Below are 72,089 nucleotides of genomic sequence, written 5' to 3'. Positions count from 1 at the left end.
AACTAAAAGGGATTAATATCGAAATCCATGGCCATGGCCTCACTGATTCATCGCGTCATCCTGGTCCAACTCCTGATCCTATTGGTGGCAACAATCTCAGCGACGGCCAGGCCTTGCAAGACCCTCTTCATCTCCTCCTACTCTTTCTCCTTCAAACCCGTTAACCAACAAAACCCTTCATCTTCTTCTTCTTCTTCATCCTCGGGATTCGTCACCATCTTCACCGAGATCAGCCACTTTAACCTGAAACCCCAACTGCAAGAACAAGCCCTCCCCACCACCATTGAGATCATCCTCTTCCTCTTCCGCGACCCAATCCACCGCAACAACATGTCGTTGGGGTACAGAAACCCCAACAACCCTTCGCTTCCTTCTCTCTCGTTGTGGGTTTTTATAGCGAATTCCAGTGTCAACAACCTCATCAATTCCTTTGAATTGTGAGTTAAAGAAAGTTAAAAAGGAACAAGAAAATGTGAGAGATAGAAGCGAGAAGTGAGCATGTGTTTACCACTCAGCCTACTCTTTTCTTGGATTCTTGTCCCATGATGGATTTTTCTTTGACCAATTTATAGAAACATACTAAAAAATATTAATCCCTTTTAGTTTGTAATTTTTTAATTAAAAACATGCAACATCATTAAAAAAATGCAAAGTCATTGTTTCGTTAGCCACATAAGTAACACCGTTAACGGCAGTTAGTAAAAGGACCAATACAACTCAGTTTTAAAACTTAAGGGACTAATTGTGCTCGTTTCAAACTTGAGGGACCAATTGCGCACACAGGGTAAATTTTAGGAACCAATAGTGTAGTTTCACCGAAAATAAAAATTAAGATGTTAGGTGTATTGTAAAATGGTATGGTATAATTGATAAAATAACTTTTTGGGATGGTAAAATAAAATAGGATCCCATTTTCTATTGTGAATGCTCTGATAAGGTAAAGCTGGGCCTAGGTTTTATCGAATGATTCCTTTCTTAGGTATATGAGTTTTTACTAAGTTCGGCCTTTTGTTTAGGCTTATAGGATCAACCCATTTTTTAACCTTTGACTTGGTGATTAACAATTTGATTGATGAAATATATGGCTTTAGCAAAGTTTTTGTTTTAATTTAAATTAAACTTTTAGAAGTGTGATTTTAATAACACGGTTTAGGTTTCATTCTTGAGGACAATTTTGAGTGTAGATCTCACTTTCCTACTTTGCATAAAACATATTGCTTAGGTTTGGACATATGGCTTTTCTTGAATTGATGCTCGAATATCAATAACTACTCCCATCTTTAGGCCCAATAAAAGGGGAAAATTTTTACAAAAGAAATAGAGAAAAGTTGTTTTCATTTATATATATATATATATCCCCATAATGCTAGACGGGTGTAATGCATTGCATGTAATATAAAATATTTATAAAATGTTAATAAAATAATAATTATAAAAACTAACGAACTTCCTGGTCTTTAGCTTTTGTTTGTTATGTTTATGAGTTTATCCACCTACTTTGGTTGTAACTTAGCTTGAAGTAGATGCTTGGGGGTTAGAATGTTCTGACTTGTGCTTTGTTTTTTTGTTGTTTCTTGTTTAATGAATGCCCAATTTACCAATATATAAAACTAACAAATAAGTGTGTGAAGTATTATTACTAGATTACGGATATAAAAAGTGGGTTCCAATTAGCTCAACTAGTAAAGTCCCTGATAGTTGTATAAGAGATCAGGGGTTCAATCTCCGCCTACACCAAAAACTGATTGATGTCTTGGTCTGATGATAAAGAGCTATCATCAGGAGCGGACGCCATAAGTTGAAACTCACTAAAAAAAAAAAAATTACGGATATAAAAAGAGAAATTAAGGAAAAATAAAAATCCATTAGAAAATTTGCGGTTACTAATATTGTTAAGGATTAATTAAGTATAATATATTCATTTTAACATTTGTGGAGAATTATATTACATGATATTAATCTTGAAATAATTGAAAATAAAAATTTTAAACAACAAAATCACACATACAAAAATCCTGTTATACTAGTATTCTTGATCGATTAACTAATTTGAATATAAAAATAGGAGATATTTTGTATTAATAAAAATTTTGATCAAAGGAAATGCAAGTTATGACAAAATCCTAATTGGAGCAACTTGTCACTTTAATTTTAAAATTTTAAAATTTGATTAATTCTAAATTTATTTAAAGAAAAAAAAAAGGGAAAAAAAACACTACAACACAATAAATCATGTAGTGAAAAGATAGCGTGGAAATTGAATACTCATCTTGAGCCAGATGATGCAAGAATGTAAAACCAAAATTTTATTGTACTATTACCCAATAAGTGTACCATGGTACAAATTAAGTTTTATTTTCTTAATATTTTTTTTTATGAATTTATTTTCTTAATAAGTGTACCATGGTACAAATTAAGTTACATTTAATACATTATATTGAATACAGTTTTTATTATATTTAAAAAGTCAAAGTATACATAAATATTTTTTAAGTAAATATAAACATCCTTTAATTATGAAAACCGGTAAGTTACTAAGGTTTAAATATACATTTAATCCTCAACCTTTACCCCATAATTCAAAATGGTCATCATCCTTTAAATAATTCATTTTAATTTTTATTCTTTTAAATTTGTATAAAAAAAATTTTAAAAAAAAAGCAAAACTATACTATTGGTCCCTAAAGTTGCCTACTAAATGCTTTTAGTCACTGGAGTTTTTTTTTTTTTTTTTTTTGTTGAGAGAGAGTTTCAACCTATAGTGCTCGCTTCTGATAATAACTCTTTATCATCAGACTAAAACACCAATCAGTTTTTGGTGTAAGCGGGGATTGAACCCCAAATCTCTTATTCAACCATCAGAGATTTTACCAGTTGAGCTAACTAGAACCCACTGTCACTGAAGTTTCAAATGAACACTATAGGTCCTTTTTTATTTTTTTTATGGTTAGGTTTTTTTTTTAAAAGACCTATAGGCCCTTGTAAGACCCAAGACCTATAGTGGTGTTCATGAACGCCACTATAGGCCCTTGTAAGACCTAGGACTTATAGTGGCGTTCATGATATAGGTCCATTAAAAAAAATTTCTTTCTCAATTGAGTTTTTTTTTTTTTTTTTTTAAGGATCTATAGTAGAGTTTAAAAACGCCACTATAGGCTTTTGCAAATGCTACTATAGGCCTAGTGTTTTAAAATGCCACTATTGAGGCATACTAAAGGGTACCTATAGTGGCATTTTTTATGAACGCCACTAAAAAAAATGCCACTATAGGCAGCTTTTTTGTAGTGAATTAATTAAAGTGATCAATGCTTGATCTTTGAATTGGCATGCTCTATATTCTGGATTGATCTATGTGGGGAGAATTTCTTCATAATCTTGAAGAAATTAATGAGACATGGAATTGAGGTATCGAGGTGCTTAGAGTTTGAGAGGAAGTGTGAGATGGAGGATCATTAATGGTGCAAATTGAAGATGATGACGTCAATAAGGGCTCTGATACCATGATAGATTGTTAAAAATAGAGGAAGAATTATTAATGATGTATTGTGAAAGAGATGAAAACTAAGATGTAGAGTAATGCTAAATTACCATTACTTTAAAAGCAATCAAATCAAATGCTATTTTAACACCCAAAACACTAAAATACCCACTTCATCAAAGGTGTCAAACCTATAATTTTTTAACACCTAACCACAGTAATTAAACCGTTATCTCTAGTAGTTTTCTGTAACTAAATGGTAAACACAAAAAAAAAAAAAAAAATATATATATATATATATAAATGAAGGTTAGAGAAAGAGACTTGAGTGATAAAAGAAAGAATAAAATAAATAGATAAAGAATATTTTAATGAAGTGGTAAAAGAATAAAGTATTTATATAATATTATGTATATTATAAAGTGATGTGTTAAAAGAGATCAATTAGCTTTTAGAATTGTTAAAAACTAAATATTGTGAATGCAGTAAATGAACTAAATACATTACTGTACAAAAGCAGGATTGACTCTATACTCAAGCAAAGACAATTATTTCAAATACTCATTGCATAGTAAAATAGGAAATAACAGAAAAACAAACTCTGAGGGACTCTCTCTTTTTCTTTTTCTTTTTGAGAATCATCTCTAAACATATTCAACCTATAACTAATTAACTACCATAAGACTTGTGGAAAACCATAATGCTTCACTAAACATTGCATTGCGAAGTATTGAGAGATAAATAGAACAATAATGTCGCATCACAAATGTTCCAAAACCGTGAAAGCCAATGACCTGTTGCTCTCTTAGTACAACAGCTAATACAACATGTCATTTATGAAAAGAGTTGTGCCATTTTCGATGGTCTCAGTATTTTTCTTATGAAAACAGCTCAACCAAATACCCTCTAAAAGTCTTCTTTTCCCTTTCAACTTAAATGGGGGCAATACCACAGAGGAGTAGCTTGAATCCAATCATCTCATCCACTAGTTTATTCTGAAGGATGTAGAAGTAGTAAGTAGAATTTGACTTTGAGATTAACACGTAAATTACTGGTAAAGCATAATTATTGGAAAATAAATAAAAAACTATGTATCACATGTAAGCAACAACAAAAAGGTGGGATACCAACAGTACGAGGTGACGCTTTCTATACTTCAAAAACTGACTTCACTTCAGCACCGCCGTTCATTCACATGAGAGTCAAGACTCATTCAAAAAGGTTCCTGCAGGCTTAGTGATGTACTACGTACCAATGGGATCAAATTCTGTGCTAGCATTCACAACAGAGGTGATGGCATAAAAATCAGATTTCATACCTGCCTATTCTTTATTCTTTCTTTTTTTTTTTTTTGCATTACACATAGCACTCTTAAAATTTGAAGTGTATCAATTTAAACTATAGACTTTTGGTTTGAACAATCTACTAAGTGACTAACCGCTAAGGGTCTTGTAGCTGCGTAATTGACATATCTCCATGCATAAAATACTCGAGTTTACAAGGGGAAAGAATTCAAATTGCAAAATTAGCAACATATTGTAACTATTTAAAAAATAAATAAATAAAGCCTAAATGACTAACTGTAAATCAGGTTTATGACAAATTAATTTTCTATTAGTATTTTTCTTAAAATGTAATAGATTTAATAATGTAGTGTATACATGGTAATAAGTAATAACAACATTCAAAACTATTAAAATGAGACAGAAGCATACATGTACATGTATGTGATTAAATTTGTTAGTCTTTAGTACTATTAAAAAAAATGTTTGTTAGTCTTTAACATAAATATTAATAAAATGTTTGATGTCTCACAAAATACCTAATGTATAAAGGGTTAATTGTTTAAATTGAAGGTTTAAAACCAACATTTACCTTTACGTCAAAATCTAAAAGTGATATTGGTAGAAATCCTGTCACTTTTGCTCATAGATTAATCTTGTTTATTTAGATGAAACTTGTGCTTACAAATGACATTCTCTTAAGTGATATAATGGCCTCCATAAGAAGAAGAATGTGCATTTTCAAGTCTAAAAAACAAAGAGGACCCATGTTTAGCACGAAGAAAGAAAAGTTTCTAAATTTTTGAAAGCTTTTTGATAGCTGTTCAACAGCTCTTTGATTGATCGAAAAGGTGTCAAAGCTGCTCAATGAATCAAGAATTATTTTGGGTTGATAAAAAATCACAGATTTTGTCAGATCAAGCCTAATACGTTGTATGTTTCAGTCCTAATATGTGCCCCATTTTGCTGGACTATATAAGAATACATTAGGGACGACCAAAGTTGTCAAAATCAGGATCCTACGTAGAATCGTGGAAGGTAGGTAAAATCATGAATCGTAGAATCGGATCATGGATCATAAAATCCTATATTATTTGAGAAAAAAAAAACAAAAAATACACATTGGTATGTTAAATAATCACATAGATTATACCTTCATTAATATAATTACCATACATCACTATATCCATTTGTAAGCATCATTTAAAGAGGCCAAAAATCTCAAAACATGACACTCTATTGGAATATTTTTTATTTGGATCCAACTGACACTCTCTCTACATTAGAGTGGAAAAACTTAATTTATTGAGATTTTATTTTTCATTTAAGTCCAACTGAGCCTTCTGTTAAGTTAAAAAAGATTACAAGAAATAAAGGTCGTTTGGGATAATTAGAATCGTGTGATCCTACCGATCTTGAACGATCACAAAGATCCGTGAAAAATCCGGATCGTTTTGGGCAAGTGAGATTGTAAAATCGTAGGATTTAGATTAGGATTTTAACAACCATGGGAACGACCAAATAGAGACAGAGAGAGAACACTTTTGCCATACAAATAAGTCTCATATTTCTCTCAATTTCACCATGATACTAGTATTTAAAAACTAGATTTGAAGACAATATCTTCGAAGATTGGTGATTAAGGATAAAGTCACAATACCACCATAGACTTGTTACTATGAAGTAAACCTTCAAGAGAAATCTTGGACTCCATCAAAGGTTCTAGTTATGAACACATGTACATCATCTGTTAAGACTTCCATATACTAAAGGGTTCAAAAGTTCTTAAACAGTAAAAGGTTTTTACTCTAGGTATAAAGTTTTATATTAGATTGTAGAATTCTTTCAATATATTGGGTGGCTTTTTGTAGGGCTGTAAATGAATTAAGCTGATCATGAACAAGTTGGGTTCGGCTCGATAAAAAGCTTGTTCATGTTTGTTTATTTATAAATAAGTCAAGTTTGAGCTTTAGTTTTAGGCTCATTTAATAAACAAGCCGAGCCCAAGCAAAAAAAAATTGTTCACAAACAAACCCGTGAGCTATTAGGCTTGATACACAACAATTCAAGCATAAACTCATTTATTAGTTTATGTGTGTTAGCTAAATATACTCATTACACATATCTTAATAATGACATGACCAACATGAGATTACTACCTATATTACCTTAATTTTTTCTTTCCCTTTAAACTAATCAAGAACCACTTTAGACTATAGTTACATTTAAAAATAAATAAATAATTAAGTAGGTCACATATGATCCTTCCCTATTAATCATCTAAAGTAAAGTTATGACACATGTTAGTATTTTATCATTCATAATAGTTACAAACAAGTATTTGTCTAGTCCTTCACCATCTAACATGAATGCAAAAATTGTATTTTGAACAATTGCAGAAGCTGTAAATAAGGAATGATGAATAAATGAATTTAATTATGTAAATTATTAATTTAAATATTAGCTAATCATAAATAAGACTAGATACATGATAAACTGAGTATACTATTTTTTTCTTAATTTTAGAGATTTAAGCATTTAATAATGTAATTTTTTTAGATCTCTAGCTCAAAAACTTGACCTAAACTCGAGTTTGAGCTTGATATTAAACTTGAGTTTGGCTTAACTAATTAATCAAGTCAAACCAAGTTAAGCCAAGTTCAAGCTTTTTGGCTTTTCCACAAGCTCAAGCTCAAACACTATTTTTAGACTTGTTACAAATTCAAGCCAAGCTCGAACTTTTGATTTTTCCTGACGAAACAAGCTTGAACATGCATGACTTAATAAAACTTGGCTCATTTACCGTCTTACCTTTTTGGGAAGATCCCCCACGTGGTTTTTTTACTTTTGAACCAATGTTCCATTAACTTTTCTTGGATTACCATTTTGGGTGTTGACTATTTTTTCGTTGGTATTTATTTTGTTTGCTTAATCTTGGTCTTGTTCACATCAATCTAAGGTTGTTCATAATTGGTTTAATTAATAACTTGAGATTAAAATTGGATAACCGGTATTTGTGAGGTCTAAAAAACCAAAATTAACAGATGAATTATTAACGTTGGCTAAGTTTATATAAATGTTCAAAATTAGGTTATTCAAATTATAGTTTTTGGCTAAAATTTGTAGTGTGTCTTTGTGTACATATATTTGTATCTCAAAAAATTTATTTTAAAAAATATATATTCAAAACATGCAGATTTTTCAAAAGCATAAAATGAATAAAAGATGGGAAAATTTTAAACTTTTAATAGAATATAATTTTATTGTGGTAGGCAGTCGCTCTGTCTCTGTGATGTAACCTGAAGCAACTTCAGAATTTGAATTTTGCCGCTATCTACATCGTAGTTTGACAAATGAAGCAAACATACCTTCCCGGTCTCGTTCATAATTTAATATTTAGAGGGAAGAAAAATTGAGCATTTCAAAATTTTGTAGCAATTTTCCTCGTCTTTGAGGAAATAAATGATAGATGATGAGATGGACACATAGAAAGTCGACCGCCAATATTTTAAATTCACAAGATCATTGATCCGCAAACTTTGACAAAAAGTTCCAGATTCCTTAAACAATTGGAATCCACATACCTCCCTGGTTTTCCTCTAAAACAGAGCTGAGGAGCATATATTTAATACCGTCAATTATTAAGGTTTGAACCCAAGCTAGGCCAAAATGTCACATTTCACATTGCAAGATTGATTGACAGCTCTTTTTGTTTTATTTTATTTTTTTAAAAGAGTTTCAATTTATAATTTCTGTTTCTGATGATAGCTCTTTATCATCAAATTAAGATACCAATCGATTTTAATCGATTTTCGTTGTAGGCGGGAATTAAACTCAAAATCTCTTATTCAACCATTAAAGACTTTGCTATTTTTTTTTTTTAAGAATAAAAACTTTACTAGTTGAGCTAACTACAACTATTAAGCAATTATTTTTGGAGAACTAACATGAGGTATTTAAACTTTAAAGTTTTAAATGATTGTAAAATTCAGTTTTAGAAAAGGACATGGTGAAATTTTCTACATAACTTTTACTAAACTTGGCCTTTTTCCCTTTCCAAATCAAGTATTAAAAGAATATATTTATGTTCTATTTTCTCACAAATTTCACACTGAATTATTCTCAAACTTAGCTAGATGTTCTAAATTTGTGCAATAACATTTTCTAAAGTGGAGCAATATTTCATTCTTCTGGATCTGGTGGTGCTACATATTTCACAATTTTCTTAAATAAATGTATCTTTTGGAATCCATAATTTCAATTCTTTTATGTTTTTTTTTTTTGAAAAACAATTCTTTTATGTTATTTTAATTATTTTAGATAGACTAGTGCGCATGCTCTTATATCATTAATATTTATTAAGTAATGGCATTGTAATCTATTTAGTCACCAAAACCAGCAAGATTAGTTGTTTATTAGTATAGTTGGAGATTGGAATTTCATGGCTGGTGTGCCAGCAGAGAGTATACCTGGACCAATTCCAACAAATGATAACCGGCACGGTTTCTCTATTCAGTTTTCATGATGTTCTAGACTTCTAGCCATATGGCAGAAATGATATCTTTTGCCTTTAATATTATTACCACAGAAAAAAAAAGTTGCTATTTTCTTAGCCTTAGAGCATTAGCAGGAGAATGCAAAAAGTTTCATTTTGCATCCTCAAAAACATACTTTATCTATTTTACTATTTCGTTTTACAACTTCTCCAACATCCCTAATAATGTGGAAATCATCATTATAGTATATTTGTCTAGATGAAGCAACAATCTCATCCCTACGCTTGCAATGGTCGTGAAAAACCCTCCTTAGATTGTCACCGGTGTGGTGCCTGCTACGGAGTCTCTGATAATAAAGTTAGCGTATAGAAACTTTTAAGAAAGTATGCGAGCTTAGAGTATTAGAGATACGGCGTATTACTATTGATGGGACTGACGAAATTGAACACAGACGAGCCCGCCTCCACAGACGAACCTGACCGATCATCCGTGTCATTGACAAGAACATTAAGGCCATTCAATGCTGCCAATAATGTCCCGAACCGTTACAGGACCAGCTGGACGAACCGGTGAAAACGCATTAAAACCCATTACTCCGCCAGAGATATTATCAGGGGAGACATTAACACCCCAACGGCTATAGTCCACAAGGATATATAAAGCCCTCACAACACCAATACAAGGTACACACAGCATCACAACATATATTAAGTTATTTTTGATATTTTGACTGCTACCTTCTTTCACACTGACTTGGGCATCGGAGGCGTTGGGGCAGGCACCACACCGGTGACCATTCGAGTAAGTTCTTGCTTCCATAGGTTCATCAGAGTACAACCGGCACCATCTAGACGAACCCCAAAGCAACCGATGAGATTCTGCTTCATCAAGTATATTTAGGATGTGTGTATGTACCTTGTCTGGTTCTGAGGGGTGTGTATATATAGCTCTATAGCTCTTAGTCGTTGTAGCCTTAATTATGGCTTTAGTGCTTCTTTTGTAACGCCTATGGGCTCATTACTATGGGTTTTGATGAGCTTCCAACTGTCTGACAGCTAGTTTGTAACTGTTCGAGGTGTTGACTCCTCTTATTAATGGCTTGCCTTCTTTCGTCCATGACGTGGCCGGATGGACGAAGGAATCTAATGAGATCGTCTGGGCAAGAAGGCTTGTTGGTCCTATTAGTGGCCCCTTAGGTTCTGTGGTCGTCCTTGTGTGTCATGATGACCACCAGAAGGTGAAAGATTTCTTGCTCAGACATGACTCTTGGGCATTTGTTCCACATTTAATGCATAGTGGCGGCGTCATGCACATCGTGGACACGTGGCATGTTCTGATTGGTGGAGTTAATGCCCCACTCGTGTGACCCTAGGATTTCCCGTTGGTTTTCAGTTTTTTTGCCTAGTTTTTAAACCTCTTTTCTTTTTTCTTTCTCCTTCACTTTTTCCTTTTTTTCGCCATTGCTGCTTAGTGCTTCTTCTTCTCCAAGTTGTTCTCCCTTACAATTTCTTGCGCTTTTCCTTCCTATGGTTTTTTTTTTTTGAGGTATGACTCTTTCTCACCTTCTTTACTTTTCGTAGCATAGGTAATTTGTAAGAGTTTATGATTTTTCCTTTCTATTTTGGGTTTTTTAGGATTTTGCCCCTCTTTTTTCATTTCTGGGGTTCCATGGTTGGTAGCTCTGAAGTTAGGATACTTTGCCCCTCCATTTCGTTCCTTTTTGCCCTTTTAGGGGCTTCTCTAAGTGTTTCTCGTACCTTTTACCCTTTAATTGAAGGTTTTATGTTTGAGGGTAATAGCTTAAGCGTAGTATTGGCAAATCTGTTTCCTTTGCTTCGTCAATCGGTTGGTTGGTTCGAAGATTTAATGGGTGAACGAAGAGTGATGTCGGAGGTGAGATCTAGTGAGCTTGAGACAAGGCTGCGTCTAGTGACAACCCAAGGGAGGTGGAAGAAGATACTTGCCCAAGGGAGGTCAGAGCTTTTTCTGCCCTCGGGGAGGAGTGTGGCTTGGACATTGAGACCCTTTCTAGGTTTAGGGATAGATTTCAGTTTCCCGAGAGGGTTAGGTTTCGTTGTCCTCATAAAGAGGAACGAGCCGGCCATTTTTCACCCGGGGAGGTGTGCTTCTACGAAGCTACTTTCCAGTGCGGGCTTAGCTTTCCTATCCATCCATTCATTATGGAGCTTTTGAGTCATTTCAGCATTGCTCCTAAGCAACTTATGCCAAACTCATGGAGGATAGTGATCAGCTGTATAAAGATATGGCTAGCTGCCACTGAAGGACATATGATCAGGGTGGACAAGTTTACATACTTGTATCGTTTAAAGGAGTCTAAGGACTATGGGTACTATAAGCTGGTGCCTTGGGTCAAGGAGGCTAGGATCATCAGGGGCCTACCCTTGTCCTTCAGATATTGAAAATCCCAGTTCTTCTTAATATCTAGGGATGAGTGGGAGACTCCTTCTGATGAAGTTTGGGGTGACGTCTCTAGGTTGCTCCGTCGGTGGAGAGCCCCGAGTCTAGGTGCGTCGTCCTTCTGCTATTTCTTCATCCTTCATTCTTTTACATATGTTTTTATCGTCGCTAACATTTGTGTTTGTTGTCTCTCGTGCAATTAAGAAGCAGCCGAAGCTCAAGAACCGGTACAGGCAATGCGTTGAGGCAGCCATAGAGTACGCGAAGATGATTGATGAATTTGACGACCTAGTTGACGTGCGAACTTTATCTCTTCACTGCCTTGGTCCAGAGCCATTCGCTTACATCCTGCGCGCTGTAAAGATCGAGGAAAAGAAGAGTAAGTGTTTACTCAACTCATCGTTGTCACTCATTTTTTTTTTAACAAGTGTGTCCCTTTCGTAGAGATGACGACGAAGTTCAACCAGAGGATGTACGCCAAAATGAGGGCCAAGAAGAATGAGCCCCTTTCCAACCTCGAGAAGAGGGTGGTGCATGTTGTGGAGAAAGGGGTCTCCGTCACTCCAGCTACCCCCGTCCCTAAAGCGATGAGGATTGCTTCCCTGGCTACCTCGGTTGAAGAGATCACCCCACGCCAAAAGAAGTAGTGCGAGGTTGACAAGGGAAAAGAGAAGGCCGACTCCCACTCATCTAGTGTTTGGAACGACACTGGCCTTGCTCTGATGAGGGCGCAAGATGCTTTCACGGCTAAAGAGCTTAAGGTTCTCGCTGGCATGCCCTTCAACGAGATTGTGGGTCGTTATATCCACAAACTCGTCCAGGTAGTGTACTCGTACAATTTTACCTTTCCTTTTCCCTTCTTTTGTATTGTTCTGAAAGTTGGATCTTCTTTTCAAGTACTGGGGGAAACCATTCATATTACCTCGAAGTACTTATGCCACGAGGAAAAGGCCGCGTCGGTAGGATCTCGGGTGGAGGCTTTGAAGGTAGAGAACTCTAAGCCGAGGAAGGACCTCATTACTGCCATGGACGAGGCTAACACTGCCAAGGAGAAGGCTAAGGTCTTGTCTGACGATTTGATGGCTGAGAGGCAACTGACCTTAGAGAAGGATGAACAACTCCAAGCCGTGAAGGAGAAGATCAAGACCGTCGCTACCAAGTCCATTGAGGCCTTTCAGCAAATTGAGGAGTACAACACGTGCTCTTCAGTTGATACTACAAGGGTTTCGAGCTCCTCCAGCGATACCTCGTCAAGCATCCCTTCGGTATGGACCTAGAAAACTTAGATCTGGAGGAGGTAGATAAGAAGATGGTGGTGGACAAGGCCTCTCAGTCTACTGCTACTACTCCTGAGGGTGATGTTCCAAAGAATGCTCCAATACTTCCCCCTGTCGATGGTGACAAGGCTACTGCTTGAACCTGCTTATATACATGTTTCATTTTTTTTGGGTGCCCAATATGTTTTTTGGGCTTTTGATTCTATCTTCAGAACAGTATTTCTATTCTAATTTAAGAATAATGTCTCCTACCCAGTGTTTTTAGGCTTTTGTTTCAAGCAGAGTGTATTTATGCTTACCATTTATTTTATGCCTTCGTTGATTAGTCCTTTATTTTGCTTGCTTGTGACTTGCCCGAATCCTCTTCCATTTACCCTCGTTTGTGGGGGCTTGGTCAATTTTAGATTAGGAGTCTGGCTCATTACTTAGCCAGTTTTTAGGTGACTTACACCCATTTAAGGGATTTTGTCATTTGGCTTCGTCAGTAATTTACATCCGTCTAGGCGGAATCTTATTACTTAGCCAGTTTTTAGGTGACTTACACCCATTTAAGGGATCTTATCGTTTGACTTCGTCAGTAATTTACATCCGTCTAGGCGGAATCTTATTACTTAGCCAATTTTTATTACTTTTGGCCTTGCATACAGTACATTGGAATATTGGCTGAATAGTACTTTTATTGCTTTCTTTCATATTTGAATACAATAATTTGTTACATTTTTTTGTGGTACTTCTTCAAATGCTCAATATTCCATGGTCGTGGTAGTTTCTTTCCGTCCATCGTTTTCAGATGATAGTTGCCTTGTCTCGAGTAATGAATGACCTTGTAGGGTCCTTCCAAGGTTGGATCAAGCTTCCCCTGGGTTGGATCCCTAGTAGCAAGCGTGACTTGATCCCCAATCCTGAGCAAAAGTCCCTGAAACTCTGACTATCAAATTGCCGCCCATTGTCCGATTAATCATCAGTGGTATCCCGAATTTGCAAACTATATTTTTCCACACGAAATTCTAGATCTTTGCCTCTGTAATGGTTGCAAGTGCTTCTGCTTCAACCCACTTTGTAAAATAATCAATAGTGACCAGTAAAAACTTTACTTGTCTCTTACCTCTAAGTAGTGGGCCCATGATGTTAATTCCCTACTAGGCAAATGGCCAAGAGGATGCTATTGGCGTCAGTCTCTCTGCTGGGATGCGTTGAACATTCCCAAATCTTTGAGATTTGTCGCATCTCTCGTCGAACTCTCTTGCATCCTTTTGCATAGTAGGCCAGAAGTAACCTATTCTAATTATCTTACTGACCAGGGACCTCAGGCATGCATGATCTTCGCAAATTCCTTCATGGACCTCCTCCAAGATATACTTGGCCTCACTTTTGTCAACGCACTTCAGGTAGGGCAAGGAGAAACCCCTTTTGTACAGGGAGTCGTTCATGATAGTGAACTTGGCTGCCCTCTTCTTGACTTTCCTAGCTTCCTCGATGTCTTATGTAAGTCGTCCATCTTGGAGGTAGGATAGAATGGGGGTCATCCAGCTGTCTTCACTCTGGATGGCAAAAGTGAAGATTTCTTCAATGCTAGGACGCTTCTGGACTTCCATCATAAATCCGTGCTCGTCGGCCCTGCTTCTAATGACGCCTATTTTGCTATCTCGTCAGCCCCCATATTCTGGCTTCTAGGGACTTGTATGACTTCTACCCGGTCAAATTCTCGAGCTAAATGCCTCGTCAGTCTTAGGCACTTCTACATCATTTCCTCATTTGCTTCGTATTCCTCCTTTATCTGCCCCATAACCAGCTTTGAATTGCTCTAGAGGAGTAAGTTTTTGGCGCCCAATGCCTTTCCGACCCCTAGTCCCGTCAATATTGCCTCTTATTTAGCTTCATTGTTGGTGGCAAGGAACATCAGCTATTGCTTCTGAGGTAATGATAATAACCCCTGTTCCCCCCTTCTTTCGGGTTGACAACCCATCAGTCTGGACCGTCCATATTTCTGTTTCACCTAATACTTTATCCTCGTTCGGGACTGTGAACTCGACGATGAATTTTACTAGTGTCTGTGCTTTGATAGTTGTTCTGGGGTGGTACTCAATATCAAACTGGTTAAGCTCGATTGCCCACTGAATCATCCTTCCTGTAACCTCGAGTTTGTTCATGGACTTCTTGATGGGTTGGTCTGTCATCACTAGGATATGATTCGCCTAGAAGTATGGTCGCAGCTTTCGTGACGCTACAATCAAGGCAAATACAATCTTCTCGATCCGTGGGTATTTTTCTTCAGCTCCTTGGAAGGCTTGACTGACATAGTAGACTGGGAGTTGCATTCCACCCTCCTCTCGAATCAAGGTTACACTTATAGCTGTAACTGACACTGCCAGGTACAGATACAGGTCTTCTCCCTCTTTGGACGGGCTCAAGAGGGGTGGATTGCCAAGATAATGTTTGAGCTCTTAGAAAGCCTTTTAGCACTCTTTCGTCCAGGTGAAAGCTTGCTTTAGCGTATTGAAGAAGGACAGGCATTTGTCCGTTGCTTTAGAGACGAACCTGTTAAGTGCTGGTATTCTCCCTATGAGCTTTTGGACTTCCTTCACAATCTTGAGCGACGTCATTTCTAGTATGGATCGCACCTTCTCTAGGTTTGCTTCTATCCCTTTCTGGGACACCATGAACCCTAAGAACTTCCTTGATGCTACCCCAAAGGCACACTTGCTGGGGATTCAACTTCATTTGATACTGCTTGAGAGCAGTGAACATTTCTTGGAAGTCATCCAGATGAGTAGACTCTTCCTTGCTCTTGACGAGCAGGTCGTCCATGTATTCTTCCATGTTCCTTCCGATCTGTTTGCTAAACATCTTGTTTACTAACCTTTGGTAGGTTGCTCCTGCGTTTATCAGTCCGAAGGGCATTACCTTGTAGCAGTAGAGCCCTTGGCTCGTGATGAAGGCAGTCTTCTCCTAGTCCTCTTATGCCATCTTAATCTGATTGTATCCCGAGAATGCATTCATGAATGTAAATAGCTTGTGTCTTGCCGTGGAATCCACCAACTGATCTATCCTCGGTAGGGGGAAGCTGTCCTTTAAGCATGCCTTGTTCAAGTCCATGAAGTCAACGCACATCCTCCATTTCCCATTTGCTTTATTTACAAGGACGATGTTGGCCAGCCAATCTGGGTAGTAGACCTCGTGAATGAAATCCTCTACCAGCAGTTTATTTACTTTGTCCATGATTGCTTGGTTTTATTCTGGAGCAAACACTTGTCGTCTCTGCTAGATGAGTTTTTTCTCAAGATCAAGATTTAGCTTGTGTTGGATGATTTCTGTAGATATGTCTGGCATGTCCTCGTGGCTCCATGCGAAGATGTCCAAGTTCTCTTTGAATAATTGGACTAATTTCTTCTTCATTTTCGTACTCATGGTCATCCCTACTCTTGTAGTCTTCGTTGGCTCTTCGTTTACCGACTACACAGTTTTCAGGGCTTCCACCTTCTCTTCCTTTTTCTCCTCTATCATCCACGTATGCTTTTCCTTCACAACTAATACTACTTTGTAACACTCCCTAGCTAGCACCTCGTCTCCTTTTATCTCGCCTACACCAAGGGGTCGTCATGTGACTGCTTCACTCCTCTAGCATCTTCTTCAGAGAAAAAAACATGTCCCTGTCTGTTCGTCTCTGCTTCAAGTGTGGTATCCTGTGGATGCTGTTCACCTGCCTCTGGTATGATTTCTTGAGGAATCTGAACGATCCTCCTGTGAATAGCCCACCTGTGATCGTCTTTATCCCCCCAATTGCACTCTATGGACGATGGGATGCGTGGTCCTCATCCCTTGGTAAGGCTTCATGCTTGTCCTTGTTATTATCCTTGGATCTGCTGGAGTCTCCTTTTTTGACATATTTCTGCAACTTCCCTTTCCGGATGAGCTCCTCTATCTGCTCCTTCAGGTCTTGGCAATCTTCTATGTAATGGTCATGATCCTTATGGAAACGACAATATTTCTTCTTGTCACGCACATTGGGTTACGAGTGCAGTGGCCTTGGCAATTTAAGATAATGCTCATCTTTGATCTGTGCCAAAATTTTATCAACAGGCATAACTAAAGGAATGAATTTTACCGTTCGAGGGGTTTTCTCATCTTTCCTTTTGTTCCCGTAAGTTTTGACGATCTGTCCGCTCCCTTTTTCAACCTCTTCGGTCGTCTTCCTTTCTTTCCCTTTCATTGGACTTCTCTACATCTTTTATTGCTACTAGGGCATCTTCGACATTCATATACTTCTGGGTCTTCAGGAGCATCCTTACCATCGTCTTAGGGGGATTCTTCATGGATGAAACCACGAACTCCCTGGACTTCAAACCAACCTTAAAGGTTGTAGCTGTACCTTGTCATCAGCTTCGTCAACCTTTAAAGTTTCTCGAGTGAAACACTTCACGTAGGACCTCAGGGTCTCCTTTTCTCCTTGTTTGATGGTAAGCAAATGGTCTGCTGGCCTTTTCAGGTGTTGTCCCCTGACGAAGTGGCGTAAGAATGAATTGCCCAACTGCTCAAAGTTTTCGATGGGCGATGTTGGTAACTTTTTGAACCACTCCCTCACAACTCCTTTGAGGGTGGTGGGGAAAGAACGGCACAATATTTTGTCAGGAGGCTGTTGAAGATCTACAGTTGTCTTGAATGTGCTGAGATGATCCAGAGGGTCTTTTAGTCCGTCAAACAATTTGATCTGAGGTAGTTGAAACTTCGACGGCATTGGGCATTCTAGGACCACTGCCGTGAAGGTTGAATCCATCCACCTGACCATCCTATCCAGGCTCCGGTTCATTTTTCCCTTAATGGCGCTCCTTAGCTCATCCATCTCCTTTCTCATTTCCTGGAGAAGGTCTGAACTTGGTCCTTTTGGAGTGGCAGGTCTTCGACTATTATTCCTTCTTTGACTATCTCCATCATCCTCCTGGTTGGTCCCAAATCGGTTCTCCTCTTGCTGCAATCGTAGCCTCATCTCTTGGTTCTATTTGGTAAGCTCTTCCGCACTAGCTGTGAGTGTCTGGATTTCCAGAGCTAATGTTGCAGAATCTTGGATGGACTCCATCTAGACTTGTGAGTTGAATGGAGCTACGCTCTCAAACCTAAGTGCAAAAATGTCATTTCCCACAAATGGCGCCAAATTGATGATGTAGAAATCGTCAGTAGAGTACATTCATCCAGATGAAGCAACAATCTCGTCCCTGCACTTGCAATGGTCGTGAAAAGCCCTCCTTAGATGTTCGCCGGTGTGGTACCTGCCACGAAGTCTCCAATAATAAAGTTAGTGTATAGAAGCTTTTAAGAAAGTATGAGAGCTTAGGGTATCAGAGCTACGGCATATTAGTATATTTAGGATGTGTGTATGTACATTGTCTGGTTCTAAAGGGTGTGTATATATAGCTCTATAGCTCCTAGCCGTTGTAGCCTGAATTGTGGCTTTAGTGCTTCTTTTGTAACGCCTCTGGGCTCATTGATGTGGGTTTTGATGAGCTTCCAATGGTTTGACAGCTAGTTTGTAACTGTCTGAGGTGTTGACTTCTCTTATTAATGGCTTGCCTTCCTTCGTTCATGACGTGGCTGGATGGACGAAGGTATCTGATGAGATCGTTTGGGCAAGAAGGTTCGTTGGTCCTATTAATCCCAGTTTCTATTTTTACATTGAACTTATTAAAATAATATAAATTTTATTCTTTCTCTCTCTTCCTTTTTATCTATTTTTTTCCAATCTACTACTGCCTACCAGAGTCTTCCTCTCCTCTCAATGCTCCTAGAAACCAACTCCATACCACAAGCCGAGCAACCAAATCCATCCCTTCCAAAATCCATTAAATCTATCTATACCAAAATCAACAAGAATCTAGACCCAAAACAAATATAGCAAAATCCCAACAAACCCATTCCAAAATCACACAAAACCAACAACAACAAAAATTACAACCAACCCAAATCAAATCATCCAAAACCACAAAACTCGCTGCCTCTGCACCACCACAACAAACCTAGCGCCACTAACAACTACCTACAACTGAAACTCAGCCACCACCGAAACACCAAAATCAACCAACAAAACCAATTGCCAATCCACACCACCAAAACACAAAGCCAACCAAAAACCCAAGCCAAAATACCCAATCTCCACACCAATTCAACCCAAGCCACCACACCCACGCCTACAGAAACCCACAACCATCGAGAAAACCACTAATTTAAACCCCATCGAAATCGCTACCAACCCACGCCGCCTGACTTAAACCCACCGATTTCAACCCAAGCCACCACACCCATGCTGCCCGCCATAAATTCAAGTCCCAGACTAGAAACCAAAGCCCAACGCCATTGATTCAAGCCCCAGCCCCAGCCCCAAAACCAAAGCCCAACACCGCCAAAACCACCAAGAGGAAACCCAAGGCTTAGCCACTGATTCAAAAGCCGACCACCGATTCATACCTCAGCCACCAAAATCTATGCCCAATACCACCAAATCCACCAAGAGAGAGAGAGAGAAACAAAAACAGAGAAGAGTGAGTGAGAAGAGAGAAACAGAGAAGAGAGAATGAATCAGAGACAAAAGAGTTAGAGACAAGAGAGAGAGTAGATATTTTAAATAAAATAACATTTTTTTTACATCCTGTGCTACAGTTGGTTCTATATATACGAACCAATTGTTCACAAGATGCAAAAATTTATAAAAATCCATACCAAAATAAAGCGTTCTTTTTTAGGGTTTGGTTGTAAAATAGCAATTGAGGGTGTTTACACCTCCAAATACTAGTGCTCTTACTAATTTGTATATCAAAAAAAGAAGCTTTGATTTCCATCCTAAAGAAAAAGAAAAAAAGAAAAGAAAAGAGAGAAGCTTTGATAATTCGATGAAGATTGAAGAACAATGATATTCGTTTTCACTAGAAAATGGTCCCTTACACAATTAGGCTCAAAAATGAAAAGAAAAAAGTCCAATGGTTTCCAATTCTTTCTGAGCGATTAATTCTATTCAAACTAAAAGTATATTATTAAAAAAAATTATAAACTTAAATCCAAACAACAACCTACGTTTTCTTTCTCAAACAAACAAAAAAACCCACATTCTGACTTCTACTCCAACTAAAAATCTATTATAAATATTTTAAGAACAACTAATTAGTAAATTATTTTTGTACATTTAAATATCAACAAATTTGAATTATATTCAAACTAAAAGTCTATTATCAAAATTTTCTTAACTTAAATATTTCAACAAATTTAAATTCCATTCAAACTAAAAGTTTATTATAAAAAATTCTAAACTTAAATACAAACAACAGCCCACATTTTTTTTTTCTAAAAAAATTATTTTGACTTCTACTCCAACTAAAAGTCTATTATCAACATTTTAAAAACAACTTACTATTAAATTAATTTTATATTATTTTTTATGATATATTTCCCCAAATTAAGGGATAACGTTTAACTAATGTTTAATTTAAATAAAACTAAAAGTCTATCATCAAAAATTTGTAAACTTAAATATTTCAACAAATTTAAATTCTATTCAAACTAAAAGTCTATTATAAAAAATTCTAAACTTAAATGCAAACAACAACCCACATTTTCTTTCTAAAAAAATTAATTTCGACTTCTACCTTAACTAAAAGTCTATTATCAACACTTTAAGAACAACTAATTATTAAATTAATTTTATATTATTTGTTATGATATATTTCCTCAAATTAAGAACTAACATTTAACTAACATTTAATTTAAATAAAACTAAAAGCCTATCATTAAAATTTTCTAAACTTAAATCCCCCTCCATCAAATTGTTTCAAAATCAATTACGATGGTGCTGTATTCCTCAAGAAAATAAATCAGGCATAGGTGTTATCATCCAAAATAGCGAAGGGTTGGTGATTGCGTCTCTAGCTTAGCAACTGTCATAGGCGTAGCAGGTAGCTAAAGTTGAAGCAACGGCAAGTTGTTCATGCTTTGCATTTTGGGATGGAAGTAGGATTGGTCAGTGTTATAGTAGAAGGTGACTGTGAGATGGTGGTTCAAGCTCTGAAAGAAGTCAACACTGGTTTGCCTGTATTGGAGTAGCTGGCAAAATATGCAAATTTATTTTCTGGTTTTTTCTCAAAATTGCTATACTCTCATACTAAGAGAGATGACAATAAGGTAGCTCAAAGTTTGGCTAGATTGTCAATTAATTTTTCAAATTGTATCATGTGGATGGAGGATGTTCCACCATCTATTCTTCATGTACTTTAGGCCAATCAAGATATCTTGATTTAAATATTTAAGAAAATCTTGTTTCTCAAAAAAAAAAAAAAAAAAAAAACCACGTTTTTGTTTTTGTTTTTTTTCCTCAAGTTGCATCTTATTAAGTCAATATTTGGGGTAATTATACTCCACTCCCTTGAGATTTGGGGGAATAACACTCTACCCCAAACCTGGCAAAAAAAAAAAAAAAAAAAAATCCTCTCTTTACATCCAATTGACCAAACTTTCTTAAATTAATATTAAAAATGTTGTTTACGAACCTGCCATTTGCTTAAGGGCGGGTTCCAAAAATCATCCTCAATTTCAAAATTAAAATTCATTGTTTTTAATTTTTAATTAAAGCATATTTTAAAATATTAAGTATGAATTTTACTTTTTTTTCTTTTTCTTTTTTGAATGGGTTATCGAGGGATTTGTCATTGCAAGTGTTAGGTGCTTGAAAATTTTTGCAATTTCATTCTAAATTTATTAGTTTTTTTTTTTTTACTAACCTTGGTTAAACTTTTGTAATGAAATTCTTATAAAATTTTAGAATATTTCATTATTAATGTAGGGTTAAAGGGCCCAGATATGGGTATTGGGCCGTAGGCCGTGTCCGAGGACCTCAAATAGTCTGAGGATAGATACTAATGACGGTGGTCTACATAGCAATGGCCCATGGAATGAGTTTGGCTATGAGGAATTGGAAATGTTGTCCAAGGAGAAGTACCTCCTCGGTTGAGCAGGGTAGAGGTCATACGTCCGACCTTTCGTCAAGAACAGGGCAACAGACGATCATTCTGGCAAGGATAAACATCAGGAGGGGATAAGACAAAAGAGATTTGGGAAATATCTAAGATGAAAGCTGCTGCCACCGCATTGAATACTCTGCAACTAACCCCCTAGCCACATTAATGTGGAGGTGATACCTGAACAGTAACCTCCAGCCTTACAGCTACCCACAAATACTTCAGGAATGTGCTGATGAGACAAGTATCAAAGCCAGCAATCTGATCTACACATGGAAGGCTGAGATGAAATGAGAAAAGGGAATTTAAAGAAGAAAATTCTCATTACAAGGGGATCATGAGATAATCTGTAGAAAAATCATTGTATACTTAAGAACTATAATTGTGGTTAAGTTTAAGGGGAAAATATAAGAACAACCTTCCTCTGACTTTGCCAAGGAGGATTTTTCTTGCTCAAACTGTTTGTTTCATGCTTTACCATAACAACTACCTGTTGTGATCATTATACATCTAACTCATTGAAAGTTCAATTTTAGGCCCATTCTCTACAAATTCATTGATTTGGACTCTTTGGGCCATTAACCTTTCTTTTAGAGCTTTGGGAACAAAACATGCCACTCCCCTGATATCGTGTCTCCCCGATACTAACAAGGGTATGGACAAGAATTTCCTAATTGTATCAGGGGAGTGGCATGATGGACTTCATTGCCCAACATGAGATGGGACACCATGTGGGGTGTTTAGGTTTAGGTTTAATATTCTAACAATACCCCTTTACTCACTAATACCTTTTGTGTTCGCTTCTTATGTTTTCATTTGTAAACTAATTTTTATTTTACCTGTGTTGCAATCTAACAACGTTTTTTTTTTTTTGGTGAATTTGCAGATAAGTATTTTGCCATCCCTAACTTCAATCTTGTCAACGAGCCTGACCTGACAAGGATATTGAAGGCCGAGATCTTTGTCCACACCGATGGACAGTTGAGAGCAGCCTATATTATCCTCGGCTACGATCCCATCTCCTCTAGCTTTCAAGCTCCTAAATATGTCATAAAAGCGAAAGACCCTCACTTGCAGCTGATCAACATTGCCATGCTTGGCTTTATTGCTGGCGTCCCTCTAGAAGATACACAACAAGTAGAGTTGCCATTTCAACGCACTGCCGAGGAAGAAGTGACTCCTTCCCAATCAGCTCTTGAAGAAATAGTGAGAGTAGTTTAAGTCTCAGACTTCGAGGAGGATTTTGAAGTTTTCAACCAGCTTCAATCTCCAGAGCCTTCACGCACCGACTTTAGCCACCTTTCCCCCGCACAAGTGAGTAGTGCCCAAGAAGCTCCTAGTATACCTGACGCGATGGTATTACAACGCAAGGCCAAGACAAACCTTTGCGATCAAGTCTCAAGCAAGAGGTACAGTGCTCGAGGTGTTCATACAAACCAAACCTCCTACTCTTCTTCCCGTCCAAACCTTCCAGCTTGATCTTGCAAACAAGAAGAGGAAGTGGGATAAAAAAGGCAAAGATGTAGTGGAGGAGGAAGAGGTTATCCTCTCCAAAGAATTTGAGCCCCAGAAAAGGGTTAGAGTAGCAAGGGCAGCTCAAACGAGATCCTCTAGTGAAGGCTCCATTGTGGAGAGGGGGCATGCCCGTTGCACCAAGGTCCCAGCCTGGAACCCTTCTTTGATGCTGAATGGGTCTCCCTTTCCCATGGATTCCTCAATCAGGGACTTCCAGAAGGGGGAGCTGGATATGTTGAAAATGCATTGGAGCAGCCCCTCCTGCTACCTGATAACATGGCAAACCTAAGGACCATGAAGAAACACGAAGTGTTTCTAATGCTGAAGAGAGATCTTGTGTTGGTAAGCTCTTCATCATCTTTTTTTTTTACTAAATTTTTTAGTTATTTCATCTCATCATTTTTTATTATTATTATTTAAAAAAAAAAAAAAGGCAATTCAAGCTGCACACATGGCCGAGGAGCTGGTGAACAACTCTTACAGGCAAATGAAGGAGGAGGAGGGTCGGCGCATAGCTACCGTGGAATCTGTTAGGACATATGTGTTTCACTTATTTAGAACATATGTCGTTCATTATTTATGTAATTGGCTAATCCTTTGTCAAAACGCACTTTACTTGTAATTGGGTAGATTTAGGATGTGGTTAATATTTCAAGAAACAAGGTTTCAAGATCAAGTGTTAAAACCATACAAGTCTGTCTAAGAAATAAGCTTAGAAGTGCTCTTCATTAAAGCTCGACAGCTGCATCTATTGAGCTTTAAGAAGCTGTTCTAGCCCCGAGGTTCAACAGCCTCTCGACAGCATCTCAACACCTGTAGCTGTCAAGATTTAAGAAAAACAGATTCTAAGTTCTGTTTTGATTCTAATCCGTGGATGTGTCTTTGGGCCTTCTTTTCTCCTAACCTAGACATATAAAATGATTATTCTAAGGGGCCGTCAAAGGGTGGCAAGTTGCACAAGCATTGAGAAATCCTTGTTCATGCAAATTGTAACTTGAGACGAAGTTCTTGCCCTAGTTCATCTCACTTGTGAAGAAGTTTTTGTGTCTTTACACCGTTGGGTTTTGTAACCGAGCATCTTCTTGATCTTCATCGTGTGGATGAATTGAAGAACTTTGCAGCCAACAATTTTCTCTAGTTGGTGATTGAAGTCACGTACTGGGATCCACGCAACTGGGTAGTCTCGTACTTGGGAGCTGTGCATTGAAAGGAGAAACTGTCACTACAGAACAAGTCCAATTGGGTATTGGGTTAAGGGTTCAACTGTAGGTTGGTAAGGTACTTGGGATTCCTTTACTTGTAACCACTTGTTGTGATAATAGTGGAGTTTCAGGAGTGGTGACCTTAAAATCACCCGGTGGGGTTTTTGCCGTGTAGGTTTTCCCCATTCGTAAACAAATCACCGTGTCATTTATTTTCCATTGCATACTTTAGTTTATTAGTAATTTGTTTGTGCTACCATGCGTTTGCATGTTAATTTGATTAATTAATAACTTGGCTAGTTAATCAATTAATCCATCACTAGGGGTCAATACGTTTTTGGCCTATCAAGTGGTATCAGAGCGGGCACACTCTGATTAGGGTTTATCTTTGTGTGTGATCCATTGACCCCTGTTTGTCATGGATAGAGGTCAGTCTCTTATTATACCTCCATTGTTTGATGGTACTAACTATACATACTAGAAAGTACGCATGAGAGTTTTCTTGCAGTCTTTAGATGAGAAGGTGTGGCAAGCTGTGGAGATAGGCTAGACCAAGCCTAAAGAAGCGCCGGCCGATTGGGATGAAGCCAAGATCAAGGCGGCAAACTTCAACAACAGAGCATTGAATGCCTTATTTAGTGCGGTCACTAATGAGGAGTTCAAGAAGATATCCTTCAGACAACCTATGAGGGAACAAAGGCTGTAAAAGATTCAAAGCTACAAAGGCTCACTACAAGCTTCGAAGAAATTAAGATGGAGGAGGATGAGTCATTTGATGAGTTCTATGCTAAGCTCAAGGACATAGTGAACTCAGCCTTCAATCTTGGGGAAGCCATTCCTGAACCTAAGATTGTGAGGAAAGTGCTCAAAGCTCTACCCGAGAGATTCCATGCCAAGATCATGGCGATAGAGGAATCAAAGGATATTGACAAGATTCCTCTGACTGAGCTGGTTGGTAATCTGCAAACCTATGAGCTAGGGTTGACAAGAATTGGCAAGTCAGATAAAGGCAAAAGCTTGGCACTGAAGGTCAAGAGCAGTGAGACAGATGAGTCATCAGACGATGAAGACTCTAAGATGAAGTCCTACATCACCAGGCAATTCAAGAAATTCATGAAAAATGCCAATGGAAAGGGCTTCGACAAGGACCATAGGCAATCTAGCTCATCTCAGTTCAAAAGTCAAGATAAAGGGAAGAAGGATGCTAGGGATGGCGGTCAGTACACTGTTCTAGTTGGACCCAAGTGCTTCGAATGTCAAGGGTTTGGTCATATGAAACTGGAATGTCCCACATATCTCAAGAGCATTGGGAAGAGCAAGGCATTAGCTGCCACTTTGAGCGACACTGAGCCTGAGGATGATTCCGACAATGAGGATGACGGAATTTTGAATGCCTTCACTGTCACTGTAAATCCTACTGAAGGGATTGTTGAAGATGTGGATGAAGAAGAGGAATTGGTGAAATCCAGGTTTGAAAAGATGGATGATCAAGATGATATCCATACAGCCTATGAGAAACTGTACAAGCTTTCTGAGAAGCATGAGAAACTCTATAGGCTAGTCACTAAGAAGCTCAGTGATGTGGAACTTATTCGTGAGGAACTTTCCACAAAGGTTGATGAAGCTAATCAAACTATTGGGGCACTGAGATTCGAGAACAATTTCTTGGCTGAGAAGATCAAGAAGCTTAAAGCGGAGCTGTTTCAAGTTAGAGCTCAATTGGAGAAGGCATCAAGTGCGAAGCTGGATGAGATGCTCAGCATTCAGAAATCTGCTTCTGATCGAACAGGATTGGGGTATGAATTCTCTTCTTCTAATATTGCTTCTGCTAGTACTACTGTTTTTGTTCCTCCTACTAATAATATTAAAATTGATAACAATGATGTTAAAACTGATTTAGCAAGTGAAAACCTAGACAAGGGTAAATCTATCTTAGGAGCACCCCCTAAGCTTGAGAAGAAGGACACTAAAAACCCTAGGACTAAGAAGGCTAACTCTCAAAAACCTAAACAGAAGAAGCAATATCTCTGTCATCATTGTGGCATTGCCGGTCATACTCGACCAAATTGCTATAAGTGGTTAGCCACTCAACAGAGCAATGGCATGATAGCAACTGGGAACCAGAATCAGCTTCAAACCTCTCTTGCTCCTCTTAGAGATCTTCTCAAAGCTCTCATGTTCCTTTCGAACTTGAACGGTTTCAATCATTCCCCTTCATCACCAGTTCAAGGGTTTGCTAAGAGGAAATGTTCTTCCAAGGTGTGGAAGGAAAAGGGTTCCAAGTGATTTATTCACTTTTTTTCTCTCTCTCCCCTTCTTGTTTTTGTTTTTGCATTACTTGTGTGTTTTGCTTTAATGTTTTTGAGTCAGTCTAGTTTTATGCATTATTTTACCTTGTTTAACACGTTTTTTTTTTTTTTGTGTTTTCAATTTTGTTTTATTTTGTTTTTCAGATAAAAATAAAAAATATATATATAAAAAAAATGAAAAATTGAAAAATACAAAAACAGTGTGTGTTTGTATACATTGGTTCTTGTGAACCTTAAAATGGCATTTGAAACAGAGTTTTCCAAACTTTGTACCTCTTGAAACTTAGATGAGCATTCATATGCACAACTAAGTAAGTGAGCTTTGTGGCTCTTTGTTTGTGATGAGTAAGGTTAAGAAATTTCTTGTATTTAACACTCGTATCATTCTTTTTGACGGGTAGGACTAGAAAATCCTAAGAGAAAGGCATAAATAACCATCTCACCACTGTTACCCGCCAATCATAATATGACATCTGTATGCTTCAACATAGCAAAAGTGCAATGTCAATGACATTTGTATGCTTCAGCATAGCAAAAATGCAATGTCAAAAGCTTAACATAATTGGGTATTTCTTTTCTCTCCTTTGTATACCCATGAATGGTTTGCTTAATAAAGGAAAATATGCAAAAAAAATAAAAGCTAAAAGAACAAAATGCTTTAAATATGATTGTAAGCGTGTTTTCTAGGAGATGTGGGAGTTATAGGATGTACCTCAAAGGTGATAGTCCCCATCAAACAGTTATGATTGTGTGTGAGTTAAATTGATTTTCTCATATCTCAAATCATCGTAACTTAGAGACACTTATGCATTCTTGCGATGTTTTCACACACAACACGCAATATTCTTTACTACTTTTGATACATGTGCAGGTACAATGCGATTTGGTCATCACAAGGTTTACATGTGTTGATGTATGCTCACTAAACTATCTTGACTTGTTTTTGAAATACAAAATCGGTTAGACTTGTTTAGTATGTGAGTGCGTGTTTTGAGATCCATATGCTTACGATTGTTGTTGAGAGATGATTTTGAGAGTCTAATATGTTGATTTGATCATTGGTTGAGTTGCATGTGTGATTGCATTCATGTTTGTGTTTTTTCCTTCTCGAAAAACTGTTTTGAAAAGTTGGCTCGACACCTCCTCGATACCTGGTTGTCTGTCGAGCTTCTCAGTTGTTTCTTATCGCAATCTCAATAGCTTCTCGACACCTTCTGGATCGATCGAGAAACCTCATGTCCTCTCGATAGCTTCTCGACACCTTCTGGATCGATCGAGAAACCTCTTGTCCTCTCGATAGCTTCTCGACACCTAGTGGATCGATTGAGCATCTGTTCTTGTGTCTTGTCTTGTTCCTCGACACCTTCTCGATAGCTGGATCTGTCGACAATGTATTTCTCGACACCTACCTCGACAGATGTCTCGACACCTCTTGATACTTGTATCTTTCGAGATTTACTGAGGTTCTATATAAAGGTTCTGTGCGATCCGTTTCCCATTTCTCTCTCTCTCTTGATAGCACTGTCTTTTCACCTCCCTAACCTCTCTCTCTCACTCCAAATCCTTTTCTCAAGGTTTCTCTAAGCTTCATCAATTTTTTTTTTTTTCACTTGGTAAGCTTCTTATCCCTCATTCTACATGCATTTCATGTTTTTGAAACCTAGGTTTAGGGGTCTTTGAAAATTTTTGGGGTTTTTCAAATTTGGTGAGTTTATGTTGAAATTTTTGGGATGGGTTTTGTATTTTTGATCTTAAAAACTCCATGCATTATATCACATTTGCATTCTAACAATATTCTCAAGCATTTAGATGTGTGCAAAATGTTAGTGTGCTGGTAGGATTGGATTGGGCTGAGCCCATGATGTTTTTCATATTGCATGTCACACGTTCATACATTCCCCATGCATACGTTCTATCTTTTCAATATACTTGTTATATTTGAATTATGTTGGAACTTTTCTGGTGTTTCTTTCTCCCCCCTCTCTTTCTGTTTGCATTAGTAGTGTCTATGACACCAAAACGTAAGTCTATTCTGACCCAGAATCCTCTTCGTTCTAGGGCCTCTTCATCTTCTGATTCCACTCCTCTTTCTGTTCGGTTCCGTGATGAGAAAGCCCATCAAGAGTTCTCGAAGAACTTCTCTAAACGAGGTGTTCATTCAGATCGCCAAGTTATTTTAGCAAACTTTGCCGACACTGACCTTCCCAATGTCTTTCACAAACGGGAATGGGAGTCACTGTGTGACGTCCCAGTCACTTGTCCTTCCGTGCTGATCCAGGAGTATTACTCCAACATGCATGGATTCGATTATTCAGTACCTCTCTTTCTCACTCGCGTTTGAGGTATGCGCATAGTTGTCACACCGGAGTTGGTATCCGATGTGCTCCATGTTCCAAGGGTTACGCATCCTGACTACCCTTGGTGTGAGCGTCTGTGGACTTTGTCCAAAGATGAGATGATCACCGCTTTCTGTGAGCGTCCTTCTAATTGGGGTGAGCATCAGTTTATGTCATGTCAACCTTTTGCTAAAGGTCCTCATTTCTTAAACACGGTGATGACTTTTTTCTTGCATCCTCTCTCTCACTACAACTCTATCACAGAGCCTCGTGCTCGTTTTCTGTTGTCTCTTATTGAGGATCTTACCATTGATTTTCCTTCACATTTCATCTTTTCTATCATAGATGTGTTTAAGGATACGGCTACCTGTGATAAGCTCATCTTTCCTTCCGCTATCACGAGGATTTTACGCCATTTTTCCATTCCTTTTCCTGTCTCCAACCCTTTTCATGTCATGGTTTCCATAGATGCCGCTACCATAAAATGTAGTGAGGCACAGCTTAGGTCGTGTCAGACAGGTTCAGCTACTCCTTCCTCCCGTTCCGTTCCGTTCCATCCACATCTGCTCGTGTCTTATCCGCTCCCTCCTCTTCTACAAGCGATGTGTCACTGGGAGACATCATGGCGCAGCTTCAGCACATGGATGCTCGCTTGGATACGCTCTCTACAGAATTGTATCAGGTGAATGTTCGTGTTGGTCGCATTGCTAGGCGACAGGCGACCATGGGTGGTTTTGCTCTCGAGGTTTCTTCTCCACCACCTCCTATGGCTTTCAAGTCTGATGGTGATAACGATGATGCTTCAGATGATGATGGTGGAGATGCTAACTCTACCGATGAGATGTCTACTTGACACTCTACACTTTGTCACTCGTGACAAAAAGGGGTAGTAGTTTTGGGTTATGAGAGTAGTCATACTTAGGGGGAGAGCTTGTATAGGACATTTTTGATAAAGGGAGTGTTGAGTGCTGAGGGATGTAGTGAGGATTACTTGTATCGTTTTCTTTTCTCTACTTTAGATACACATTCTTCTTGTACCTAGGTCTTGTGACCATTATTACATACATTGTGCTACTTATCTTTGTTATATATGTGATGATGTATGTTTCTTTCACCTATCTTTACATGTGTTGTTTCTTTTCTTTCTTTATACACATATTTCTTTATTTGTATGCAATCTATTAATTCTGTTTCACACTAAGATGGCTTGATGAGTTTTGTTTAAAGTGTTTTAGAAATACAAGTTGTCAAAGTCTACTTGTCATAAACGCTCTTCTTGCAAAGTTTTTCAAGAGTTTGTGATAGGATAGATTTTATTGTATACAACAAGTGAATATGAGTTAAGTGATTTATGACTTCTCTCATATGTTCATCTGCTGGTTGTGGTTTTGTCACGGATTGCCAAAGGGGGAGATTGTTTGGACATATGTGTTTCACTTGTTTAGAACATATGTCGTTCATTATTTATGTAATTGGCTAATCCTTTGTCAAAACGCACTTTACTTGTAATTGGGTAGATTTAGGATGTGGTTAATACTTCTAGAAACAAGGTTTCAAGATCAAGTGTTAAAGCCATGCAAGTCTGTCTAAGAAACAAGCTTAGAAGTGCTCTTCATTAAAGCTCGACAGCTGGCTCGACAGCTGTATCTATCAAGCTTTAAGAAGCTGTTCTAGCCCCGAGGCTCGACGGCTTCTTGACAGCACCTCGACACCTGTAGCTGTCGAGATTTAAGAAAAACAGATTCTAAGTTCTGTTTTGATTCTAATCCGTGGAAGTGTCTTTGGGCCTTCTTTTCTCCTAACCCTAGACATATAAAAGGATTATTCTAAGGGCCGTCAAAGGGTGGCAAGTTGCACAAGCATTGAGAAATCCTTGTTCATGCAAATTGTAACTGAAGACGAAGTTCTTGCCCTAGTTCATCTCTCTTATGAAGAAGTTTTTGTGTCTTTACACCGTTGGGTTTTGTAACCGAGCATCTTCTTGATCTTCATCGTGTGGATGAATTGAAGAACTTCACAGCCAACAATCTTCTCTAGTTGGTGATTGAAGTCGCGTACTAGGATCCGCGCAATTGGTTAGTCACGTACTTGGGAGCCGTGCATTGAAAGGAGAAACTGTCACTACAGAACAAGTCCAATTGGGTATTGGAGTAAGGGTTCAACTGTAGGTTGGTAAGGTACTTGAGATTCCTTTACTTGTAACCGCTTGTTGTGATAATAGTGGAGTTTCGAGATTGGTGACCTTAAAATCACCCGGTAGGGTTTTTGCCATGTAGGTTTTTCCCATTTGTAAACAAATCATCGTGTCATTTATTTTTCGCTGCATACTTTAGTTTATTGGTGATTTGTTTGTGCTACCATGCGTTTGCATGTTAATTTGATTAATTAATAACTTGGCTAATTAATCAATTAATTCATCACTAAGGGTCAATACATTTTTGGCCTATCAGAATCCTTCATGTTGGCCAAGAAGAGGATCTAAGAATTAAACACCAAGTTGACGGAGGCTGATAAGAAGAAAATGAGTGTCGAGGCTGCTCTACAAGGGGCTGAGAGGCAGGCAGAGAATTAACATAAACAACTCCGCCAGACTGAGGACTAGCTGGCCATAGCCAAAGAGCGGATAGAGGCTCTCAAGAAGAAACTGGAAGAGGTTGAAGAAGCTGATGCCAAGGCCAAGTAAGAGGGGTATGACACTGGGGTAGCAGAAACGAAGAAGACCCTTGGGGCCCAGGTCACTGGGGTTTGTAGAGTTTACTGCCTCCAAGTATGGAACGAAGCGCTAAACCAAGCTGGGGTAAATGCTTCTTCCCCACTGAGGAGGGCTGAAAATGCCTACTACCCCCTGCATTCCGCATGACAAACCTCTCTAGTTCCCCAGTTGAAACTACTCCTCAAGCACCTGAACCTAGTCAGGTGGAACATGTCGTTGCCCTTCCTGCCCCTCCTATCCATTCCAAGGAGATTTACCAAGCCAAGGCAGTGGAGAAAGGCTAAGAAACATCCAAGGATACAACTCCTAACAGAGAGCAAGCCAAGGAACCAACTAAGGACTCTTCCAAGGGAAAGGGGGCATCCCAGGGCTAGGTATTAGTACCTTTACCCCAAAGGAAGACCCTAAGAGTAAAGGTGTGGCCCAAGCAACGACGTCCAAGGCCACTTCTCAGCCTGCAGCTAAGGCCAACCTTCTTCCAAAGCTCACTTAGGATCTTAGTTATGTTTTGTAGGTTTTTTTTTTCTTTTCAAAATAGTGTATTTCCTTCTATATGTAATTGTTGTTTACATTTTGAGATATGTACTTTCTTTGCCTTTTTAAGGCTTTGCTTGAAAACATTAACTTCCTTTATGTTTACTTGTGTTTATGCAAAATCAAACATGATGTCTTTTGATTCAAGATACATCTTCACTCTTTACTTTAACAGTTATTTGTAGAAGTGGCAATCTAATTATGACATTCCATGCAAATGGCAATATAGTGGGCTAACCTTTCCCGGCCCATAATGTTCAGCAAAGTGTAATTTAACTTCAAAACATACCTTATTATCTAAGATAAGTAGCTCAAAGGATTATGTATATTGCTGTATTCTCTTTTCAACTTCAAATAATGGTGAAGCATCTATCTATCTAGGGTTTCACATAACACTCCACTTAGTAGTAGATCCAGGTAGATGTAAGTGTTAATTTACCCACGAATATATCATGGATATACTTGCAAATGCTTTTAATGATGTTCAGGGGCATTTTTTCAGTTAAGTTATTACAGCAAGAGTCTTGGTTATCCACCATAGATAGATTAGATACTAATTTATTCAAGGTTTGTGGTCCAAGGAGCCAGACATGACCGAGGCTCTGTTTAGTACTTAGCTTGGTAGTCAAGCAATGATTTACCCAAGGCATATTGTCCGAGGAAGCAGGCATGACCGAGATTTTTTTTAGTGCTCAGATAAGTAGAGAAGTATTAATTTACCAAAGGTATGTGGTCCAAGGAGCCAAGCATGAACAACGTTCTGTTTAACACTTAAAGGAATAAGAAATATTAATTTACTCAAGGCAGGTAATTCGAAAAACCAGGCATAATCAAGGTTTTGTTTAATACTTAAACAAATAGTAAGGAGTATTAATTTACCCAAGGTATTTGGTCCGAGAAGTCAGACATAACTAAGGTTCTATTTAATACTTAAATAAATAGTGAGGAGTATTAATTTACTCAAGGTATGAGGTCCAAGGAGCCAAGCATAACTAAGATTCTATTTAATACTTAAACAAATAGAAAACACAACATATAATATTTTAAACAAAAATGTGGCAGAGATGCCTTTCATTAATAGTAATACATTCGTAGGTTATTTACATTCCAAGGGCATGGTACAACATTTTCATCTAGATCTTCCAAAAAATAAGCCCCTATACCAGCCACTAAGGTGATGTGGTATGGTCCCTCCTAGTTGGGTCCTAACTTTCCCCAAGAAGGATTCTTCGCAGTGCCCATAACCTTTCTCAACACCAAGTCTCCTAGGGTTAAGGGCCTTTCCCTCACCTTCGTGTCATATCATTGCTTAACTTTCTGCTGATAATATGCCAACTGAACCATGGCTGCTTCGCTTCATTCATCAACCAAATCTAGGCTTCTGTCCAACAACCTATCATTGTTGTTAGAGGTAAACATGCTTGTCCTCAATGTTGGGAACCCAGTTTCTAAAAGGATCACTGCCTCGGTCCGGTAGGTCATTGAGAAGGGTGTTTCCCCTGTTAACCGACGAGGAGTAGTCTAATATGTCCTTAGAAAATGTGGTAGCTCTTCAACCCATCTACCCTTTGCCTTATCCAACCTCTTCCTAAGTCCATTCACTATAACTTTGTTAACTGCCTCAACCTGTCCGTTTCCTTGCGGATAGGCTAGAGTTGAATATCTATTCCTAATGCCTAATTCACAGTAGTACTTCCTGAAAGCTTTGTTGTCAAATTTTGTTGTCAAATTGGAGTCCATTATCGGAGATGGGGCTGTGAGGAATCCCAAACCGAGTGACAATGTTTTTCCACACAAACTTCTTTGCATCTAGATCTCTAATACTAGACAGTGGTTCAACTTCCACCAACTTGGTGAAAGAGTCAGTTCCGACCAGAAGTCATCTTTGGTTTCCCACAGCTTTAGGAAATGGTCCTACAATGTCCAAGCCCCATTAAGCAAATGACCATGGATTAGACAGAGGATTGAGGACTCCCCCTGGCTGATGAATGTTCAGAGCAAATCTTTGGCACTGATCACACTTCCTCACAAACTCTAGTGCTTCTTTTTGCATACTTGGCCACCAATAGCCTTGGGTAAGGACCCTATGGTATAGTGACCTTCCCCCTATATGACTTCCACAGATTCCCTCATGCAATTCCTCCAGAATTAGCTCTACTGCTTTGGGATGGACACAAAGCAAGTATGGTCTAGAAAAGGAACGCTTGTACAACCTTTGCTCCTCGGATAACCAAAAAAGAGGAGCTTTCCTCTGTACCTTATCTGCTTCTCCCTTCTCATCAGGCAAAGTACCTTCCTTGAGAAACAAGACCAAAGGATCCATCCAGTTAGGACCAACCATGACCCGGTGAACCTGGACCCTCTCTTTCTTCTCCTCAGTAGGCTTATACAAATCTTCAACGATTATAACTCGAGGTAAACCTTGTCTAGAAGAGGTTGCCAAAGTAGCTAAGGAGTTAGCATGTGTATTCCTGCTCCTCGGGATTTGTTGCAAAGTGAAAAACTTAAAACTTAACTGGAAGCGCCTAACTTGGCTAAAATATTCTTGCATTCTCAAATCCCTAGCCTCTAACTCTCCCTTCATTTGGCCTACCACCAACCTTGAGTCCGAGAACACTTCCACTGCTTTTTCCCCCAATTTCTGAACCATGGTCATCCCAACCAATAAAACTTCATACTCGGCTTCATTATTCGTAACTGAGAAGCCTAACCTCAAAGATTTCTCAATAGTGATCTTGTTAGGGGATACCATAACTAGCCCCACTCCATATCATCTCTAGTTAGCTGCACCATCAACATACAATCTCCAAGATGGTGGTCCTAGTAGAGAAATTGTGTCAACTGGTTTTCCTTCCCAGCTTTGCTCCTCGTCTGCTACCTCTACTAGAGATTCAGTAAATTCTGCCACCAAATCTATAAGAACTTGGCCCTTAATAGAGGTCTGAGGCATATACTTAATGTCAAAGGCCCCTAAAATTGTTCCCAACTTGGCAATCCTTCCAATATAATCAGCCTTTCGGAGTAATGACTTAAGAGAAAGTTGGGTTAAAACCACAATTGTGTGAGCTTGAAAATAATGAGAGAGTTTTTGCGTGGCATGTACCACTGCAGGTCTAAACATAATGGGTGGTCAAGAAAGAAAATCTTTCAACTACTGAAAAGGCCAAGGCACATTCTTCAGTTCACTCAAATCCCTTCCACTTATGCAACAATTGAAAAAAAGGCCTACATCTATCAGTGGACTGAGAGATGAATCGGTTCAGGGCAGCAGTCATTCTTGTCAACTTTTGGACCTCCTTGGGATTCCAAGGAGGTTGTAAATTGTTAATTACCTTAATTTGATCAGGGTTGACCTCAATTCCATGATGAGTGACCATATAACCCAGAAATTTGCCTGAACTGACGCCAAAAGAACACCTAGAAGCATTAAGGCATAGTTTGTGTTTTCTCGATACTTCAAAAATACTTCTGAGGTCATTTACGTGCTCGGACTCTATCTTGTTTTTCACCACCATATCATCTATGTAGACTTCAATGTTTTTGCCAAGTTGAGTTTCAAACATCCTAGTCATCATCCTCTGATAAGTGGACCCTGCATTCTTCAATCCAAAATGCTTTACTTTGTAATGGTAATTCCCAGTGGGCATGATAAAAGAAATCTTAACTTGATCATCCAGTGCCAATAGTATTTGATGATACCCCTGAAAGCCATCTAAAAAGCTCATCCGAGGATGGCCAACTATTGCATTAACCAATTGGTCTATCTAAGGAATCGGGAAGGCATTTTGGGGCAAACTTTGTTTAGATCAGTGAAGTCCACACATACTCGCCACTTCCCATTCTTCTTTTTTACCACCACCGTATTGGCCAACCACTCAGGATAAAACACTTGTTTTATTGCTCCGGCCCGTTTAAGTTTAATCACCTTTGCCTTAACAACATCTGAATGCTCTTTGGAAGAGCGCCAAGGTGGTTGCTTCTTAGGGGTAATAGAGGGATTAACGTTTAGGTGATGACAAATAAAATTTGGATCCACCCTAGGAGCTTCATAAGCCCTCCATGTGAACACATCAACATTCTTCCTAAGGAAAGAAACTAGCTCTTCCTTCTCCCAATGAGGTAACTGAACTCTCACTTGGAAAAAATTCTCTTCATCATCATCAATAACAACTTTTTCTAACTCTTCACACTTTTCCCCTCCTACTTCCATATCTGTGGGTAGGGCTGTCCTCCTTGATTGCTATAAATCCTTTTTCGCCGAGGCCGAAGGTTCACCCCAGACTGATATCTAATTACAGCCACCAAACATTGGCTGACTATAGATTGACTCCCGACTAGCTCCTCAACTTGATCTCCTGGTGGATACTTCACCTTCAAGTGCATAGTGGAAGAAACAGCCCCATGGCATGAAGCCAAGGTCTTGCCATAATAGCAGTGTAGGGGGAATACACATTTACTACAATGAAGTTCACTTCCACGCTGACCCACCTGAACAAGTAATCTAATTTGGCCCTTCGGGATAACGGTCTTCCCATCAAACCCTACTAGAAGAGAATCATAGCAAACCAGGTTTTCAAGCTTCAGCTTGAGCCCCCTATATAGATCAGGGTACATGATCTCTGCACCACTGCCTTGATCTACCAAAACCATCTCCACATCATACCCTCCAATCCTTAGGGTAACCACTAGGGCATCATTATGTGGTTGTAGGTTACCTTATCCTTATCAAAAAAACTTAAAGCTGGTCAGACTTCCATTTGACCCTTCTTAGGATCGGGGGTCAAGTCCTCAGCAAGTGGCCAAGCTATAGACATCACCCTAGATGGATAGGAACTAGTCCTACCTGGGGCAACAAGAATAACACTAATCGTCCCCAAAGGCAATCCTGAAGAAGCACCTCTTTGAGGTCCCGACCCTACTTGGCTCCCCTGTCCGCTGAGCTAAAACAAGAATTGCTTTAACTTCCCAAATTTGACCAGTTGCTCCAGATGATCTCGTAAAGTCCTACATTCTTCTGTAGTATATCCTTGGTCTTGGTGATACCAGCAATGAAGGCTTTAGTTGCACTTTGTGGGGTCTCCACTTATCTTATTTGGCCACCTAAAATATGGCTCATTCTTTATTTTCTCCAAAATTTGGTGCACAGGCTCCCTAAACACAATACTAACTACTTGGGTAGTAGTAGGCCCCATATGGCCAGTAAAATCTCTCTTGTGTCGATTGTTGTTGTACCTCTTCAATCTGAAATCCCTTCAGTCTTGGGGACATGCCTTTGCTTTCCTCTTCCCTTGTTGCTAATCCTCCTTAACCCATTTATATTCGTCAATTCAATCCATAAGTTGACGTACGCTTCTAGCAGGCTTTCTAGTCAAAGACTTCCTTAAATCGTGCTCGGCAAGCAAACCAACCTTGAAAATCCCTATTGCCACATCATCAAAATTTTCATCTATTTCATTAAATATTTCCCAATACCTGTCCTAATATGTCTTTAGGGTCTCTCCCTCTCGCATGGTCATAGACAGAAGGGAATCCAAGGAACGAGGAACCCTACTACAAGTAACAAAAAGAGCTCCAAAAGCTCTAGTAAGCTCTTGAAAGGAGTTGATTGAACATTCATTCAAACTATCGAACCATCTCATCGCTACTGGCCCCCAGGCTGGATGCGAACACCTTGCACATCAAGGTTTCATTCTTTAAGTGAACAACCATTCTTTGATTGAAATGGCTAACATGCTCCACAGGGTCTGTCCTACCATTATACATAGTAAACGTAGGCTGAGTAAACCGCCGAGGAAGCTTTCCTCCTTCAATCCTCTGCATGAACAATGATTTAAAGATTTGGCACAAGGCCTTACTCATAGCATCATTACCTAGGCCCCCGTGAGATGGACTTTTGCTCCTCTGCCTATAATGGCGATCCTCATCACATGAGAAAGACTCACTAGGGGGAGTCCTTGATCTTGGCCTGTAGCTATCATCATTATCATCCTTGGAGGAAGATAGTCACCAGGAAATCGAAATTCCCTTCTTTTTTTCGAGAAGCGAAAGAGTGGAATTTTGAGGGGCTATTGTAGGGATAAAGGGGTCAAATATGGGTATTGGGTATTGGGTCGTGGGCCATGTCTGAGGACCTCAAGTAGTTCAAGGATAGGTACTAATGAAAGAGGTCTATAGAGCAATGGCCCGTGGAAGGAGTTTGGTCATAAGGAATTGGAAATGTTGTCTGAGAAGAAGTACCTCCTCAGCTGAGCAGGGTAGAGATCATACGTCTAACCTTTCGTCAAGAACAGGGCAACAAACGATCATTATGACATGGATAAACATCATAGATTTGGGAAATATCTAAGAAGAAAGCTGCTGCCACCGCATTAAATGCTCTGCAACTAACCCCCTGGCCGCATTAATGTGGAGGTGATACCTGAACAGTAACCTCCAGCCTTATAGCTATCCACAAAGATTTCAGGAAGGTGCTGATGGGACAAGTATCAAAGCCAGCAATCTGATCTACACGTGGAGGGCTAAGATGAAGTGAGAAAGGGGAATATAAAGAAGGAAATTCCCATTACAAGGGGATCATGAGATAATCTATAGAAAAATCATTATACACTCAAGAACTGTAATTGTGGTTAAGAGAAATGCATAAGAACAACCTTCCTCGGACTTTGCCAAGGAGGATTTTCCTTGCTCAAACTGTTTGTTTCATGCTTTACCATAACAACTACCTACTGTGATTATTATACATCTAACTCATTGAATGTTCAATTTCAAGCATACTCTCTACAAATTCATTGATTTGGGCTCTTTGGGCCATTGACCTTTCTTTTGGGCTTTGAGAACAAAACGTGTCCTTACAACTAATATAGACAAAAAGGAGGAGTATTAAATTTTTTTTTTTTCAAATCTCAAAGGAGTGTTGTATTTTTCCCTTAAGGTTTGGGGTGGATTGTTATTCCCCCAAACTTCAAGAGAGAGGAGTGTAATTACCTTTAATATTTTATTAGGATATTAAGTTACAAAACTCTTGACTAAGGGATAAGATTTAACAATAATTTAATTTAAATAAAAATTTATCATCTAAGTATTAGAAATTTTTTTCTCAAAAATATAGTATTATAAATTTAAATTCTACCAACTAATAATCTATTATCAAAATTTTCATATATATATATATATATATATATATATGCACATACACACACTAATCCATGGCTTTTCGATATAATCTCTTTTAACCAATTTAGTCATCCCTATAATTAAATCCCACACAATACATCCCATGTTGTTGTATTTTTTCACTTTTTTTCCCCAAGGTGCAACTTAAATATTATGTTTTAATCTAATAAATTTATTTTACTTATTGTTCTTTGCTTCTGAATTTGTGTGCAGAATATTATGCCAAATGAAGTTTTCTATAAATAAGTAAAATAATGGACACCCATTTAAGTTCTTGGTTCTCTTAGGTATGTTTTTATTTATATTCTCAAATTTTGAACTATTTGTGTATGTTTTGATTATTATATTTAATTTGTGAGTGTGTTGATTTTTTTAATTAGACTATTACTAGGAAAAAAATTTGTATTGAGGTACTATTGCATTTATTATTGTTTGTACTGGCTAAAGCATAGATCAAACATAACTTAAGTAAAAATGATCAAACTTATTCAATATTTATATAAGAAATTAACACAAAGCACAAAGAGAATTTTCAAATATAAAAGTAGATAAACACTTGTGGGATAAGAAAATCTAATAACGGTATTGGGCCATGGGCCACATCCGGGGATGCCAAAAAGCCAGAGGACAACCAAGTATTAATAAAAGCAAGTAGGTTATTGGGCCGAGGACGATGGCCGGTAGTAACAAACAGACAATATCATCCGAGGAGCTAAACTTCCTCGAAAAATAAAATGAAAGTCTGAAGCCCGACCACCCAACAAATACTGGGTAAGGGGAAACCATGCTTGGGAGGATAAGTTTAAGAGAGGTGAGTCAACAAAGAAATGAGAAATATCTAGGAAGAATGCTGCTACCACCATATTGAATGCTTTGCACCTAACCAACTAGCCGCATTAATGTAGAAGTGATGCCTGAACTGTGATTTTTAGCCTTACAGCTACACACAGAGACTTCAAGAAGGTTCTGATGAGACAAGCATCCTGAAGATTAGTTATTGATCAACAAGTGTAAGGCTAAGATGAGAGAAGGAGAATGAGTATAAAAGGGAAAGGATTCCTTTACATGGAGGGGGGCATCTAAGAAAGAAAAGGAAAAATGAAAAGAACTCAATGTAACCAAGAACTCTGAACATTTGTACACGTCTGAAACTTATATAAGAACATACCTTCCTCGGACTTGACCAATGAGTGTTTTTCTCTTCAAATTGTACTTTTCAGTCATTATAACACTAAACTAACCCAATGTGATTCCTATTTGATTCATTAAGTTTGCCTCTATTAAGCTCACTCTCTAAAAAATCTATTGTTGTGAGCTTGTTGGGCCATTGCTCATATCTGTTGGGCTTTGGGTCAATTCGAGTCCTTACAACACTGATAAAGTCCAAACTCTAAACCATTAGAACTTAAAGCAATTTTTTTATTAAAATTATTTACTTATTTCATAATTTATTATTACTATTTATTTAATAATTTTATTTTAATTATTAAAAAAAATTAGCTTACATATGAATCTACATCAAGCCAGGCATGCATCACACACGAATAATACTAGTGCGTGTATATATATAATTCACTATTACTAACTCAGCCACCTTACTTTCAAGTATAGAATGGGTGAAAAGAAAGAAAAACTATAAAGAGATTATGATAGTTGTCATCAATAAGCTTGACCTCCATAATGGCCTATGAAGTTGTGACTTTCAAGTGAAGAAAAAAAAAAATGAAGCGTGTGCAGTGATTTGTATAAGTGACCTTTTTTTTTTCCTTTTTTTTTTTCTTGGATAAAGTATATTATACTGTTTGTCTCCAGACTTGAACTCATTAACGAATTTAGTCTATGAATTTTAAAATAGTCAATTTTAATTACTATCAAACTTAAAATGATAGTTTTTAGTCCTTCGGTTAACATTTGTTATATGCTTAGACATATTAGGGACTAAAAACAATCCCGTTAAGTTTATTATAGACTAAAAATGATACACTTTAAACTTTAGGGACTTAATATATATGATAATTTTGAGTTTGTTAGGAATTAAAAACAAACACTTTAAATTTGAGGATCAAAAATCACTAATGAAATAAAATTTAAGGACCAACAATTTCTCAAGATTCAAGTGATAGTTCAATAGTAATGACATTCTTTGTAGTGTCTCATGTTTATGAATGAAATCCCACCATCCCCTCTCCAATTATATCACACACAAAAACAGAATCAACAATTTCTTTTTAAAAAATTGTCATAGATGTTAAGCAATCATTAATAATCAATTATTTGGGGTAAATTAATTATGGCCTTATGTACTAAAATTAAAATTTTGGACGGGAAGATAACAAAAATAAATCATGGTAGAAAAGCCAAACTCCCACATGAAAAAAGGGGACAATATTCTGTACATGTCTAGAGCAGATTAGCTCTATTAATTTGTATTTTTGCATGAGAGAATAGGAGCTCTTCGGAATGAAAGAGTGGACCTTTTTACCATAATTTCCAGCCGTTGAGTTGAAAGATCCAGTTGATGGGGTCATGGAATGGAAATCAGGATGGGATGTGCAGGATGTGCTAGCACATCCTCCACAACTGAGTGTTAAAAATTAAGTACAGATAGAGATAGTTGTCAAAACTCAAAACTGTCTATAGGCATGTCCTAGATTGAGCTATGACCTAAAATTATAGTGCCGACCTATCGGAAAAGCTACCATTCTTAGTGCTCGATTGAGCATCTTATAATTTTCAGTAGCTTTTTTTCATAGTATTTATTGACATATATAATTTTTTTTAATAGTTTTTATGCGTGCTAAGCATGTGATAAAAGGCTAAAAGTTGGTTTCTTTAAAACAAAATCAAAAAGCTAAAAGTTTATTGCAAAGAAACGCTTAATATACCAAGATCAATAGCAACAAGCAATTGAATTGAATGGCATACAAAAAGTTAATTTTTCAAATTTTTGTATCAAATACAAAATGGTTAAAAAAAAATTATTTTTTTATGGAACAAAAGAAATTGTTTTTTTTTTTTAATAATAAAGAGAACTTCATTAAATTGACAAAAGAGTAAGATCCAACTTCCGAGCATCCCAAACTAAAAGAGGGATTGAAGAGTTATAATACACTAAAACATAGTTATGGAAAGCTGCACTCTTAGCTATGGCATGGGTTTGCAAAATTCAACTCTCTCTTAACCCAACAAAAATAAAAACTAATTAACAAAAAAAATATTAAAGTTCTAAAACATTACTATGTAAATTAGCAGTATTCCAGCAGCAGCTATTGAATCCATTCAAGGCATCAAAACATACTTTGACTGTTTGGCATTTCTCTAGCTCCACAGTGATAGAACGGTAGTTTTCCTCAGACTTGATACATACTTACATAGTCCAATCAATTGCAGTCTTTGCAGCACCTCAACAATTTCACAATAAAAAATACCTTTGATCCAAACTTTCAATACTTATTTCCGCATTGGCATTGCAAGCTACTACTACAATAATGGATGAGGAGCCGATCACCACATCGACGTCAACATTTTTTTTTTTATGATTCCTAATGGAACGGTTTGCCATTTTCCGTAGAGTTATTGAGAAAGTGGTATTAAACTTAACTGTAATATATAACACTCCTTTTACATAGGTCAAATTACACACGTATAAAACCTACTCCCATGAGTAAGGGGTGTTAAATATCCCAGTTACACAAAATAAAAAAACCCTCATATAAAAACTTTCTTAAACTTATGTTTCTTTCTTTTTCTTTTTCTTTTTCTCGTGTGTGTTTTTTTGGGGTTTCCTCAGCAGTGATATTGACCAACATAGAGTTCAGCCAGTTTCATTAAGATTTGGAATTCAACATTGATATGACCAATTACCAAACAAAGCAAGGCCTTCTCTTATGTTACATTGTTATTATTTGCACATGCAGTAAACATCATCTCAGATTCTCTTTTTCTTTTATCTTTTTCTGGTTATTTTAAAGATAGAATAGCTGGCCCACAAAACTAGGCTCATAAATCGAGGTGGTCCATGGGCCAAGAGTAAATATGCAAAAAGCTAAAACTTATAGAGAAGGATCTATATCGTCCCAAAGTCAAGCCCCCCTAACATGGAGTCCCCCTTTGCCATATATACTAGCTGCACTACCCTGTCTACCATCAATAATTAATACACACATATTCTTTCAAGTTTCAACCAGCAAACATTGTAATTTGGGGTAGCTGGGTAGATAACCTATTTTTTAGTTATATTGAACATACATTTTGGCTGGGCCATCTGATCATCTTGATCAGTAGAACACAACTGAGTCTGAGTTATAAAATAACGAATGGAGATCATGCATGCATCCCAGATTTCAGCCAAGCAATTGTAGGAGGGCCCCGAGAATATGTTCCTTGAAGCTTGGACTTATGATGAATACTTTAGTCAAGGAACTTGATCTCTCCCCTTCATAGTTAATATTTACTTATTTATATAGTATGAAACATGAAATAATCCATTTCAAATGTAAAAGATCCAATAGTTGTGGGGTACGTAGTACCTATCCCTCCCTAAGGTTTTGGTCCATTCAACTAGCGAAAGGATATTTACAAGTAAAGCAAGGCTAGCTAGCTACTTTAATTTCTTTATGTAGTCCACCAAATACGTGTACCAAAAAATTATTTACTTTGCTTCGTAGATCCATCTACTTCTCTTTAAACCAGCAGCAGAACAGTACTGCAGTTATTAATTACTAATTAAAATCCAAGGTACATCCAGTCTCTAGTTTTGTAATGCAAAAAAGAAAATATATTTTTAAGGATTAAAACTATTACACATATTTTTTGAGCTGAATCGTGAGTTAAACGCACGATTTCAAAACTGTCTTTTAACTCAGGATTTCAGTTTAAAAAAAAAAAAATAGGTGTGTGACAGACTGTGTGAACAAGCACTACCCATATAGTTAATTAGGACTGTCATTTTTGCTTTTGGATACATGAATAAACTCTAGAGAGCTTCCTTCTACATAAATGTCCAAATGACAATTTTATCAATATTAATCGCAGTCAGCTAAAAAACAATCAGGAATGGCCAACATAGTCACTGACTCACTGGCCTCTTGACTCCTTAAGACAGTCAGGCTGGTTTGTGCATAATTTCACTAGAGGTCCAGGAAGTCCACCGCTAGTGATCCCACATCTTTGTTCTCTTCATGTACACGTTCCCAGAAATCCCAAATAATATTATTGAGCTAGTTAGCTGTCCCATGGAAATAGCCACTGTTGCTACAGCACGCATGTTTGCTCTAATTGGTACGTACAACAGACAAGTTTGAACACTTCAGTATACCTTGACAAACATTGCACGGCGGGCCTGGGAATGCAAGTTCTTCATTTGGCACTGCCAGTGGCTTTGAACCAATTAGGAGAGGAAGTATCATAGCTAGTTATCACTTATCACGACAAAACAAATTTGATATTGGCCTACGATTGACATTGAATCGAGGTTTTTATATTCTAGTCCATACGTCATTGCCTTGCTCGACAAAGTGTAGGGACTGAACAAGCTTTATTCAGATGAGTACAATCAACTCAATACCATCAACAGTGGCGAAGCTCAGCGGGGCACACAGGAGTGCCATGGCCCCAAGCGTTATACTTAGTTATAATTGGAGTTCTTTTCTTTCTTTCTTTTTTACATTTGTTTATGTAATGATTTGGGACTAGTTGAATCCCATGCACACAAATAATAAAATAAAACAATCATACACGAAAATAATATTTAACAGGGTGCAATCAACTCCAAGCCCCTAATCATGGGCAATATGCCAATATCTACCAAAATTCCCTATCAACAATATGGACTACCAGCCTTATAATCAAAACTCACAACCTAAACTCTCAAGTTCACACAAACAACACTCATAAACCTCATAAACACAAAATATTCAGAAATCACACACACACACACACACACAAACACAAACTCATAACCCTAAAGCTCCAATTAATACACCCAATAACTTTCTCACACAAAAATAAATACTCAAACTACTCTTAATTCAAAGAAACCTACTCCATATTCTTCAACGAATCTTCTTCTCTCCTCATGTGGGAGTAACTTGGGCCAAAGCCCCCAATGGCTATTTAACTAGCTGTCCCAAAAGCTTATATGGAGAAAATTGTGAAACCAAATACATATCCCAGTTGGCAAGTTAAGGCAATTGTAGATGATGACAGTTTAGTGAATTCCCCTTCTGACATTCTGTTGGGTTCCTGTAAGAAATATTGTTAAATGTTAGATCCACTTATTTCTTTAACAGCTTATCATACTTTTTGTATAACATATTGATAATTTTTCATTAAGTTTTTTCTCTTTTTTTTGTGTGACCATCAGTAAGTTTTTTTTGGATAATTGGTAACTTATTCGTTCTTAGCAAGGGAAGCAAACAAAACTACTCGTGAATTAGATTTTTTTTTATTTGAGAAACAACTCGTGAACTAGCTAGGCGGGCATTAAACTCAAAAACTGGTATGCTTTAATATGTTTCCTCCTGGGTTGGTTGATGCTTTGAAGGAGGAAGTTTCTTTATTATTATTTTTTTTTTCCTTTTGTAGTTTGATTCTTGGATGAGTTGTCTGCTGTTCTTTTTTCTATTCTTCGCATTTTAAAGTTGAGACTTTTCTTTTTCTCTCAGCGTATGAGGTGGACTTTTTCTTTTCTTTTTTACTTTCGGTTTTTATTAATGTCTAGGTGGAGCACAAACTGATCATCGTAATTAAGTACATCTCATAGGTACAGCAGCAAACACTATCAAAAACGGGGGCTACCTCAGCGTTTTTAAACCGCTGGGATAGTCCCAAAAGGCGTCGGTATAGGCCACCGCGGATCATCCCTAATTTGACAAAAAGTAAATATTGGCGCATACAAGTTGTTACATATAACTTTATATACATACCTTTTGCTATGAAAACGTTTAAGTCACTATTTCGGTTCAAATTTTTAAATAAATTGTAACTTAAAGTCGTTTTCAGTGCAAAATGTGTGTGTATAATTATGTGTATAACAATCAAGTATAAAATAAATAGTCTTTTAACTGTATGGAAAAAAATGTACATAGAGAGATTTTGAGTTCTTTTACAAACACAACAAAATCTTATAATATTTTCACAATAAACTAAATTATTAATTCAACGTAGATCAAATTAAAATGAAAAAAAGAAATTATACCTTAACCCACCATAACTTAAGTTTTTATAGGCACAGTATATGCTTGGTCTTCAGATCTACAAGTAACTAGGAATGTTGTACCAGTAAAAATAATGGGTTTGGGATTATTATGTGTAGGCTTGTACAAGTTACAACTAAAGCAATGAATGCTAACAGTTGAAAGTGATTAATTATCTGCAACAAGATTGCAGAGGTACAAAACCAGATATTGTCTAAGTAGCAGATTGGCTAAATTCCACACGAAAAGTCGCATCTGAGAAAGAAATTGAACAACATTAACAAAGGCCATATACTTCACAGCTACCATTCAACATAATAAGGCCATGATGAGAAGGGAGGGGAATCTCGTTCAAATGAGAAAAGGAGAAAAAGATAGCAGAATATATGGTACAAGACTAGGAAAACACAAAAAATCCATAAGCAAATAGGTATAGAAAGAAAAGAAATGGACCGTTAGAAAGGTAAAGATGAGTTTGGGGAAAGACAAACAACATTGAAGGGGAGCCACAATGTGTGGTTGGCTGGAAAAGTGGAAGAGTAAGCTATGAATTATAACTCCACACATAGAAAGAGCCAAACCGTTTGTCAGTACACTACAAGGGCATTGTTAATCTAAAGGATGACATAATTGGTCGACGACCATATCTTATAAAGCGAAAGTTATTAGTTCGAATCTTCTATTCTCTTCTTGGACAAAATTCACTCATCCCAAAAAGCAAAAAAAAATTCCTGACCATGCTTCAAGTTAGTCTAATAAAAACCTTTGACAGCGATCTCTATATATTTTCATTTGCATGTAAGTAGCTCTGACTTAGATAAGAATTATGTTCACCTTAGATGCAATGATCCATCCATCATGTGATCCCCCATAGTTGTGTGTGACAGTGTGAGGGACTGTATGGTGTCCCATGTTCGAACAAAGACTGCTTTAGAAGGTAGAAAAGAGCCAAAATACCAACAATTTAGAAAATGAAAAATTAGTGTAAGAGATATAGAAAATGAAATATTCATGAACATGGATGATGCTTTGAGCAATAACAACCTATCATATTATAGCGGCAGATTTGAAAACGTCACAATATACCATTTATAGCGGCAGATTTGAGAACATCACTAAAAAAAAGACCGCTTAAACTCAAATTTTTTATAGTGATAATAACTGATAAGGAAGTAAAAAAGATGACGGTATTCTAAAATTTTGGAACAAATTCCAATTTTAGTTTTTTATATTTTTCAATAATAATTAAATTCAATGCAACTCTAATTCTACGGAATTGTTCCCAAATTTTAGTCAAAATAATCTGATAAGCACAAATTAATGTAGTAATTTAAAGTCTTGAAAGTAGCCATTCCATGCAAAGATGTTGAAGGGCACAATAGTACCTAAGTCACACCCTTTTTTTTCTATCCACCTTAATTGAGTAATCAAATGAGGAACTTCATCCAATAATCTCTTCATAAAGTTAGGTTGGTCTAAAATAACTAGGATAAGGTTGTCCTCTAAACCAATTTGAAAGAATATTCTCCAACCCGTTACGTATAATTTATAAGACTATTGTTGTGTATTATTTAAACAAATTATATGAATTATTAAAAAGGTCATGTGACTAAAAAACTACATAAATAATTCTTTCAACCATCACATAGCGAGTTAAAGGAAAATTCATCCAAAGTGGTTTGAAAATAAACTTTTTCCAATAACTAGACTCATTCTCATGTTATTATTTGAATTTAAAGTACAATGCAATTACTCAAGTAATTATTACAAGTTTGTTTGAAAGTTTGGAAATAAATATCTCTTCCCTTGAATGTTCTAAAAGTTAAAGGAGAATAGAATAGGGGAGGGAAATTGTTATATAAATTGAAAATTATGACCCTTTTTTGTTAATTTTAAAGAAATATAGTATATAATTTTATATCAAATTAATATGATATTTGAAGATGATTTTCGGGAAAAGATTACCCTAAATCTAACAACTATTTAATACAATTTTAATATAATATGCATACATAGGCATAGCCCATCAAATTAATTACAGTACATAAAAATAAAATATCAGGATGCATTGCAACAAGTTGCTCAAGTTCAGCCCACATAGTGTGGAGAGGAGACAATCCTTGTAGTAAAAGCGCCAATATTGGGCCGCAAAAAAGAAACATTTACAAGTAAAAAAGAAATATGGGCCAATCCAGAAAGTCGATTCCTTTCCAGGGGGCATTATAGCTGAATTCCCCTAACATAGGCCCATTGGGCTAATTCGTATCTCTAGTGTTAACCATTCACCAACCCTCATAGCATAGCTTATGGACTTCAACCCCTGAATAAATAAATTAAAAAAAGGACTACAACCCCATACTTTTTTTTTCGCTAAACAACCCATACTTGATTTTGAAGTCATGACTCATGCATTTTGTGTTGGGTTTGCATAATTTATTCTAATCGATTTATTTTTAAAAAAAATAAACTTAAGAAAAGTTTAATATATATATATTATATTATATACTGAGCAAGAAAAAGAAAAGCTAAGCCAAATCAAAGGTCTAAAACTATAAACACTTATTCCTGGACAACGAGAGAGAGAGAGCTTGGTGAGATTATGTTTGACATTAGTCATTTTATTAGTGAAGGCATTTTCTGAGGTGTATATCCTATCGTTCACCTATATTATGCAAGGGAATGAGTGAGACAAGAACTTGCAAAAAAAGGAATCACTAGTGAGATGTTTTAAATAATGTGGTCTCTAAAAGTAGTAACAATAATATTGGTACTCCCCTCTTGCGATAAGCTTCACTGTCACTCTTGTCTCATGTGAGAGTAAAAAAAAATATCATTTTAAAAGATTTGCTTTCAATTTCATTCCACAATTATCATTATTTTCTAATTTCAAATCCAATTCATCCCCAGATTTGTCTGATTGAGAAAAATAAAGAATACTAATACAGTAAATTTCATGGTATTCTTCGTACCATTAAAGCAACGTATTATAATTAGTGTATAATAATAAAAAGTAAAAATTACACTTTACCCTTTAACTATATTTCTTTTACATTTATCCTCTAAATTATGAAAATGCACATTTAACCCCTTAACTATGAAAATGTATGTGTATCGCCTAAATTATTACCCATGTAACATTTTATACCTCACTCTATTAATAATGGTTTAGTAATAATTTAGAAAATTATGTATGTATTTTCATAATTTAAAGTCATAAAATATAATTTTCCCTAATAAAAATTGATGTTGTCGAAAAATCACCAGTAAGCTGCACGCACTCCCAGATCGAAACAACACCTACAAAACAAAAAGAGAAGACCTAACAGAGAGCACCGGTGTGGTGCCGGCCAACAACCCTCCGAAGGTCAAGTTAGAGCTTTTCACAACCATAAAGTGTCAGAGTTGAGTCAATTATGCGTACCTTGATTTATGAGGGTTTTTGGGTATTTATATTAATGTAGGGTTATCATCCATGCCATGGCCAGGAAACCCTTTCCTTTTAAGATAGCACCTCTTCGATTCTGCATACCTTATAGAGTTCTTTTCCTTATAGGAGTTTTTTTATTATGGTTAAACATGTGACCCAAGAACTCTCCTTATTCACATTTACGTGGAGATCAAGCAAAGTCATATCAGACTTATCGCGAGATGCAAGTTGATTCCGGTTAGGAATCCTTAAAAGCCTAATCAATACAAATGGAGGCTCTTACAACCGTCCACTACGTGTCCTTGTAACATTGACCCGTTGACCATCCACATGTCAATACCGTACCGTCATGCTTCAAAGAGCGATCCGTCTCCTATTTTATCCTCTTCAGTTGCCCCCTCACTCCTTGAGTCTGTCACTACAAACTAGACGGACCCATGGAGTGGTAGTCTTCCTTTCTCATGGTAACCTATCAAGACAGGCTGGCTAGGATTATTTATGACAAGGGACACGTGGCTTTCATTTATTAGCTGCTCACCCTAAGCGAGGCATCCCTTTGTATTTTGTGCCCTTTGCTCTATAAAAGCTTGCCTTCTCTTTCTTCATTCTCACCTTCGTATAGAAATTTTGCAATCGGAGCACCACCATCGTTTACTTTGCGCACTTGTACCGTCCTGCTAATCTCTCTGTTGTCTCATACTGCTTGATTTCAATCTAGTATGTACTCCTTTCACTGAAATTTTTCTTTTTCGAATCCCCGTACTTTCTGTAGATTCGTCAGTGTTTTAGGTTTTACCGTCATATGTAGGTAATGTCTAGTGCGTCGAGTAATCATTCGTTTGTCCGCGACGGGGCGGGCTATGATGAAGGATTCCCGTCAGGTCAAAAAGACCCTAACACTTCAAGTGAAGAAAGGAATCCGTCCGCTACTTCTCCTTCCTTAGATGACGAATGTTTGGAGTCGGATAGTTCAGAGGAGGCTTCAAGTGATGGCCTAGACGGCGTCGATCCCCCCGTCCAATCTGTAATTGGTCCTGACGGCCTTAGGGAGTTCGTAAAGCTATCCTTGTGGACGGTCAATGATTTTAGGTCCACGGTCAAAGAATCTCATTTCAAAACTATTAGGGCCAAGTACCAAATTCCTGACAACATCTGTCTCCGTCTCCCCTATAAATCCGAGAAATGTTACTATAAGAGTGTTGAAGGTGTTGAGGTTTATGAGCAAATGCTAAAGGCAGGGCTCATATTTCCTTTGAGCTCTCTCCACCGTTGACTCCTTCAGTATCTTGGTTTATTCGTCGCACAAATCTCCCCAAACGCTTGGAGGGCTTTCATAGGTGTGGAGGTCTTGTACGGGGTCATGTCAGACGGTGCACGAAGGCTGACAGTGGAAGAATTTTTTCACTGTTACCGTCCCACTGAGATTACAAAGTCAAAGGGTATGTATAGTTTCGTGGCTAGGAGCCCGTTGTTGAGGCTCGTGCATGATACACTCGACTCTAATAGGGACTAGAAGAGTAGGTATTTTTTCATGGAAGGGGACGAGTGGATGTGTCGTCCAGGTGATAACAAATATATGCCCGTCGACACAACATGGGGCATAATGCCTCCGTCGGGTATGCATTTAGTTTAGTATTCCCGTGTGTGCTCAAACCTTGCTTTTATTATTTGTAAGTTACTCTAAACGTCTTCTTTTGCAGCTTGGGACCGTCCGCAAGTTTCATTGGAGCAGTGGAGCTTTTTGGAGAGGATTTTTAATAAGACCAAGCTCGAAGAGAGGACGTGGGCCAAATTAGTCACTCTCGACACACTCTACTGGAATTGTGAAGGTCCCAAACCAACTTCAACCGCCTGTCGTTACGACACTAAAGTTCGCAAATGTAAGCCCGTCATTAAACGCTTTCAGTTTCTTTTGCTTATACTTTTCTAATGCTGCACATCCATCTTTTCTTTGTAGAAATGGACGTTGCCAAAAGAAGAGCCTTCATCAAACAGCAAGCAGCTAAGAAAAAACAGGAGGCCAGTCAACAAATCAAGGGGACAGGTTCATCCGTTCCTTCCAAACGGAAGCAACCGGAGAAAATGGATCGTCATCAAAAGAAATAGAATACAACCCCTGAACCAGTCGTAGTGTTGGAAGCTGAGACCAAAAGAACGGTCACTTCCATGGGGCATGGAAAGGGTAAAGGTTTGATGAAGGGTCCAGCTCTTGTTGGTGAGAAACCACCCGTCCTCCTGCGAGAAGATTCTGAGTATGCCTTAGAAAAGCTCTCGTCTATCATGACGATTGACGACTATGAGGATCTTGGCAACCATGCAATTGAGGCGATGGGAGAGGCGAGTCTTTTTACCATTGCTCAGGTATTTTACACCTGTCCTTCCTTATTCATCATTGTTGCCGTACTCATATTGACTTTGCTTTAAGGCCATGTTGATGATGAAGGGGCTGATGGGTCGTTGTCTAAATCATGAGACAACCTTGGACCGTCTCAAGAAGAAGAATAAGTTGATGGAAGACGAGCTTCATGATCTGAAGGCCTGGAAGATCAACATAGAGAGAAAGCTTACCTGCTCTGAGCAAGTCAAAGGAGAGCTAGAGAAGCAGACGGAGCAGCTGACACAAATCTTGAAGGACAAAGAAAAGGAGGTTACGGACGCCAAGAATCAGCTCTGTGAAGCCAAAGAGGAGGCGATACGGGAGTATCGTGACTCCGACCTTATTTTTAGCAGAACTTGGGAGCTCTTTTACTGAAGGATTTGACGATGCCCTTCGTCAAGTTAAGGTCTTGTATCCAGATCTAGACATGTCCCACGTCTCTATAGACGTCCAAGGGCAGACATTAGCCCACTCCGTCCATTTAGAGAGTACATAAGACTTATTTGCTGTTAATGCTCCTCTTGTGGATGAAGGCCAGACTCCTGCTCAAGATCAACCAGATGACGAACAGAAGCTTGAAAGCATTCCCCACCAATAGTAGTAGTTTTTTTTTTTTTTTTAAGAATGTTTAGAACAGCTTTTAACCGTCGTATATTGTTTGTGGACATAATCCCTCTTGTAGGGTTTAACTAGCTTATTTGCTTGTTTTTATCCATTTGCTTGTACCATTGAACGACTCTTATCCGTCGTGCGTTTCTTAATTTATGGTTCATACGATAGGTATTCTAATCATGTCGCAGGGGTCCATCCAAATGTGGACTTATATGTATGATTGAGTCATCGTTTACTTGTGAGGTTCGTCCATCTCACAATTTGACTAATACCTTTCATCCTTGAGAGGATGAGCGCCCACTTTTTGGACTCACATATTCATCCTTGAGAGGATGATCAGTCCATTTTGTGGACCTGTACACTTCGTCCTGGATAGGATGACCCGTCCACTGCGTGGTCTTGGTAGGTTTTCATCCCTCTTGGGATGACCAGTCCAAATCATGGACTTGATAAATTTTTATCCTTCTTGGTTGTTTCGTCCACTGTGTGGACTTAATAAATTTTCATCCTCCTTGGATGGTCCATTCAGTGTGTGGACTAGATTTTCATCATTCTTGGATGATCCGTCCATTGTGTGGACTTGTTAAACTTATATCCTTCTTGGATGATCCGTCCACTGTGTGACTTGTTAGATTTTCATCCTTCTTGAATGATCCGTCCACTGTGTGGACTTGTTAAACTTTCATCCTTCTTGGATGATCCGTCCACTGTGTGGACTTGGTAGGTTTTCATCCTTCTTGGATGATCCGTCCACTGTGTGGACTTGGTAGGTTTTCATCCTTCTTGGATGATCCGTCCACTGTGTGAAAATGTTAGATTTTCATCCTTCTTGGATGATCTGTCCACTGTGTGGACTTGGTAGGTTTTGAGCAAAATATATTTCATATGCTCTGAATAAACTCCTCTTATTATAATGGATTGGTAGAATATATTGTTCATAGAAAATAAAAATAACACCTTTGGCTTTAAAAGTACTTGTAGGAAGTAAAAACTATGACTATCTAAAAATAAACTAGAAATGAGGAGGTAAATGTTACTGTCGTCTTTGCCCTTCTTCTACTGGTAGTATTTTTTCAGGTGCTCCGTGTTCCATGGATGGCTTAGCTTTCTTCCGTCTAGTGTCTCTAAGCAGTATGTTCCCTTCTTATGCCATGAAATGATCTTGTATCGTCCTTCCCAGTTAGGACCTAGTTTTCCTTGGGAGGCATCCTTTGTAGCACTGAGTACTTTTCATAAGACCAGATCTCCCACCTGGAAGTCCCTGTGCCTGACCTTGAAGTTGTAATGCTTTGCCATCAGGTCCTCGTATCGCGCTAATCTCTATTCAGCTGCGTCCCTGACTTCGTCCACAAGGTCGAGCTGTAAACGCAAAGCTTCGTCATTTGTGCTCTTGTCGTAGTTCTCCACACGGTAGCTTGTTAACCCTACCTCTGCCAGTATGAGAGCCTCACTACCATACACCAATCGAAACGGTGTTTCCCCTGTCGGTGTTCTCGCCGTTGTCCTGTACGCCCATAAAACACTTGGTAATTCGTCCGGCCATATGCCCTTTGCCCCCTCGAGCCGGGTCTTGATAATCTTAAGCAAGGACCGATTCGTGACTTCAACTTGTCCATTGGTCTGCAGGTGAGCGGGTGATGAGTAGTGATTCTTGATCCCAAGCTAGGAACAAAAGTCTATGAATGTGTCGTTGTCGAATTGTTTCCCATTATCCGAAACCAGCACCCTCAGAATTCCATGCCTACAAATAATACTTCTCCACACAAAACTACGGATATTCTTCTCCGTGATAGTGGCCAGAGCCTCTGCTTCCACCCATTTGGTGAAGTAGTCAATACCAACCACTAAGAACTTCAGCTGCCTCACCGCTGTCAAGAATGGACCCATGATGTCTAATCCCCATTGTGCAAACGGCCATGGGGCCGTCATAGGGGTAAGTTCTTCCGTTGGTTGCCTTATGAAATTGCCAAATTGTTGGCACTTGTTGCAAGCTCTAACATATGTGTGGGCATCCTTCTACATTATTGGCCAGTAGTATCCTGCTCGGAGTAGCTTATGCACTAAAGACCTTGATCCAGAATGGTTTTCACAAACTCCTTCATGGACCTCCCTCATCACGTAGTCCGCTTCTTCGCGGCCGAGGCATCTTAGGTATGGTTGGGAGAATCCTATTTTGTATAGGACGTCTTTAATCAAAACGAACCGGGCAGCTTTAACCTTCAACTTCCTTGCATCCTCTTTGTTATCGGGTAGCTTGCCTTCTTTGAGATACGTCACTATTGGAGCCATCCAACAACACTCATTGCTTACCTCCTGCATACTAATGCCATCTACTAATGATGAGGGCAGGACGAAGGACAATACCTGTTTAGGGATGATCATAGGTTCGGCCGAAGCTACCTTTGCGAGTCGGTTGGCTACTTGGTTCTCCTCCCTTGGGATTTGAATCATCTTGATTTGGAGGTTATTCGGTCGACCCTTCACTTCCTCAAGATACCTTTTCATCCTTTCATTCTTGCAGTCATAGCTCTCATTAACCTGGCTGGTCACGATTTGAGAATCGGAGTATACGACCACACTCTTAGCTCCTGCCGCTATTGCAAGGTCCAGTCCTGCTACCAAGGCCTCGTATTCCGCCTCGTTGTTGGTAGTAGAGAAGTCTAGACGGATCATGCATTCGATCTTATCTCCCTCCGGGGTATGGAGTACAACTCCAACACCTCCAGCATGTTTATTGGAAGATCCATCTTTATGGACTTTCCATATGGGCGTCTCTTCTACCCCCGGTCTTTTATGACAGTGAATTCAACGATGAAGTCTGCCAATATCTGTCCTTTCACGGCTGCCCGTGGTTGGTATCGAATATCGAATTCACTCAGCTCGATCGCCCATAGCGCCATCCGTCCGGCAGCTTCGGGACTACTCATAGCTCTTCGTAAGGGTTTATTTGTCAGGACATTTATGGTATGCGCTTGAAAGTATGGTTTGAGTTTCCGAGTTGCGGTTACTAGAGCAAATGCGAGTTTTTCCATCTGGGGGTATCTCTCTTCAGCTCCTCTCAGTGCCCGGCTTATAAAGTACACAGGCCTTTGTACCTTACCTTCTTCTCTAATGAGAGCTGCACTGACCGCTGCTGAGGAGACGGCAAGGTATAGGAATAATTCTTCCCTCAGCATAGATGGGCTGAGCAACGGCGGAGCGGAGAGATACACCTTTAACTCTTCAAATGCCTTTTGGCACTCGTCTGTCCATTCAAATGATCTTTTTAGTGTGCGGAAGAATGGAAGGCATTTATCCGTCGCTCTTGATACGAATCTGTTCAAGGCTGCTATCTTGCCGGTCAAGCTTTGTACTTCCTTCACCGTCCTCGGAGGAGATAGTTCCATGATTGCCTTTACCTTCTCTGGGTTGACTTCAATGCCCCTCTGGGATACCATAAATCCCAAGAATTTTCTTGCGGTTATTCCAAACACGCATTTGCTCGGATTCAGCTTCATTTTGTATGATCGAAAAGTATCGAAAGTCTCCTAGAGGTCCCTCAGGTGATCGGATTCTCGCACGCTTTTTACCAACATATCATCTACGTAAACCTGCATGTTTCTGCCAATTTGGTGCGTGAACATCTTGTTCATCAATCTCTGATATGTGGCTCTTGCATTTTTAAGCCCGAAAGGCATTACTTTGTAGCAGAAAAGCCCTTGACTCGTTACGAACGAGGTTTTCTCCTGATCAACCTTATCCAATTTAATTTGGTTGTAGCCGGAGAAGGCATCCATGAAGTTCAAGAGTTCATGTCTTGCGGTAGAGTCTACCAGGGTGTCAATACGTGGGAGTGGGTAACTATCCTTAGGGCAGGCCCTATTGAAATCTGTGAAGTCAACACACGTTCTCCACTTCCCATTGGCCTTCTTGACCATTACTACATTTGCCAACCAATCAGGGTAGTACACCTCGCGTATGAAGTCCGCTTCTTATAGCTTCCGTACTTCTTCTGCTATGGCTCGATCTCGTTCAAGGGCGAACACTCGTTTCTTCTGTCTGACAGAGGAGAAAGAGGGTGACACGTTCAACCTGTGAACTATGACCAACGGGTCTATCCCCGGCATGTCCTCGTGACTCCATGCAAAAACATCTTGGTTTTCCTTGAGAAATAATGCGAGCGCTTGTCGAACTGTTTGGCTGGCCAAGGTGCCGATTCTTGTGGTCCGTTCGGGCCTAAAATCATCCAGGTGTACTTCTTCTAACTCTTTCACCGGTTCTGCCACCGTTCGCTATTCCTCGATGCTCATTGTTTGTAGGTGGTCATCCATTTCCATCATGCCGATGTAGCATTCCTGCGCAGCCACCTGATTTCCACGCAGCTCTCCAACTCCGTATTCGGTGGGGAATTTGACCATTAGATGGTAGGTCGAGGTAACAGTCTTTCATACATTGAGAGTGGGTCGTCCGAGGATGGCGTTATAAGCAAAAGAGCAGTCGACCACAAGAAATGCTACATCCTTGGTTACTTGCTGTGGGTAATCCCTGACCGTCACGGACAACGTGACAACGCCCAAAGGGTAGACCCTTATCCCTCTGAAGCCAACAAGGGGTGCATTCGTTGGGACCAGTCGTTCTCTATCAATCCCCATTTGCTGGAACGCGGGGTAGTAGAGGATATCCGCTGAGCTTCCATTGTCCACTAAAACTCGATGCATGTTGTAGTCCCCTGCCCGTATGCTAACGACGAGCGCGTCGTCATGCGGGTGGTGAAGGCATTGCGCATCTTCTTCCGAAAACTCGATGCTGGGGTTATCACGTCACGTCATTTTCGGTGAGGAACCTATCAACTGGACGCTTTGAACCATCCATAAATAGGTTTTTCTGGACTTTTTGGACGACCCTGCAGAAGTAGTGCCCCCTACAATCATCCGTATGTCTCCTACAGGTGGTCTGGGATGCTCGTTCTCCGATCGGGGATTTTGTTCCTGGAGTTGATCCGTTCTCTCCTTCCTCACAAACCTCTGCAACCTTCCTTGCCTAAGGAGGGCTTCAATTTACTGTTTTAAGTCATAATAATCCGTCGTATCGTGGCCATGATCGCAATGAAAACGGTAGTATCTGTCTTTTGGCCTTTTGTTCGGATCTCCTTTCAGCTTGCCAGGAAACGTCAGGGTTCCTTCATCTTTGATATGCATTAACGCTTGGTCGATTGGGGCTGTGAGAAGGGTGAATTTCATGAATCTTCCCACGGGCGGTTTGGGTCGTCGATCTTCCCGTTGCTCTCCGGTTCTAGCCATCTTCCATCCCTTATCTGGTCGTGTATCTTCCTGCCTTTCCCTTCTTCTAGGCTTTTCCTCTCGGGCCAGCAAGGCATTCTCAGCGTTCATGTACTTCGTTGCCCTGTAAAACACTTCGGACATAGTTTTTGGGTCATTCTTATACAGAGAAAACAAGAACTTACCCTTTCTCAGCCCGTTTGTGAACGTTGCTACAAGTATCTTGTCATCCGCCTCGTCTATCGAAAGGGCTTCCTTGTTAAAGCGAGCTATGTATGATCTTAGAGTCTCGTCTTCTCGTTGTCTAATGTTCATCAGACACGCGGTAGACTTCTTATGCCGGTGACTCCCGATAAAGTGTGATATGAACTGTACGCCTAATTCCTTAAAAGTGCCGATGGAATGAGGCGTCAACCTACTGTACCAGTCCCTTGGAGGTCCTTTCAATGTAGTGGGAAAAGCCCTACACATGATTTCATCCGGTACACACTGAAGATGCATTAGGGTCTTGAAATATTCCAAGTGATCCAATAGGTCCTTGGATCCGTTGTAATTCTCTACCTGAGGCATGCGAAACTTTGGGGGAAGGGGGCATGAACTTACGAGCGCTGTGAAAGGTGAATCTGTTCTATGGACTAAGTCATCTAGGTCGCTGGAGATTCGACCCCTTAGGGCGTTCATCACCACATCCATCCGTTCCCTCATCTCATGCATCTCAGCTGCTATGTGATGTGGTAGGGTGTCCGAGATGGATGGCCGGTTAGTGTCCTGCCGTTTCGGTCTACTCGGAGCATTGCTACCCTCAGACCCTTCCAAGTTCCTCCCTTCCGCTCTTGCACCTTCCTGGTCTTCCTCTGGTGTGCTCGGGTGTGCATTCCTTTGCCGCAATTGCTCTTTTAGATCATGATTTTGCTTGGTTAGGCGCTCAACCGTCGCCGCAAGCGTTTGGACTTGCCTCTCTAAAGCTGTGGCGTGCGGTTCGTCGCCTTGATTGTTGGTTGTTGCCATCGATCGAGTGAGTACCATGCAACTTTTTATCTCAGGGATAGAACAAAGGCTGATTACCCTCTAGTGCTGATAATGTTCCCCACAGACGGCGCCAACTGATGTTGCCGAAAAATCACCAGTAAGCTGCACGCATTCCCAAATCAAAACAACACCTACAAAACAAAAAGAGAAGACCTAACAGAGAGCACCGATGTGGTGCCGACTAACAACCCTCCGAATGTCAAATTAGAGTTTTTCACAGCCCTAAAGTGCTAGAGTTGAGTCAATTATGCATACCTTGATTTATGAGGGTTTTGGGGTATTTATATTAGTGTAGGGTTATCATCCATGCCTTGGCCAGGAAACCCTTTCCTTTTAGGATAGCACCTTTTCGATTCTGCATACCTTATAGAGTTCTTTTCCTTATAGGAGTCTTTTGATTATGGTTAAACGTGTGACTCAAGAACTCTCCTTATTCACGTTTGTGTGGAGATCAAGCAAAGCCATATCAGACTTATCGCGAGATGCAAGTTGATTCCAGTTAGGAATCCTTAAAAGCCTAATCAATACAAATGGAGGCTCTTACAACCGTCCACTACGTGTCCTTGTAACATTGACTCGTCAACCATCCACATGTCAATACCGTACCGTCATGCTTCAAGGAGCGATCCGTCTCCTATTTTATCCTCTTCAAAAATAATGTCCAAACCTTATTATTATTATTTTAGATTCAAGTAATGTCTAAAGCATATTAGACTAATCATAATCTCATTAAATGAGGTTTTTGTTGTTGTTGAGAACAAGTCATTGTTAGGTGTGTAACAAGTAACGACCATAGCATATCATTAGCTAAGTTAATATCATTTACAGTAATTCGAAAACTATTTGAACATTAGTCATAGATTAATGTCCTTTACCATGACAAACTTCTTAAGCACATTACAGAAATATCATTTTCTATTAGAAAGCTACAAGTCATGACTCAGAAGATATGGAAGATCCATTTACAGGCCAATAAAACTCGAAGTCAGCACAAAAGACAACTTTGGTCCATCACGACTATGAACCAGAGTGTTTATTCAGTAACGTATAATTTTTTTATAGTCCCTCATTCATAAAAATAACTTTTAAGAAATAAATTCTCCAAGAGAGAATTTTTTGTGCATTTCATTTTGTGTCAAAGAGAGAGAAAGAGACACTGAGTAGTTCGTAGAGCACGACCTTGTGTGCTACGTTTTCATGCTGTAGATCATTTTATCCTGGGAGGCAGACGTCCGTGAGTCTCAAAATACTACGGTGATTGTGTGAGGGACGAAATATGCTTTAAGAAGATTGTGTCAAACATAAGACTTGATCTGAATTGTTCATTCTTCACGCATTTGGTCTGTGAGTTTTTAATTATTTGTAAATTTCTCTTTATATATATTCAACATTAGTTTATTGCTTTTGTCTATCACATCTATTTGTGTTATTGTTTATTCTTAGATCTGTGTATTGTTCATTTTGCTTTATCACAAAAGTAAATTGTTGAAATATATCCAACAATCTTAAAAGCAGATTTCGTTGACTTCATAATTTACTTTTTGTGAATTATGTAAAAGGATTTATTACAATGATTGTGTTTAAGAATTATCTATTTAAGTTCTTATAGTCACGGATGGTTAGGTAACTTTGCGAATACTTTTGTATACTTGTGTTTATGGAATCTTTGCGCCAAGTAAATTTAGAGATTTTGATAATCTTCCAATGCCGTGTAAATGGTATCAATTCAGTTTTGAGGATTGGTATTTATTAAACTGTGTTTTACTTGACTTTTAAATTGTTCTTATCTATAATGTTTGCAAGCCACTTGTTTGGCATTGGTTTAGAGTATATATCATATTTGGTTTTATTAATGATATAATCGTTTGATATATTTACTAATTGCTAAATCAGTGTATTTGTATAGTTGAATACATATTAACAATTGGATATATGTGATTTGGATTGCACTAATATACTAGTGTATTAACTTTGATAGTCATGGTAATTGAGTTAGCGTTTGACAATTGATTTCTATGCAAGATTGTAATGGCATTAGTTCATGGAATGTAATTTATGAATAATATATATATTTAGACACAATAGTTGATATCATTTGTTAATATGTTAGCTTTGCATTAGGGAATACATAAATATGTAATTGCTGTGTATTTTCAGAGTTTGGCCTATGGTTATTTAGTATCTTGGCATGAAACATTTTTTTTTTCATTATTTAGTCCGTATTTATGTCAATAGGATGTTTTTAGCCTTTATATGCAACGGGGAATGGGTGGACTATGGGTTGATGAATAAAGGAAATTAGGAATTTCACTAGGGACAAATTTTTTTAATCCATTTAATTACACTCAACTTTGGGCGTGGCTGCCAATTTTTAGTTTTTGATTTAGCTTTTTCTAATTCATCAAATGATCCTCTAATTGATAATTAAAGTAGCATTATAAGAGCTATTTATAATAATTTCAAAAGTGAGGATATAAGTCCAATTTTTGATAGCATCAAACTTGAAAAAGAGTGAGACTAATTGCACACTAATGAGGCTGCAATTATGGGGCTTCACTCTTCGTTAGAGAGTGTAATAATCACCTTTAGGCCAAATATATTATTTATATATTGATATGAATAATACATGATTTTTGTGTATAGCCTTTTAATTTGTTTTGAGTATGTATAGCCTTATTTAAAGATGCATGTGTATATATTTTGGGCATGTGTGAACTTGATTGGATATTAATGTGTGAAATCCCAATATATGTTTTGTAATATTTCTTTGGATGAAATCTATGTTACATGCCTTAGTTGACATGCTTGAGTTGTTTAAAATGTGGTATGCACAAGAGGCTTATTAAGTAAGCAAGGATGAGACATTAGAGATATCCATTCATTATAAGAATGAAGTTGAGAAATAATTCAATGAATGCAATAAGTTCTTGATTACCATAGAACTTGTGGGAGGGGGGGGGGGGGGAACTATTATTTCCACTTTATTTTTTCATTGGAATGCCTTAAAAGAAAACCACTAGGAGACCTTGTGAATTATGGAAATAGTGATTGTCTTTCTATAAATTCTTTAAATGTGGGGGTGTTTGATGAAGGTGGTGATTCATATTCTTAAAGGATAAAGAATCATTGATTGTGTTTTCATTAGTTATGGTCATAACAATAGTGCATAGTGCTTTTCTAATTTATGAATCAATTATTCTTATATGCATGAAAATTAATTAGAATATATTTCAAGTGTTAAACTTTTTTCAAAGAAAGTTTGAGTCTATGTTTAGTATCTCTCATGATCAAAAGTTGATGAAAGAGAGGTTGATTCTAAGCGTAGTAAAAGGACAAACATCATATTCGTTTTGTCCAAATTTTCTAATTTAAATATTAGAAGATGAATTTAAAGTTTCAAGGAAGTAATATCCTGAGATGCCTTCTTGGAAAAGAGATTGTCAAAATGCATTAAACCATCTTGGAAATCTATGCATAGTAATTGGTGGATCTAGCCCCTAAGATTTTGAGAGTTGATGGAATTGTTGACTTTTACAAGACAAGACTAATTGTAGAAGGCTACAAACAAAAGAAAGATGTGAGTTTTCTTGATACACGATAAACCAAAGGGGTTTATGATTCTTGTACAAGGAAAGAAAGTGTATAGGCTTGTTAAATCTTTATACAGATTGAAGCAAGTTTCAATGCAATGACATGAGTAATTTAACAATGAGATGATGTCAAATGAGTTTAGGTTTAATGTGACTAGTGTGTTATGTGAAATATATCACAAGAGGCTATGTCATTGTGAGATATGCTCATGTATATAACAATAATAAAAAGGCTATTAAGATGATGTTGACCATTAAGTTCAACTCGAAAGATGCAAGTTTTGTAGATGTGATACTAGAAATAAAATTTTCTAATACATCTGATGGACTTATCTTGTCTCAATCACATGAGAGATGTAACGACAGTCTAATGAGAATACCTTGTGTGAAGAGCATATGTGTTTATAGGAAGTCTTTATAAATCTAAACAAACATGCATTGTTGGACACTTGTGCCTCCTATTTGTATATATTGGTAGGGCAAAGAGTTATGGTAGGTCTCGACATATTTGTTGAAGATATAATACCATGAGGCAGTTGCTCTTAAATGGAAGTGATTCCAGATTATAAAATGGATATGTAATCAATTGTTTGAGTATAAAGTAAGTAAACTGCTCATCGAGGGGAATGAGGCTAAAGCCTATTACCTAAAAGTCTTCGAGATGGCAACCCAACCTAGCTAACTGGAGATCCCAAGATCTAAGTTCAAAGGGACAATCGAATCATGGAGACTATTTTTATTACTATGGAGATAACTTCTTCCTCCCATTCCTATGATGAAATAGTGATGCCTGTAAGCGATATTCAGGGTAAACTTTGCTTTTAATAATTCTTATATCTTGGAATTCCAAGTAGGGTATAGCATGATATTCTTAATAAGAGTCACCTATATGAGTGTGAAGTGGGTTGCTTCCATGAGAGTTTCAAGGCTGAATTCTCTAAAGTACTTCATGATTTACCAGGATATGTTCAGGGCCGAAATGAACACAATTATAAGAACGAAATATGTTCGAAAAGGAACTGTGTGAATGCTATTGTCTTGGTATACACAAATGGCTAAACAGTTCAAGACATCATGTGCACTGGTTAGCCAGTATATCCGATAGTCTTTCACAAAGGAAAGTTCAAAGCCACAAGCTACTTCTCCCGATATAGTAACTTTTCTTCTACTCTCTCTGTGTCTGCATCATCATTTGCATTGTATTTATCAATTTCTATTCATGTGGGGGATTGTTGGAAAAATAGTATGGAGTGAATAAGAAATTGATGTTTTCTATGTTCACTAGAAGATGTTATTAAAAGTAGTAAAAATTCAGAGTCTCACATAGGAAAGGAAAGAAATAATATATGAGTTTATATGCTCATGAGTTGGACATTGGATTGGGTTTTTGGCATATGTGGACTAGGCCTACTTGTCCAAATAATAATATTTTATTATTTTAATTTTTGAGTCAGTTAGTTTGTGCACAACAGTTATTATTGAAACAGAGTGCTTGTTGAGTAACGTATAATTTTTTTATAGTCCCTCATTCATAAAAACAACTTTTAAGAAAAAACTCTCCAAGAGAGAATTTTTTGTTCATTTCATTTTGTATCAAAGAGAGAGAAAGAGACATTGAGTAATTCGCAGAGAACGATCTTGTGTGCTTCATTTTCGTATTGTAGATCATTTTATCTTGGGAGACAGACGTCCGTGGGTCTCAAAGCACCACAGTGATTGTGTGAGGGGCGAAATTTGCTTTAAGGAAATTGTGTCAAATACAAGACTTGATCTGAATTGTTCATTCTTCATGCATTTGGTCTGTGAGTTTTTTATTATTTGTAGATTTCTCTTTATATATATTCAGCATTTGTTTATTACTTTTGTCTATCACATCTATTTGTGTTGTTACTTTTTCTTAAATTTGTGTATTGTTACTTTTATTTTATCACAAAATAAATTGTTAAAATATATATCACCAACCGAAAAAAGGCGGCAAAATTTGCCAAACAGTATAATACTGGAAAAAATTTAAGCGGATGACATGTGTTCAAAGTTTATTAGTTAGTTAGACTCTTTTTTGGGAATCGAGTGCAGCAAAATCGACTTCCAGTCAAAATTTCAGCTAGAATTGAGTTTACTATACTCGACTTTCTTTTTTATCCACCTCAGAGTTGATTTTTGGTTGGAAGTCGAGTATATTAAACTTAATTTTGGCTGAAAGTCGATTTTACAGTACTTAATTTATAAAAAAGAATCCAACTAACTAATAAACTTTGAGGTCATCTACCTAAATTTTTATTAAAATTATACTGTTGGACAAATTTTACGGAGAAAAGGCAATTGGATTCACTCGCAAAATCATTGGGGTGACCCAAAAACATCGGTTTGTGTTTTTGGCTCATCGGTTTCCACGACTGCCACGTTTATTATCCACTTTCAAATTTTGGACCAAAGCTCCATGTCCCATGTGAAAACTCCTTCACTTCACCTATCAGTTCCCACTTTAAAAGACCCAGTACGTATCTGATGTGATCCCCTTCTTTTGGTACTTGCAAATTGCAATCTTACTTCAATGGCATCCTTGTCTAGAATTGTTCTCAAGGAGTGTAAGTTAGGGACATATGACGCTGTGTCCAGACCAAGCTCTTCTTTTCCTGCTAGGAAGCTTCAAACTTATCTGGGTATGTTTTATTTTTATTTTTATTTTTTTTGCTTGTTAACTATTGTTTGCTTCATTGTACTATTGCTTATTTGCTTGGGTGGTACATGGGTTTCCAATTTTTTTTGGCATTTTGGGGAGTGAAAATTGCCTTCTTTTGAGCTTTTCCTTTTGTTGTTAGTTGTGGCACTTAGTTGCTCTGAGTACCAACTAAAATTCTTGTTTTTGTTGTTTTAATGATTTGAGATTTTATATGTAAGAGATGGGTTTCCTGTAGCTAAGAATGGAAGATGTTGCACAATCCGAAACAGGCCATGGAGTCCAATAGTTGCTCTTACACCCCCTTCTTTGATTGTTCAAACTTCAAGGTATCCATTAAAACCATGTGCGTGTTTATGTGTGTGTTGGTGGGTTCAATCAAATTGATGTTTGCATCAATGAAATGAGCATATGCATGTTTAATGTGGTAATTATAAATGTATGATTAATATCGCATGCTGAAGTGGAGGAACCTAGTTAATCGATTTGGGAATCAAAATCTTATCTTTCTTCACTAAAAGTAAGATAGGGATAAGCTGTATTCTTGATGTATGCCAATCAAATGAAATTAAACTATCTAATCCTGGGAGAGCATCTTTTGTACTCTCTGGCTTTGTTGTTTGATCTGTGCATTTTTAATATGTTGTGATAATAATTTGTTAAATCCTACAATTAGGAACTACCAAGTTTTATGCAAGGCTGCAACAAATGTATCTGGGGATTTTCCTAGTGGCACCCCCAGTGGAATGCGTCCGTATGAGAGAGTAATTGAAACTTTGACGACTCTTTTTCCTGTGTGGGTATGTGTTACATATCTTAAGCACAACTTCCTGTAGTAATGGCGTACTTTTGTTTATCAATGTTTTTAAGTATCATACTTTTCATATTCTATGTGCATTTTAAAGATTAATTTCCTAAGGACTACTTTTGAATCTAAATCTACTTACCTGAACAGGTCATATTGGGCACCATTATTGGCATCTACAAGCCGGCTGCTGTAATATCATACCCTTTTTCTGCTGCTTTGGTGGATGAGAAATCAAGTGTTGGTTGATTAGCTGAATTTGGGTTCTTCCTACAGGTAACATGGTTGCAGACAGACCTTTTTACACTTGGCCTAGGTTTCCTCATGCTTTCAATGGGATTGACATTAACATTCGAGGATTTCAGACATTGTATGCGGAATCCATGGACTGTAAGAATTAATTTGTTTACTTTGTCAATTTGATCTCTTTTTTGTTTCACCTGTGTAATATTATTGTTTTAATATTGCAGGTGGGTGTAGGATTTCTCGCTCAATACCTGATTAAGCCCATGTTGGGTTTTGTCATTGCATTGGTACTAAAATTTATAGTATTTGATTTTTAGCTGCTTGTTCAATTCTGTATGTTTTTAAAATTTGTCCTTCAGTTCCTTAAAATCATACTAACTGGACACAAAACCATTGCGTTTATCAAATTGAGTCCCCTTTATCCTGAGAAAAAAAGAACATATCTTAGAGAGAAAAGGGGGCCCCTTCCAGGAGGGGGCATGTGGGACAGAGGTGAAGGATGTTGGATCACCTAAATTATCTTTCAGGTAGAAACTGTAACATATTTTGGATCGTGTAATCTGGAAAAACATCTCCTCCTAGTGTATTACGTATTACAATAACCTTGGTAATTAACATTTATCTCTATGATTTTCAGACTCTAAAACTTTCTGCACCTCTTGCAACTGGTCTTATTTTGGTCTCATGCTGCCCAGGAGGTCAAGCATCAAATGTTGCAACATACATATCTAAGGGAAATGTGGCACTTTCAGTTCTCATGACAACGTAAGCTCAACTTGATCAAATGCTTTCTCAGCCAAAGTAGACTGGCAAGTCTTTGCTGCTCATGGGTTTTTTTGCTTATATTTTGTTGTACTCATTCACAACATTGGCTATAGTACTAAACTTTTAAATATATCTAGGGTCTATTTGGATACCGCTTATTGCTGAAAATTGAAAACTGAAAACACTGTGGCAGAATAATTTTTAAATGTGTGAATAGTGCCGTGGGATCTAGTTTTAATGAAAATTTGACTGAAAAAAGAGATTTGTGGGTCCCGTGAATAGTGCACGGGACCCACTGAAAGAGATGCAAACGCACAACGCAAGCTCAAAAACGCTATCTAAACTCCACCCTATACTACTCGGTGTCACTGAGTAAGAAAAACTCAAGATACTAGGACTGAGTATGGTTCTTTACTTATTTATTAAATTAAACTCTTTTCCCCAGAAGTATGCTATAAATTTGTCTTCTGACATTTAAACCATTAAAGGTCTCAGCGCCATTTTTACTGAACTGTTTTGTTGATGAGCATTGATACAAGTGATCCAAGTGGATGTGTCAGCCCAACAAGTTTTTAAAAAATTTGGTATAGTTTCTTGTTTTTCTTTGGCAGAGTTTGGACATCTTGAACTTCAGTAAAAATTCTGAGTTATTTGTCTTCCTTAAAAGACATGTAACTAAAATTTGTAATTTATTGAGTAATTTGTTATAAATCATATAATATAATTTTCTGAGCACAAGAGAGAGATTGGTACAAATGAAACTGGCTAGAGCTTGATTGTATGGATATACATGGCAGATCAAAGTTAGGCACAGCGTTTTAATTTATATCAGACAGTGCTTTTGGGAATAGGAAAAATAATGGTATGTCCCTTTACTAATAACGAAAAACACATTATTAAATAACTTTTGTTCCTAGCATGATGACTTCATCATAGCACATTTGTGACAGGGAAAAAACAAATTATATTGAGCACGCTTTTGAATGTGAAGGTTAAAACACATGGTGAAGGATATTCATGGTGGAAATCTCCAATATACTTCTTTAGTGCTCAATTTATATGGTTGTCACTTTAGCAGTATAACATTAAACAAGCAACAGTTACATAGGTGAATGGGTTGAAGTTATATTGTCATAAAGAAAAAAGTAATTCTGGATTCTACCATAGTGAAATAATTTCTAGCACCAAGGAGCATAGTCTACTAATTCATGTCAATGATATTTATAGTATATGAGAGTACTTTAAGTTCATAATCATTTTTGACTTTGTGTAGGTGTTCAACTATTGGAGCTATTATTATGACACCACTCCTCACTAAGCTTCTTGCTGGTCAGCTAGTTCCAGTTGATGCAGTGGTAAGTTCGGATGTAATTGATAATTACCTTAATAAATTTTCCTTGAATTTTTGTGATATATCCTTTATCTTCTTGGGTACATGGATATCTCTCCAGATTGCAAACTGCTGCTATTACTGTACGAGGCTGATACAGAACCACCTTGTGGTTTCCAATTCTTATGACCCTCTTTCATATTTGTTTGCTTTGCTATAAGATCCTACCAAACTGTATGCAATGTCCTACTAAACAGCTGTTTGATGGACCTGTCCTTCTTAAAGATTATCAGTCATATTCATTAAAAATTTTGAAAATATATATAAATGAAACAAGGTTCACTGTCATCCTCAGCTGATCATTAATTTGTGAGGTATATAGGGTGGAAGCCATTTAAAGATATGTAGTCTCTATTTACTGCTTACTAACGGGTCTAAGAATTTCTTGTAATTACCCACATATAGAAATTTATCTTGGGTTTTGGTGTTCCTCAATCTTTGCAGGGTCTGACAATCAGTACTTTTCAGGTTGTTTTAGTGCCAACAATAATTGGAGGTAACTAAAAGGTGTACAAAGTTTTTATTCATTGAAATTAGTTGCATACAAAATTTGCAAATTTTCTAATACAGATTATAGAGGTTAATAAATCTGCACACGTATAATTTAGTTTCTACTCTCTGTGGCAGTGTTGGCAAATGAATACTTCCCCAAATTCACTTCTAAAATAGTGACTGTGACACCTTTAATTGGAGTTATTCTCACCGCCCTTCTTTGTGCCAGCCCTGTAAGTTCTCCAAATAATCAGGAAATGATTTATCATTTTTCACAGCTTTTGCATTACATTTCGGTATTCTGTTGATGGTAACTTCACATGGAGGGAACTCACTTTGATATCTTATGACTTTTAAGATCGGGCAAGTTTCAGATGTCTTGAAAACTCAAGGAGCACAACTAGTACTGCCAGTGGCTATCCTCCATATTGCTGCATTTGCTCTTGGTTATTGGATTTCAAAAATATCATTTGGTGAATCCACTTCTCGTACTATATCTATAGAATGCGGGATGCAGGTCAATATCTTCTCCATGAGTCTTTTTCTACCGATTTTCCTTATGATCTTCACCATTAATACAATGATAGTCTATATGAAAATTTTCATCAGTCATATTTTGTCCCCCCACCCAAAAAAAAAAGAAAGAAGTAAAAGCTATATTGGAGTCTAGAAAAATAGAAAACAAGATTAAGTGAAAAGGAATTATTTTACTAATTTTGATGCTTTGCCATGTTTTGGTGGGCGGGAATTGTTAAATTACCAATTATCCCAAAAGCTTAAGCTATTTGGATATAGTAAATTTAATCATTTAACTACATACTTCTAACAGGAATCTTTGCCTTGCTGCTTAAATGATTCTTAAACTAGAGATATGCATGTGCCAAATGTGAAGGTTGTTCATGTGCCTATGCAAGCTAAATTGGTGAATCGTTTAAATTAATTGTATCAGAAAAACAGAATTGGGAAAAATGATTTTGTTGATTAAGTTACAGAGTACATTATATATACAACCATTTAACAGAAATACCTGCCAAAACTACAAACAGAAAAACAGAAACAAACTAACTACTTCTAACGCACGTGGCACGTGTGATTACTAAAACAGGATATACATAAGGTATACTACAAGTTGTTCTATCAATAAATAACTAAGACCTAGTCTAAGCTACTGTTGTGTTTCTTCCTTCTTCAATATTTCACAGTTTCCAGGTTCTTCTTTATCTGCAAGTTCTTCTTCAGTCACTTTGTTTCTTTCATGAACTTGATAAATTGCTCAACATCAAATAATTTCAGACCAATAAAGAATAAGAATAGACGTATTGAAGAGCCTAAGTGCCCCGTTTTATGTGTAAATCGCTGCATCCATAATGATGCTTAATGCTATATGCAGCCAAGTCATCAAGAATCAATTCAAACAGTGCCTTAGGCTCATCTAGTGTTGTTTGCGTGGAGTTTTTTTTTTCCTTAAATTTTTTCATGGGTTTCCTGCTTCCCATCATGTGTGTTTGTGTGGAGAGAGAGAGAGAGTAGGAGGCACTAAAATCTTCAAATGATTGACTAAACATTACTTTGCTTGGAAGTTGCTAAAGAATGTTCTTAAGGTGCCTAAAGATAGTAGTTTTACAAGTAAAATTCCTATATTTAATTGAGTAGAATAAAAACTTTCACAATGCCAACATATCACCAGCTTATGACTCAATGTTGCATAACTAGTAAGTACTCATAAGATATGCGCATTATAATGCTATTTATTCTTTCATTCATATCTGCAGAGCTCTGCACTTGGGTTTTTGCTTGCCCAGAAGCATTTTACAAACCCCCTTGTTGCTGTCCCTTCTGCTGTTAGCGTTGTTTGCATGGCGGTAAGTGTCTTTCTTCCACTTGCTCAAACTTACTATTTTGAGTATTTTCATTCTCTGCAGGCCCTTGGATTAGTATTCCTTTTTATGAATTTACTGCTGACAATCTTATTGATTCAAACATTCTCCTTTACAGCTTGGTGGCAGTGGTCTTGCAGTCTTTTGGAGGAACAATCCAATACCTGTTGATGACAAGGATGACTTCAAGGAATGAGAAGTCTTGGGCCCTTTTTTTTTTTTTTTTTTTTTTTATGGGTATTGGCTCTCTCTAAATTTTGCTAGTTTGAAGGGATATTTTTTCTGGTCTTCCTAATATAGCGTTCTTATTGAGCATACATTGTGACAACCTCATTTGGCAATTTCAGGGGACTTGATTTTTTTTTTTCCCCGGTAGTTGTTTCTGGGTCATAAGCATTTACACTGAAATTCAGGAACTGGACTTAGTTGTTTCATCACAAAAAAGAATAGAAAACTTTATTCGTCTGAGTAACACAAATATATTTCCAGCTTCCTGAATGGTTCCATGATTCCATCATTTTTATTTGGAAATTGCAAATCTGAATAGGTTAACGAAAGAGACTGAACAGAAAGCAATTCTTTAGCTCAGATATGAGAGCAATTTTTAATGGCATGGAG

At 37.8% G+C, this 72,089-nt stretch overlaps 2 protein-coding genes across 4 annotated transcripts; one reads left to right on the top strand and one right to left on the bottom strand.

Annotated features, from left to right (window-relative positions):
* Positions 1 to 34,487: 34,487 nt before the first annotated feature.
* LOC142634404 (uncharacterized) lies at positions 34,488 to 35,306 on the bottom strand. Its single transcript, XM_075808694.1, has one exon. The coding sequence runs from the start codon at positions 35,304 to 35,306 to the stop codon at positions 34,488 to 34,490; it is 819 nt and encodes a 272-aa protein (XP_075664809.1).
* A 30,278-nt stretch (positions 35,307 to 65,584) lies between these two features.
* Positions 65,585 to 71,839, top strand: LOC142639171 (sodium/pyruvate cotransporter BASS2, chloroplastic). Of its 3 annotated transcripts, none has more exons than XM_075813297.1 (13): positions 65,585 to 65,879; positions 66,111 to 66,225; positions 66,573 to 66,696; positions 66,852 to 66,893; positions 66,978 to 67,091; positions 67,172 to 67,234; positions 67,585 to 67,712; positions 68,986 to 69,067; positions 69,547 to 69,598; positions 69,730 to 69,827; positions 69,953 to 70,111; positions 71,367 to 71,456; positions 71,590 to 71,839. In XM_075813297.1, the coding sequence occupies exons 1-13, from the start codon at positions 65,771 to 65,773 to the stop codon at positions 71,665 to 71,667; spliced, it is 1,254 nt and encodes a 417-aa protein (XP_075669412.1). In that variant the 5' UTR covers positions 65,585 to 65,770; the 3' UTR covers positions 71,668 to 71,839. The 3 variants fall into 3 exon arrangements, with proteins under 3 accessions (XP_075669412.1, XP_075669425.1, XP_075669419.1); XM_075813310.1 differs by having other exon boundaries at positions 65,586 to 65,879; positions 66,104 to 66,225; XM_075813304.1 differs by having other exon boundaries at positions 65,587 to 65,879; positions 66,135 to 66,225.
* Positions 71,840 to 72,089: the final 250 nt, after the last annotated feature.

Source organism: Castanea sativa, chromosome 1 (assembly GCF_040712315.1).
Source record: "Castanea sativa cultivar Marrone di Chiusa Pesio chromosome 1, ASM4071231v1".
Classification (NCBI taxonomy): domain Eukaryota; kingdom Viridiplantae; phylum Streptophyta; class Magnoliopsida; order Fagales; family Fagaceae; genus Castanea; species Castanea sativa.
The sequence above is the reverse complement of the archived record's forward strand: the minus strand, read 5'-3'. Positions and strand labels throughout refer to the sequence as shown.

Excerpts from the sequence above, each read along its gene's own strand:
- LOC142634404 (XM_075808694.1), bottom strand. The coding sequence starts at position 35,306 with ATGGTATCCCCTAACAAGATCACTATTGAGAAATCTTTGAGGTTAGGC.
- LOC142639171 (XM_075813297.1), top strand. The coding sequence starts at position 65,771 with ATGGCATCCTTGTCTAGAATTGTTCTCAAGGAGTGTAAGTTAGGGACA. Across the intron at positions 69,599-69,729 it reads AGTGCCAACAATAATTGGAG|TGTTGGCAAATGAATACTTC; the intron begins GTAACTAAAAGG and ends TCTCTGTGGCAG. Across the intron at positions 69,828-69,952 it reads CCCTTCTTTGTGCCAGCCCT|ATCGGGCAAGTTTCAGATGT; the intron begins GTAAGTTCTCCA and ends ATGACTTTTAAG.